Source organism: Arachis stenosperma, chromosome 10, assembly GCF_014773155.1.
Source record: "Arachis stenosperma cultivar V10309 chromosome 10, arast.V10309.gnm1.PFL2, whole genome shotgun sequence".
NCBI lineage: Eukaryota > Viridiplantae > Streptophyta > Magnoliopsida > Fabales > Fabaceae > Arachis > Arachis stenosperma.
The window spans coordinates 35,961,733-36,033,821 of record NC_080386.1 but is presented as its reverse complement, the minus strand read 5'-3'; the positions used below and the strand labels follow the sequence as shown (position 1 = coordinate 36,033,821).

Genomic DNA, 72,089 nt, shown 5'->3' with positions numbered 1-72,089 from the left:
TATGTTTTATTCATCATTCATAACCATTTGAGTTTACCTGACTAAGATTTACAAGGTGACCATAGCTTGCTTCATACCAACAATCTCTGTGGGATCGACCCTTACTCGCATAAGGTTTATTACTTGGACGACCCAGTACACTTGCTGGTTAGTTGTGCGAAGTTGTGTTTATGCCATGGTATTGAACACCAAGTTTTTGGATTCATTACCGGGGATTATTTGAGTTGTGAAAAGTATTGTTCACAATTTCGCGCACCAGCCAACAATTTTAACATTCTTAAACTTCACTATAAAAAATATGCACTGTTGAAGCATTCATTTAGAAAACAAAAAGTATTGCCACGACATCAAAATAATTAAACTATTTTCAAGATAGAATTCGAAAGTCATGTACTTTTTCTTTTTTTTTGAAAACATTTTTCATTTAAGAAAGGTGAAAGATTCATGGAACATTCATAGCTTTAAGACATAGACACTAAACACTAATGATCATGTAATGAAGACACAAACACTAATGAAGACACAGAAAAGAAAATAAACACGGAGATTAAAGAACGGGTCCACCTTAGTGATGGTGGCTTCTTCTTCCTCTTGAAAAACCAATGGAGTTCTTAAGCTCCTCTATGTCTCTTCCTTGCCTTTGTTGCTCCTCTTCCTAGAGGTTTCTCTGGCCTTAGGTGCCATTAGTGGTTATGGAAAACAAGGAGCTGAGCTTTTTCACACCAAACTTAAAAGCTTTGCTCGTCCTCGAGCAAAATAAGATAGAAGGGAGTAGAAGAAGAAAGATGCAATTAATTTTGAAAACTTATTAATGTATGCAAGAAAAATTAAAGAGTTGAAAAGAATTTGAAAAGATATGTAAGTTTTGAAAATGTTTTGGAAGGAATTGAAAAGAATTGAAAAAGAAATAAAAAGAATTGAAAAGATTATTAATTTTTGAAAATAGAAATTGAAAGATGAATGTTTAAAATATGTTTGATGCAAAAAATTATGAATTAAAACATGAAAAATTGAAAAAAATTGAATTGGAAACAAAATTACCTCTCTTGTGTCATCCTGGCGTTAAACGCCTAGAATGCATAGCATTCTAGGCGTTTAATGCCCACTTGATTGCCTCTTTGGGCGTTTAACGCCCAACCAGATACCTTGGCTGGCGTTAAACGCCAGGAATCCTTCTTTACTGAGCGTTTTTCTGAACGCCCAGAATGCTTGCCATTTCTGGCGTTAAATGCCCAGAATGCTGCCCATTCTGGCATTTAACGCCCAGAATGCTGCCTGCATGGGCGTTAAACGCCCATTCTGCTAAGCCTGTCCTCCAGGGTGTGCTGTTTTTGATGCTGTTTTTGATTCCGCTTTAATTCTGCAGCTATTTTTGTGACTCCACATGATCATCAACCTAGAGAAAACATAAACTAACAATGGAAAATGAAATGAAAAAGTAATTATCATAGATAAATAAGATTGGGTTGCCTCCCAATAAGCACTTCTTTACTGTCTTTAGCTGGACTTTTCCTGAGCTTTTAATTTAGTCTCAGTTTTGAGCACTCTAACTCAACATTGCCTTCAAGAAAATGTTTGACTCTCTGTCCATTAACAATGAACTTTTTGTCAGAGTCACTATCCTGAAGCTCTACATATCCATATGGTGACACACTTGTAATCACATATGGTCCTTTCCCCTGGGATTTCAATTTCCTAGGGAACAATCTGAGCCTAGAGTTAAACAGCAGAACCTTCTGTCCTAGCTCAATGACTCTGGATGACAGCTTTCTATCATGCCATCTTTTTGCTTTCTCCTTGTAAATTTTAGCATTTTTGAAAGCATTGAGTCTGAACTCCTCCAGCTCATTCAACTGGATTAATGTTTTCTCTCCAGCTACCTTAACATCAAGTTTTAGGAACCTGGTAGCCCAGTAGGCCTTGTGTTCCAGTTTCACTGTCAGATGACAGGCTTTTCCATACACAAGCTGGTATGGAGAGGTCCATATAGGAGTCTTGAATGCGGTTCTATATGCCCACATTAGCATCATCTAGACTTCTTGCCCAATCCCTTTTACAGGTATTTACAGTTTGTTCCAGGATTCATTTTAGTTCTCTATTCGAGACTTCAGCCTGCCCATTTATCTGTGGATGATATGGAGTTGCCACTTTGTGGTTAATTCCATATCGGATCAGAGCAGAGTCAAGCTATTTATTGCAAAAATGAGTGCCTCCATCACTGATCAGTATCCTAGGGACACCGAACCTGTTGAAGATATGCTTCTGGAGGAACTTCATCACTGTCTTAGTATCATTAGTGGGTGTTGCAATTGCCTCTACCCATTTAGATACATAGTCTACTGCCACCAGAATATAAGTGTTTGAGTATGATGGTGGGAAAGGCCCCATGAAGTCAATACCCCATACATCAAACAACTCAATCTCTAAGATCCCTTACTGAGGCATGGCATAATTGTGAGGTAGATTACCAGCTCTCTAGCAACTGTCACAGTTACGTACAAACTCTCGGGAGTCTCTATAGAGAGTGGGCCAGTAGAGGCCACATTGGAGAACCTTTGTGGCTGTTCGCTCACCTCCGAAATGTCCTCCATATTGTGATCCATGGCAATGCCATAGGATCTTCTGTGCCTCTTCTCTAGGTAGACATCTTCGGATTACTCTGTCTGCACACCTGTTAAAGAGATATGGTTCATCCCACAAGTAGTACTTTGCATTAGAAATCAATTTTTTTGTTTGCTGCTTACTGTACTCTTTGGGTATGAATCTCACAGCTTTATAGTTTGCAATGTCTGGAAGCCACAGTACTTCCTGAATGACAAAGAGTTGCTCATCTGAAAAGGTTTCAGAGATTTCAGTAGGAAGGAGGGACGCTCCTGCTACTGGTTCTATCCGGGACAGGTAATCAGCTACTTGGTTCTCTGTCCCTTTTCTGTCTCTTATTTCTATATCAAACTCTTGCAGAAGCAACACCCATCTTATGAGTCTGGGTTTTGAATCCTGCTTTGTGAGGAGATATTTTAGAGCAGCATGGTCAGTGTACACAATTACTTTTGATCCTACTAAATAAGATCTGAACTTGTCAACGGCATAAACCACTGCAAGCAACTCCTTTTCTGTGGTTGTGTAATTCTTCTACGCGTCATTTAAAACACGGTTAGCATAATAAATGACATGCAGAAGCTTTTTATGCCTTTGTCCAAATACTACACCAATGGCATGGTCACTAGCATCACACATTAATTCGAATGGTAATGTCCAGTCTGGTGTAGAAATGACTGGTACTGTGACCAGCTTAGCTTTCAGAGTCTCAAACGCCTACAGACACTCTGTGTCAAAGACAAATGGTGTATCAACAGCTAGCAGATTGCTCAGAGGTTTTACAATTTTTGAAAAATCCTTTATAAACCTCCTATAGAATCCAGCATGCCCCAGAAAGCTTCTGATTGCCCTAACATTGGCAGGTGGTGGTAATTTTTCAATTACCTCTACCTTAGCTTGATCCACCTCTATTCCCTTGTTTGAAATTTTGTGCCCAAGGACAATCCCTTCAGTCACTATAAAGTGACATTTCTCCCAGTTTAAAACCAGGTTAGTCTCTTGGCACCTTTTCAGAACAAGTGCTAGATGGTCAAAACAGGAGCTGAATGAGTCTCCAAATACTGAAAAGTCATCCATGAAGACTTCCAGAAATTTCTATACCATATCCGAGAAGATAGAGAGCATGCACTTCTGAAAGGTTGCAGGTGCATTGCACAGACCAAATGGCATCCTTCTGTAGCCAAATACTCCAGATGAACATGTGAATGCTATTTTCTCTTGGTCTTGAGGATCTACTGCAATTTGTTTGTAACCTGAATAGCCATTCAAAAAGTAGTAGTATTCATGACCTGCTAGTCTTTCCAGCATCTAGTCTATGAATAGTAAAGGAAAATGATCCTTTTTGGCGGCTGTATTGAGCCTTCTGTAGTCAATACACATACGCCACCCTGTAACTGTTCTTGTAGGAACCAGTTCATTCTTTTCATTATGAAACACTGTCATGCCTCCCTTCTTGGGGACTACTTGGACAGGGCTCACCCAGGATCTATCAGAAATAGGATAAATAATCCCAGCCTCTAGTAACTTAGTGACCTCTTTCTATATCGCCTCCTTCATGACTGAATTCAGTCGCCTCTGTGGTTGAACCACTGGCTTAGCATCATCCTCCAATAGGATCTTGTGCATGCATCTGGCTGAGCTAATGCCCTTAAGATCACTTATGGACCACCTAAGAGCTGTCTTGTGTGTCCTTAGCACCTGAATTAGTGCTTTCTCTTCCTGTGGCTCTAAAGCAGAGCTTATGATCACGGGAAAAGTGTCATCTTCTCCCAAAAATGTATATTTTAGGGATGGTGGTAGTGGTTTGAGCTCGGGTTTAGGAGGCTTCTCCTCTTCCTGAAGAGTCTTCAGAGATTCTTCTGTTTTCTCTGGTTCCTCCAAATCAGGCTGAACATCTTTAAAAATGTCCTCTAGCTCTGATTTGAGACTCTCACTCATATTGACCTCTTCCACCAGGGAGTCAATAATATCAATGCTCATGCAGTCATTTGGGGTGTTTGGATGCTGCATAGCTTTGACAGCATTCAACTTAAACTCATCCTCATTGACTCTCAAGGTCACCTCCCCTTTTTGGACATCAATGAGGGTTCGTCCAGTCGCTAGGAAAGGTCTTCCTAGAATGAGAGTTGCACTCTTGTGCTCCTCCATTTCTAGTACCACAAAGTTAGTGGGAAAGGCAAATGGCCCGACCTTGACAATCATGTCCTCAATTACGCCTGATGGAATATTAATGGAGCCATCAGCAAGTTGGAGGCTTATCCAAGTTGGTTTAACTTCATCAGTCAAACCAAGCTTTTTGATAGTGGATGCAGGTATCAGGTTGATACTTGCCCCAAGATCACATAGAGCTGTCTTAGTACAAGCATCCTCTAAAGTGCATGGTATCATAAAGCTTCCGGGATCTTTAAGCTTCTCTGGTAAGCTTTTGAGAATGACTGCACTGCATTCTTCAGTGAGGAAAACTTTTTCAGTTTCTCTTTAATCCATCTTATGACTTAAGATCTCTTTCATGAACTTAGCGTAAGAGGGTATTTGCTCAAGTTCCTCTGCAAACGAAATCTTTATTTCAAGAGTCCTGAGATAGTCTGCAAAGCGGACAAATTGTTTATCCTATTCCGCTTGGTGGAGTTTCTGTGGATAAGGCATCTTGGCTTTATATTCTTCAACCTTATTTGCTACAGGTTTACTTCCTACAGAAGTGGTTGGAGAAGCCTGCCTAAGGGGGTTGTTATCAGCACTTGCAGGTGTCTGACCCTTTATTGGCATTTGAACACCAGAATCATTCCTCTCTAGGCTCTTACTGTCCTCAGAGGGATTTTAGGCGGTGGTTTGGTCATCCTCTGTCAGTTGTTCCTTTCTTGGATTTCTGCTGCCCTGAGTTGAGACATTCAATGTCTTCCCACTCCTTAAATGAACAGCTTGGCACTCTTCTGTTATCTGTTGTCTTGTCGGATCCAATTGTGCTTCCATATTCTTGTTAGCATTTTTAGTGTCTTGTAGCATCTCTTTAAATTCTGCTAACTGTTTTGTTATAAAAAACAATTGCTAATTAAGCTCAACAACTTGTTCTAGAGGACTAAGTTCAGTGGATATTGCTTTAGCCTCTTCTTTCATGGAGGACTCACTGCTTGAGTACAGATGTTGATTTCTAGCAACTGTATTAATGAGTTCTTGAGCCTCTTCAATTGTCTTTCTCATGTGTATAGATCCACCAGCTGAGTAGTCTAGAGACATCTGGGCCTTTTCTGTGAGCCCGTAGTAGAAGATGTCTAACTGTACCCATTTTGAAAACATTTCAGAGGGGCATTTCCTTAGAATCTCTCTGTACCTCTCCCAAGCATTATAAAGAGATTCATTATCCTCTTGTTTAAGGCCTTGGATGTCCAGCCTTAGCTGTGTCATCCTTTTTGGAGGGAAATATTGATTCAGGAATTTGTCTGATAACTGTTTCCATGTTTTTATGCTTGCTGTGGGTTAGTTATTTAACCACCTATTAGCTTGATCTTTTACAGCAAATGGAAATAGTAATAATCTGTAGACATCCTGATCTACTTCCTTATCACGTACTGTGTCAGTAATTTGTAAGAACTGTGCCAGAAACTCAGTAGGTTCTTCCTGTGGAGGACCGGAAAACTGGCAGTTTTGCTGCACCATGATAATGAGCTGAGGGTTTAGCTCAAAATTGCTGGCTCTGATGGGGGGTATACAGATGCCACTCCCATATGAAGCAGTAGTGGGGTTAGCATATGACCCCAGAGTCCTTCTGGACTGTTCATTTCCACTTAGGTCCATGATGGAGAAAGGGAGATGATGTGGATTGTAAATAAAAAAATTTATTCCCTTTTTTTCTTTTTATTTTCAAAATTAAAGAAATTAAAATAAAGTAAATAAAAAAATTGATGCAAGTTTCGAAAATTAAGAAAAGAAAAAGAAATAAAGGAAATTATAAAACTAAATTAATTAATTAATTAAAAAGATTTGAAAAATTGTGGGTGAGGATTTTTGAAAAATGAAGAGAGAGAAATTGGTTATGAAGTTTTGAAAAAGATATGTTTTAAAATTAAAGATACTTGTAAGAAAATAAATAAAAGAAAAGATTTGAAAAAGATATGATTTTAAAATTTTAAAGATTGAAACTTTTTTAACAAGGAAACACCAAACTTAAAATTTTTCACTCAAAATAATAAAATAGGACAAGTAATTCGAAAATTATAAATAAAAAGAAAAAGATTTTGAAAAATTTTATAAAAAATTTTTGAAAAATATAAAAAGAAAATTGAAAAAGAATTTGTTTTGAAAAAGATTTAGAAAGATAAAATTTTAAAAATTGAAATTTTAACTTGACTAACAAGAAACTACCAAATTTTAAAAATTTTGACTAAGTCAACCTATGGAATTCGAAAATGATGAGTAAATAAAGGAAAAGATATTTTTTTTTAATTTAATGAGGAAAGAGAAAAACAATAAAATGACACCAAACTTAAAAATTTTAGATCAAAACAAAGAAAACAACCAAGAACAACTTGAAGATCAAGATGAACACCAAGAACAAATTTTTGAAAAATTTTAAGGAAATAAAAACACAAAGAACACCAAACTTAAAATTTTTTATACTTTGGACACTAATAATTCAAAAATGCACAAGAAAAACAAGAAAAGACACAAAACAAGAAAAACTAAAGATCAAACACGGAAAATAAGCAAGAACAACTTGAAGATCAAGAAAGAACTAAGAACATGTAATTAAAAATATGAAGAAAAATAAAAATATGCAATTGACACCAAACTTAAAGCATGAAACTAAACTCAAACAGAAGACTCAATTATGAGGCTATTGGTTTATATCTATTTATTAAAAATGTTCGAAAAAAATCTTGAAAAAGAAAACAAGAATTTTAAAATTTTAACAAAAATAATAATAAAAGATTCAAAGAAAAATAAAAAATTAATAAAGAAAAATAAAATTTTTGAAAAGAAAATAAAAGACTCAAATTTGATGACCCTAAACCAAAAAGATAAATTTTTCCTAATTTAAGCAACAAGATGAACCGTCAGTTGTCCAAACTCGAACAATCCCCGTCAACGGCACCAAAAACTTGGTGCACGGAATTGTGATCACACTTTTCACAACTCCGCACAACTAACCAGCAAGTGCACTGGGTCGTCTAAGTAATACCTTACGTGAGTAAGGGTCGATCCCACAGAGATTGTCGGCTTAAAGCAACCTATGGTTATCTTGTAAATCTTACTCAGGAGATTAGTGAACAAAATGATTTCGTTTATGAAAAGTAAATAACATAAAATAAATGATACTTGTGATTCAGTAATGAGGAACAGGTTGAGGTTTCAGAGATGCTCTGTCGTATGAATCTCTGCTTTCCTACTGTCTTCTTCTCGAAACACGCATGGCTTCCTTTAATGGCAAGTTGTATGTTGGTAGATCACCGTTCTCAATGGCAACCATCCGTCCTCTCGGATGAAAAATACCAGGTACGGTTTCTGCACGGCTAATCAACTGTCGGATATCTCGTCTCGGATGAAAAATACCAGGTACAGCTACCGCACGGCTAATCATCTGTCGATTCTCACTAGTGTCAGAATAGGATCTCTCTATCCTTCTACACACTGTCACTGCGCCCAACATTCGTGAGTTTGAAGCTCCTCACAGTCATCCCTTCCCAGATCCTACTCGGAAAACCACAGACAAGGTTTAGACTTTCCGGATCTCAGGAATGCTGCCAATTGGTTCTAGCCTCTACCACAAAGGTTCTAATCTCACAGACTCGGTCCGTGGATTAGAAACCCAAGAGATACGCACTCAAGCTGTCGCCCAATGACTACGTTGAGCTTAGATAGAATGAGAGTGGTTGTCAGGCACGCTTTCATAGATTTAAGAATGATGATGAGTGTCACGGATCATCATATTCTCTATATTGAAGTACGAGTGAGTATCTTAGAACAGAATCAAGCATGAATGAATAGAAAACAATAGTAATTGCATTAATCCATTGAGACACAGCAGAGCTCTTCACCCCCACCTCTGGGGTTTAGAGGCTCATGCCGTAGAAGATACAATATGGAATGTAACAAATGTCATGAGTTACAAAATGAATCTCTAAAATTCGTTTTTATACTAAACTAGTAACTTAGGTTTACAGAAAATGAGTAACTAAGTGCAGATAGTGTAGAAATCTACTTCCGGGACCCACTAGGTGAGTGTTTGTGCTGAGCTTTGAAGCTTTCACGTGCATGTGCCTTAAATTGGAGTTAAACGCCACCCTGGGTGCCAAAATGGGTGTTTAATGCCAAGAAGTATGCCAGTTCGGCATTTTACACCAGAAAAGGGTCTCTGGCTGGCGTTTAACGCCAGTTTAGGCCATCAAATCTCGGGCAAAGTATGGACTATTATCTATTGCTGGAAAGGCTAAGATGTCTACTTTCCAATGAAATTGAGAGCGCGCCAATTGGGCTTCTGTAGCTACAGAAAATCCACTTCGAGTGCAGGAGGGTCAAAATCCAACAGCATCTGCAGTCCTTTCTCAGCCTCTGAATCAGATTTTTGCTCAGGTCCCTCAATTTCTGTTAGAAAATAGTTGAAATTATAGAAAAATACACAAACTCATAGTAAAGTCCAGAAATATGATTTTTGCATAAAAACTAATAAAAATATAATAAAAAGTAACTAAAACGTACTAAAAACTATGTAAAAACAATGCCAAAAAGGGTATAAAATATCCACTCATCAGCCACCTACGCATTCGCGTCCTTTTGCGCTTTTGCTCCTCGACGCGTACGTGTCATATACGCGTGCGCGTCACTATCAACTGTAGCTCCAAACAAGCTTGCGCGCCCCTTTCACGCGTACACGCCCTCGGTAGCGTTCTCTTATTGAGCGTTATGTTGGCATAGTGAACGCTGCCCCACGTGTGCGCGTGGGTAGCAAAATCTCAATTCAGGCTTCAGGGCCAACCACGCGTGCGTGTGCTTTGTCCCAGGTGCACCACCGACGTGCGCATCATTTGGAAAACTTTGCCTCCAAATTTGAACATGCCCGAAAACGCTCGCTTACTGAACGTAGCGCTCTCTTCAAAAATGAGCACCAACCACTTCCACGCGTACGCGTGGGTCTTTGAAGATTCATCCCTAGCGTGAAGGTGCCCCATACACGTGCGCGTCGCTAATGAGCGTGGCGTTCTTTGTTTGAACGCAACGTTGCTCTATACTGACCCTCTTTCTCTTCATTTTCTCACCTGTATTCAATCATAACAGTAATCAAAGTCTCACCAAAATCATAAGAATTTGCATCATTCATTCTAATCACTTAATTCTTGCATAAATTTCATGATTTTTTATAAAATAGTTAATGTTTGATTGAATCACAATAATCATGAAATTCCACTCCAACCACTTACTCATTGTGCAAGAAAGTCCATAAAACCTAATGAAACAAATGAAAAATGCTTGTGAAACTAGCATAAGATGACTTGTCATCACATGGTTGGGGTGGGGTGTTAGTGTAGTTGAAGGGGCTTTATTATTGTGAAGTTGGTGAGAAGGGAGGGCGTTATTGTTGTGAACGCTGGTGGTGTGAGGAGGGAGTGAAGTATTATGTTAGTTATAAATGAGGAAGGAATGAATGGAGGTTAGGAAGGAATGAAAGTGTTGGTTTAAAGAGGGAAGGGGGTTCTATATATAGGGAGTGGGGGTAGTTGGCTTTGGGGTCCATGAGGGAGGGTCACAGGTGTTAGGGTAGGTAGGGGTGTAATGTTTGGTCAAGGGAGGGGGGTTCAGGTTCTCTTTATTGGGAAAGAAGAGGGAAGGGTTGCAGGAGGGAAAGGTCATGGGTCTAGTTGGAAGGGGGTATGTCTTGGTCAAAGGGAACATTGGGAAGGGTATAGGGAATAGAAGGAGGGGTGTGGAGTCAGGAAGGGGCATGGTCTACTGTCAAAGGTAGGCTTCGGGAAAAAGGGATGAAGGAAGGAATGTATGGGCAAGGTAAAAAGGGATAGGATCAGGAAAAGAGATGCATGTGATTTGGTTGGGATTTAATGGGATGTGGTAAATGGGAAATTGATTTTCGCATGGAATTGGCCAAAGTGGATTAACTGGCGCCAAACTTGAATATAGTCAAGTATGGCGCCGTAGCTCCCGAATGCATGCTTCCTCCTGGCGCCAAACATAGCGCAGCCCAAGTTTGGCGCCCCCCCTTTTTTTTTTGCCAAACGCTAGGGGAGCCACATTTGGCGTCCCCCTGGAAGAGAGAATGAGCCCTTTAATCCCTTATGGTGGTGCCAAACTTGAAAAAGCTGGAGTTTGGCGCCACCCTCTTCCCAATTGCTTCCTTGTGATGTCGTTCTCAACGCCAAACTTGGAATTTTCCAAGTTTGGCTTCAACCTTCCAAAATCAAATCTCCCTTTTGTGCGCACATACAGCGCCAAACTTGGATATCCCAAGTTTGGTGCCACCCAGCCTGAAACTCACATCCCCAGGGTGGCCAAAATTTTTCTAAGTGTCTGGGTTCCTGTTCTAAATATTTTGCATGATCAAAACACACGTAAAACAAAGGAAAAAAAGTAGAAACTCAAATAAACTCAAATAAATAATAAAATCGACACAACGGAATTAAACTAAGGATATGAAATTATCGGATTGCCTCTCGACAAGCGCTTCTTTAACGTCACTAGCTTGACGGTCAGTTTTGCTAGTTCAGCAGATGAGCAGACCTTTGGCGATCAATCTCGTCTCCAAGATAGTGCTTCAACCTCTGGCCATTAACTGTGAATTTCCTGTCAGAATTCCCTTCCTGAATCTCCACATGACCATATGGTGAAGCCCTGGTCACTACAAACGGTCCTGACCACCGGGATTTCAGCTTCCCAAGAAAGAGTTTGAGCCTTGAATTGAACAGAAGCACCCTCTAACCTGGCTCAAAGACTCTGACAGAAATCTTCTTATCATGCCATATCTTAGTCCTCTCCAGTATGGCATTCTCATAGGCTGAATATCTGAATTCATCAAGCTCATTCAACTGAAGCATCCTTTTTATTCTTGCAGCTTGAACATCAAAGTTCAGATACTTGATTACCCAGTAAGCTTTATACTCCAGCTCCACTGGCAAGTGACGGGCTTTACCATAGACTAACTGATAAGGGGACATGCCAATAGGAGTCTTGTAAGCTGTCCGGTATGCCCAGAGAGCATCATCAAGCTTCCTAGACCAGTCCTTCCTTGAGAGACTGACAATCTTCTCTAGAATCCTCTTGAGTTCCCTGTTAGAAACCTCAACCTATCCACTTGTCTGAGGGTGATAGGGGGTCGCCACTTTATGATGGACTCCGTACTTTTGCAGAAGTGAGTCCAACTGTCTGTTATAGAAGTGACTTCCACCATCACTAATGAGTGTCCTTGGTACACCAAACCGGCTGAAAATATATCTTTGAAGAAAGCTCATCACCACTTTGGCATCATTGGTGGGCAAAGCCACAGCTTCCACCCACTTAGACATATAATCAACTGCCACCAGAATATAGTTGTTAGAATATGAGGGTGGAAAAGGTCCCATGAAATCAATACCCTACACATCAAACAACTCAATCTCAAGAATCCCCTGCTGTGGCATCTCATGGTTGGCAGGGAGATTCTTAACTCTTTCACATCTGTCACAGTTCTTCACAAATGCTCTTGAATCCCGGAAGAGAGTCAGCTAGTAAAAACTGCTCTAAAGGACCTTTATAGCTGTCCTTTCACCACCAAAGTGGCCTCCATAATCAGAGTCATGACAGTGCCACAGAATCTGCTATGTTTACTCATCTGGAACACATTTCCGGATTATAACATTTGTGCATCTTCTAAAAAGGTATGGCTCCTCCAAAAAGTAGTACTTCGCATCAGTCAGTAGTTTCTTCACCTGTTGTTTACTGTAATCTTTTGGAATGAAATTCATGGCCTTGTAATTTGCAATGTCTGCAAACCATGGAGCCTGCTGAATGAGGAACAGTTGCTCATCCGAAAATGTCTCAGTCACAGCTGTGGGTGGCTGTACTCATGCTTCAGGTTCAATTCTGGAAAGTTGGTCAGCCACTTGATTTTCTGACCCTTTCCTATCTTTAATCTCAATATCAAACTCTTGAAGGGGTAATACCCATCTGATTAATCTTGGTTTAGAATCTTTTTTGGTTATAAGGTACTTCAAAGCAGCATGATCAGTATAAACAATAACCTTAGAACCAATTAAATAGGACCTAAACTTATCAACAGCATACACAATAGCTAACAATTCTTTTTCTGTGGTTGTGTAATTCTTTTGAGCATCATTTAACACATGGCTAGCATAGTAAATGACATGTATAAGCTTGACATGTCTCTGTCCTAACATAGCTCCTATAGCATAATCACTAGCATCACACATTAATTCAAATGGTAAATCCCACTCAGGGGGAGCTATGATGGGAGCAGAGGTAAGGTTTGCTTTCAGAGTTTCAAAAGCATGCAGGCATTCTGCATCAAACACAAAAGGAACATCAGCAACTAATAGGTTGCTTAACGGTTTAGAAATTTTTGAAAAATACTTTATAAATCGTCTGTAAAATCCTGCATGACCCAAGAAACTCCGGACTGCCTTAACATTAGTTGGTGTTGGTAATTTTTCAATTACCTCCACCTTGGCTCTATCAACCTCAATCCCATTGCTTGAAATCCGGTGTCCAAGAACAATACCTTCTGTAACCATAAAATGACATTTTTCCCAGTTTAAAACAAGGTTTGATTCTTGACACCATTTCAAGGACAGAGATAAATGCTTAAGGCAGGAGTCAAAAGAATTACCAAAAATAGAAAAATCATCCATAAATACCTCAATGAACTTTTCAACCATATCATAAAAAATTGAAAGCATACACCTCTGAAAAGTTGCTGGAGCATTACAGAGCCCAAATGGCATCCTCCTGTAAGAAAATACTCCAAAAGAACTTGTGAATGTTGTTTTCTCTTGATCTTGAGGGTCCATTGCAATTTGGTTATATCCAGAATATCCATCTAGAAAACAATAAAAAGCATGACCAGCTAACCTCTCAAGCATCTGATCAATGAAAAGTAAGGGAAAGTGATCCTTCCTTGTAGCAGTGTTGATCCTCCTGTAGTCTATGCACATTCTCCATCTTGTGACGGTTCATGTAGGAATTAGCTCATTCTTTTCATTCTTGATCACTGTCATCCCTCCTTTCTTGGGAACTACTTGCACAGGACTCACCTAAGGGCTGTCAGAAATAGGTTATATAATGCCGGCTGCCCATAGTTTCATTATCTCTTTTTGGACTACCTCTTTCATAGTTGGATTGAGCCTCCTCTGTGGTTGCACAATTGGTTTAGCATCATCTTCAAGAAGGATCTTGTGCATACACTTGGTTGGACTAATCCCTTTTAAATCACCAATGGTCCACCCAAGAGTTATTTTATGGCTCCTGAGCACTGTAATAAGTGCCTCTTCCTCTCCAGGCTTTAAGGATTAGCTAATAATCAGTAGATATGAATCATTTTCACCCAAGAACACATATTTCAGAGAGGGAGGCAAAGGTTTTAGCTCAAGCTTGGGAACCTCTTTCTCCCTCTCAAGCATGTGTACCAGGTTTTTCTGGGATGGTGAATCATCAATCTTAAGTAATTCATACTCAGAGAGAGGATCCAGAATATCATCAAGTACCTCAGCTTCCAGTACCTCTTCAACATGTGGTTCAACAACATCTACTCTCATACACCCTTCAGAATCATTAGTGTGTTTGAGAGCTTCAAATACATTAAGGACCACCTGTTCTTTATTGACCCTGAGGGTTAATTCACCCTTTTGCACATCAATCAGAGCTCTACCTGTAGGTAAAAGGGTCTACCAAGAATAATAGAGGACTTTGCATCCTCTTCCATATCCAATATAACAAAATTATCAGGAAAAATAATCCTTTCATACAAAAATTTGTTTCTAAACCAACATAGAATTCTTTCACAATAAATTCTCATTGCTAGTATAGTTTCTAAACTAAAAAAGAATCATTTCATACAAAAATTTGTTTGTCACTAAAGCAAACCCAATAAAAATAAACCGAAGTATTTAAACCTCGGGTCGTCTCTCAAGGAATTGCAGGGAAGTGTAGTGATGCGCGAAAACTTATCTCTCAACAAATTTCCCTTCGGCAAGTATACCGAACTGTCGTCAAGTAAAAACTCACAATAGAGTGAGGTCGAATCCCATAGGGATTGATTGGTCAAGCAACTTTAATTAGAGGAATGTTCTAGTTGAGCTAAGTAGATATTGAGTGGAGTAATTGCAGAAAGTTAAATGGCGAAAAAGTAAATAGCAGAAAATGTAAGTGCTGGAAATAAATGGCGGAATGTAAATGACATAAAGTAAATTGCAGAATCTTAAATGAGGATTTGGCAAGTGAGCATAAAAGTAAATAGCAATAAGTAAAGAGAATGGGTAAAATCAAAAATGGGGGAATTCATTGGGCTTAGGAGATGTTGCATTCTCCGGATCAAGTTCATTTTCATCTCTTCCGCAATCAATACATTCATTGATCTCCTTGGCAATCTTAAGTGATTAGATCCCAATTCCTTGGCAACCCAATCTCTCTAAGCTTGAACAATTGTCCAATTCCTTGATTTAATTGCTCATGGGAAGGGATGAAGTATGGTCACTGATTATACCACATGCATTTCCAAATCAAAATATTGGTAGGATTATATGTCACTATATCCATCCAAACCCCAATTTGGTCCAACATGAGAAAGAAATTCAAGCATGATCTCCTCATCCCTTTTCCAAGGTTCAGAGGAGATCCAATTATGGAAAGTTTCTTTTCCAGGACAACCAACCAATTGGATTAAGATCGAAAGCTTTCTAGTAAAATCAAGAGAAAAGAAAGAGGAAGAAGAATGAAAACTGTTATTGATCCATCAAATTACAACAGAGCTCCCTAACCCAATGAAAAGGGGTTTAGTTGTTCATAGCTCTGGGAATGAAAAATGATAAAGAAGAGTACATTCTGAAATCAAACTAGAAGTTGCAGAGAAAGTAAAATATACAGAGTGTAGTTCTCCAAGAAATGCCAAGCTCCCTACTAGTTCAAAACTACTCCTATATATATTACTCTTCTGAGCTTCTAGTTGGCTCTTCAAGTATTGGATATGGGCCTTTGATCTTTAGTTGAAGCAATTACAGTCTTCAGTGGGCTCAGCTTTGCTGTAGAAAAAAATGTGAGTTAGGCATGGGTGGACGTTAGTTAGGACGTTAGGGGTGTTAACGTTAAGTGAAAATGTGGGTTCGAGAACGTTAGTGACGATTACCTTTTTCACTAACGTTCCAAACCAAAAATGGTGCACGTTAACTTCAATGTTAGTGGCACTAACGTGACCACTTAACGTTGCCTCTTGGTCCTTCGTAAACGTTATTGGCATTCACCTTTTCCAGTAACGTTGCTTTTTGCCTCTTTTCCCCACGTTAGTGGTCCACGTTAGTGTAACTAACGTGGCCCTTAACGTGGGCATGCCTAGGCTTCGAGAACATTAGTGACACTTACCTTTGTCACTAACGCTTCAAACGCCCCTTCTTCCCACGTTAGTGCCTCACGTTAATTGCATTAACGTGACCACTAACATGGAGGTGATTGCCATTTCCAACGTTAGTGACAAATGTGAGTGTCACTAATGTTGGCCTATCATGCTTAGCTCCACGTTACTCTTCACGTTAGTGGTCTTAACGTGACCACTAACATGGGCACTATTGGCTTAGTCCAACGTTAGTGACAAAGGTGAGTGTCACTAACGTTGGCGATTGCTTTTTCCTCCCACGTTAGAGTTCACGTTAATTGGATTAATGTGACTCTTAACGTGGCTAAATGTGCCTTTTTGGAACGTTACCACTAACGTTGGAGCTCTCCTTCTCCTCTACGTTAGCTACCACATTGATGTAAGTAACGTGGCAACTAACGTGGGCTATGATGGCTTCGAAGGCGTTACTGGTGATCACTTTTTCCATTAATGCTACAAGTTTCTTCCCATTCCACGTTAGTGGTCACGTTAGTTAGACTAACGTGGCTGCTAACGTGGCTCCTCCTTGCTTCCTTTGTTCTGAAATCAAGCAAATAAAGTGCATCAAAGCTTGGTTCTTAATCATGAGACCATGCATTATTCATTCTATCATTCAATTCATGCAAAATTCTCATGAAATCATGTAAAGTTCACAATGTTTGCTTGAATCAAGATGTAAGTGTACTTTCATCCAAAACTTGCTTAATTACTAAGAAAATGCATGAAACTATCCTAAAATAGTAAAGAAAAGGTCAGTGAGACTGGCCAAGATGCCCTGGCATCATGTAGTTTATTATTGGTTGTGGAAAAGTATCTTTTTAGATTTTTGAAAGTTGAACAAGGAATGTAAATGACAAGAAAATAAACTAATAATTAAGAAAGCTCTTGGCATGGTATGAGAACTAGAAGTCCTATCCTAGCTATCCTTATCAATTGTGATGAGAATTTTCCATTGCTCCTACTTAGTTAACCTCTAACTATGAAGGAAAGTCAAGTGGATGAATCAATTTGATTCCTCAAGTCCTAGTCAACTCCTAAGGAAAGACTACCTTTAGAGGGATCCAAATCAACTAGCAACTTTCAGTTATCAATCAAAAAAGGTGTTTGATAACTCAAGAGTCTCCAATTATTCAACCAAAGCCAAAAGGAGAGAAATCTACTCTATAATCCAACCAAGCATTTTATCAAACACTTGAAAGGCACAACATAAAAGAATAGAAAAGCAATAAGAGATAGTAAAATCCAAACAACCGATTGCAAGCATCAATAACATAAATTGAAGAAAGCAATCATAAATATGAAATACCTCAAATTGTATTAAATAGAAAATCAAATCTAACATGAGAATTCATAAACTAAATTGGAGAATAAATAAATCAACAAGAGAAGATAGATAAACTAGAGTAGTAGAATAATTAAAAGTAGAAGAGAAACCAAATTGAAATAAAGTAGAAATTTGAAATTGAAAATAAAATCTAAGAACCCTAAAACCTAGAGAGAGTCTCTCTAGAAAGCTACATCTAAAACCTAAAATTATGTGAATGTATTTTGTGTCAATCAATTGTTCTAATTCCCCCACTCTGCAGCCTCTAATCTGTGTTTTTCGGTCTTGGAATTGGGCCAAAAAGAGCCTAGAAATCACCCCCAGCGTCTTCTGCAATTTATACACGTGACGCATGTCACGCGTACGCGTTATCCACACGTGCACGTCGTTCGGCAAAACTCTTTGTCATGCGTACGCGTCAGTTATGCGTACGCGTCACTCGTCTTCTGCGCCAGTCACGCGTGCGCGTCGCTCACGCGTACGCGTCGCTGACAGCTTCTCAAAACTCAATTTTCTTGTGTTCCTTCCACTTTTGCATGCTTCCTTTCCATCCTCTAAGTCATTCCTGCCCTATAAAGCCTGAAATCACTTAACACACATATCAAGGCATTGAATGGTAATAAGAGAGTATTAATAATTAGCAATTTTAAAGCCAAAGAAGCATGTTTTCAATCAAAGCATAGAATTAGGAAGGAAAATGTAAAACATGCAATTTATATGAATAAGTGTGAGTTTAGTGGATAAAATCCACTAAAGTAAGCACAAGATAAACCGCAAAATAGCGGTTTATCAATCTTCCCACACTTAAACATTAGCATGTCCTCATGCTAAGCTCAAGAGAACCAAAAGAGTGAAGGCAGAATGGTGGAACTTATGCAATGCAACCTATCTAGATGTGAGCTACCTACATGCATTATGTTATTCTAATTACTATCTATATATATATATAAGCATATATGTGGTCAAAGTGAGTCAAATTTTCAAGAAATCATATATGCACAATCAAGGACTAAATCAATCATATCAAAGCATATTCACAATTGAGTTAAGTTAATCAAAAGAGTTCACAAACTTGCAAGACAAGCAATGATCAAGTATGGACATATGGAAATAAGAAATTGAACCCTCACTGGATCTGTATATGCACTCTAATCACTCAAGTGTTTGAGGTTAAACAACTCAGATCTCCTCTAATCATGCTTTCTAAAACTGTGTTCTTCATCTAACCAATCAACAATTATCAAGTGTACAAATGCAAATATCATGAGTACTTTTCAAGATTGTAATGGGGCTAAGGTAAGGGTGAGGATATATGTATGGCCAAGTGAGCTATCATATGAATCGTTGACTAGCCTAAGTTCTCACCTAACACATATACACACTTTATACAATTCTAAAGTCAAGCTTAGCTACCCAAAATCTCACTTTTGTATATTTCACATACTCATGTCTCAATTTTCATTTCATCACATATGTATTGATCTTTTTATTGAACTTAACATTGGGGTAATTAATTATTTTTCTGCTTAAGGCTAGTGATGTGGTAAAATATAGAACAAATGGGGATTAAAAGGTTCAAAGTGGCAAACAAGGGTAATTGAAGTGGTAGGCTATTTGGGATAAGTGAGCTAATAACGAATGATGGCATCAATCAAATGTATGCATGTAAATACACTAAACAATGGACATATAGAATAGAACAAAGCAAAGATTGTAATCATAGAAAAACAAACACAAAAGAATAAAAATCATGGTTAAATAATGTAACCATATAATTAAGCTCAAATCTCACAGGTTGTGTGTTCTTAGCTATAAACCATATTCCAAATTACAATCTTCAAACAAGTTTAACACAAATTTTTAATTTGAATTAGTGAAATGCTCTAAAATAGGATCTTGAAAAGAAACTCATTATTTCAACCAAGCAGAACATACATGCAAGCAATTATTATCATGTAATCTATCCTATTTAACAAAAGAAAAATAACATATTGGTGTTAAGAGAGAGAGATTACCTCCGGAAGTCTGGTACTGACCTCCCCACACTTAAGGCTTGGCACGATCCTCTGTGCCATCAGTAAGGAGCAAGGTGGGGTTGGTAGTGTCACCTCCACTATCGGGCTCGTCATGGCTCCCAGTGCTGGTAGGTGAAATGGAGTTCAGGGTATCCTTCTCCTCTGGAGGTGGATGAGCACTAGCAATCAGCTCCTTCAGATAGGTGTATCGGCACTTGTTACGGTGCTCTATTCGCTCCATCTGCCGGTCTAACCTCTGAAGGATCTGAAGGAACATCTGAGTGGTGAATGGTGTAGGAGGTGTGGGTGATGGCGGGGCGAATCTGGGAGGAGTGTCTGAAGGTGGGCCCGGATGTCGGCTAGCAGAGGGTACTGGGGGTCTGATGTGCTTCCCGTTCGGGACATACTGATCAGCTCTAGGGATCAATTCCTTGGTATCCCCAGTCCTAGAAGAGACTCCTGCTACAGAGATAAGATCCGATACTAAGGCGGGGAAGGGTAGGTTACCCGCAATCTGTATGTGTCCCATGGCCTGTCGGATGTGTCTGGGTAAGTTGAGGAGCTGCTCTGTAAGGATGCACTAGATGAGGACAGCCATGTCTGCAGTGAAGGTGGACTCTTGAGTGCTCGAAAAGACATAATGGGACATAATATGTGCCCACACACGAGCCTCCAAGGTGAGTGCAGGAGCTGATATGCTCTTAGGTCGAGTCCAATGCTGTTCGTAGATCCACTTGCTGCCAGGTTGTGCAATGACACCAAGGACGCTATTCCAGTCAAAATGGTATGTCTGACACTTGAAAGAGGCCTCTTGATAGGCGTCCCATCCCTTTGGGCTAGGTGGAAGATCCAATACTCTCTGGATGGCCCCTTCGGAGACGGGTACTTGCTTCTGACGAACATAAACAGACTGCAGGGTAGGCGAGTAGAAGTTGGAGTAGAATTCGACTACCCATGATAAATTGGCCTCCCGTGGCTGTCTTCTCAAGGATTCCCACTGTCTCCGTTCAATGCGGGGCTCCACAAAATCAACAAAGTGTGTTGGAACAATGAGTAGGTGTTCATTGTTGTAGTTTCTCTCAGCCAAGATGGGGAACATCTGCTCACAGTAGCGGTTAGTGAACCGTGCAGAGTCCCTAGCAGGAAACGCCTTTTCCACCTCATCAACTTTAATTATCCGCTTTACCCGCTTCGTGGGTGGCTTAACGCTTGTAATGGGTTGTGCCTTAGCCACAATTCTTTTAGTGCCTTTCCTTGCCGGTGTCTTGTCAATAGCCTTCTCTTTTCCTTTCTTGGTACCCATACTAAGGAAGAAAGAAAGAGGAAAAAGGTGAAATATAGATAGCAAAAACTGGAAGGAAGGAATTCCAAGTGATAATAAATGCCAAAGAAAAGGGAATAGCTTAAGTACATGGTAGCTACAACATGTAGGTAAGACAACAATTAGGATCATAAAGGCAATTCATAACAATTAGATGCAAGAAGGTTAATGGCATGCAATTAAGAGGCATGAAAAGCATAACACAAGCATCAAATTGAACAAGAAGTATCACATGGAAGAAAAGGGTGAATACTTGTATGATGACAATTGTGAATGATAATCCCAATACATGTGGAATGCAAGTGGTGTAAAAAAGTGGCATTAAAGTAGTAAGGAAAGAGTGGAAAAGAATTCAAAATGCCATGTTGGCTTTTTGATGATTGGATTTTTGACGGTTTAGAATTTCTCAAATAAAATCTCGTCGAAGTATAGTTTCTAAACCAAGCAATAATCCTTTCATACAAAAGTTGTTTGTCACTAAAACAAACCCCTAAATTTATAAACCGAAGTATTGAAACCTCGGGTCGTTCTCCTTAGGAATTGTAATGAAGTGTTTTGTTATTGGTTGTGAGTTATTTTTGGGGTTTTAATAAGAAGCATGAAAGATAAATGGCAAGAAAGTAAACTAAGGCCTAAAAAGGTCTTGGCAAGGGTTGGTGGTCAAGAATCTCTATCCTAATCACTAACCACAATATGAGAATTAGCAAGGATTAATCTCATTAAATCATCCTCTAACTAATAGTAAAGGAAAGTCAAATGAGCTATATCAATCCTAGTCCATAAGTCCTAACTCTCCACTAATTCAATTAGTGAGAACTAGAGTCAATGGCTCCCAATCATCAATCACTTGGACATTAGTGACTCAAGGGTTCCTAAGTTACCTTTCCAAGCCAGGGACATAAAATTCTACTCTAAAATCCAACCAAGCATTTCATCAAACACTTGGAAGGCATAAAAGGAAAGCATAGTAAAATTGCAAGAAAAGTAAATCTACACTACTCAATTACAAGGAATTAAACAACAACAAATCAAATGAACACATTTATTATGAATTACCTTTTATTGAATTGGAAGAAAGTAGAAGGAACAATACTAGATCTACAACAAAGTATAAGAACAACATAAAGGAAATTACAACAAAAGAATAGAAGAAGATGAATGTAGCAACAAAGAATTGAGAGATAGAAGTGGAAGAAAACAAAGATTAAAACCTAGATCTAAGAACTAAACCTAATCCTAATCCTAATTCTAGAGAGAAGTGAGAGCTTCTCTCTCTAGAAACTAACTCTAAACTAATCCTAGTGAGTGTGAATGAACTCAATCCCCTTTTCTCTTCAATCCATGGCTTTAAATAGCAGTTTAGGCGCCAAAGTTGGTTGAGATTGGGCCCCACAACCCTTCAGAATTCGTTGGCCACGTTTTCATTAAAAAATCATAAACCAGCACCGACGCGTATGCGCACAGCACGCGTACGCGTCCATGGGGTGATTCGCAGGTGCGCACAAGTGCCAGGTGCGCGTGCGCGTCCATGGGCGAGTTCAACTTCTTTGACTTTTCATGATTTCTCCACTTTGCATGCTTTCCTCTTCACTCCTTTGATCCGTTCCTAGCCTTTTCAATCTGAAATCACTAGCAAACATATCAAGGCATCTTATGGAATCAAAGGTGAATAAAAACCATCACATTAAGGGTCTAAAAGCATGTTTTCACATCTAAGCACAAATAAAGAGACAATCACAAAACCATGCTATTTCATTGAATAAATGTGGGTAAAATGTGATAAAAGCTCTTAAAATCAATACAAGATAAATCGTCAAAACGGGGTTTATCAACCTCCCCACACTTAAGCCAAGCATGTCCTCATGCTTAAACCAAGAATGAAGTAAAGGGTATGGCATTTATTCAATGGAAACTAATCAAATGCAATCTACCTATATGCAACTATTTACATGAATGCAATTGCTTAGTCAAAATAAATCAATTTCTCAAGAAGCATATATACGCAAGGGCTAAGGACTAGCAAGTCTAGTTTACAATTGAATTGAGTTATTAAATATTTTTACAAACTTGCATGAAAAGTGATGATTGTAGGTGGAAACATGTAATTGAGTATCAAACCCTCACCGGATGTAATTGCACTCTATTCGCTCAAGTGTTTAGGGTCGATTCTCTCAATTCTCTCCTAATCATGCTTTCTAAGATTTGTTTTTCTTCTAACAATCAACAAATATTTCATGCATGCATACATATATCATGAGGTCTTTTCATAGGTTGTAATGGGGCTAGGGTCAAGGTAGGATGCATATTTGGTTAAGTGAGCTTGGAATATGAATCTTTGATAAGCTTAGACTTCCCACCTAACCTATGACATCCTATTCAATTAAGTTCTAATCTAACTACCAATTTCTCACTTTTTCACATACTCATGCATTTTCTTTTCATTTCACAACACTTATGCATTGATTTTATTGAGCTATACTTTGCTTTGGGGCATTTTGTCCCCTTTTTATTCTTTCTTTTTCTTTTTTTCTCTATATTTTTTTCATATTATTTTTCTCTTTTTTTTCTTTTCTTTTTCTCATTTTTTCTTTATCTTTTTTTTTCTATATACAAGAACATCAATGCATAAGGTTTTACATTTGATCAGTATATGAGTATGTACCCAATTTCCAATAATTTCAATAAAAATACAAAACTACTTTTTTATTCCCCCAATGTCCCAAGGTTCCCACACTTAAATGATACACACACACTAGCCTAAGCCAATCAAAGATCCAAAGTAAGGACAATAATTGTTTTTCAATTTAAGGCTTGTAATGTGCTAAAATTAAGAACAAGTGGGTTAAGCGTAGGCTCAAATTTGGCTGACAAAGGAAGATAAAAGGTAAGGCCATTTGGGTAAGTGAGCTAATGAAATGATGGCCTCAATCATATAAATGTATAATAATGGAAATAAAGAATCAAACAAATCAAAGATTACAATCATAGAAAGAGAATAATGCACACAAGAAGGAAAAATGAGTGGTTATAAGATGTAACCACACCATTAGGCTCAAAACTCACTTGCTTGTGTTCTTAGCTCAAAAATTCATGCTCCACAAGATACATAATTCAAGCAAGTTCTATGAAAAGTTTTCACTCACATCAATTGGTGTGCCCTATAGATAGAAATCTTGAAAAATTTTTATTATTTTAACTAAGCTTATTGTGTATATATATGAAAAATAAGAAAATGCAACAAAAATCCTAAAATCTTAGAATGAAATGCAAAAGTGTTGGGATTAGAAACTTGTCACCCAAAATTGCCGTCCGGTCGGACGACCTCCCCACACTTAAAAGTTTGCACCGTCCTCGGTGCACTCAAAGATGAGCAAGGGGGTACGGCGACTCTCCGGATTGCTGCGTGTTCTTAGTCTTGCTTCCGTTATTGCTTGTGGTGCATTATCATGAAAAACAAAAATATAATACCATAAGATGAGAAAACAAAAACAAGGAAGCATACATTGTTGGAATGAGGTAAATCACTAGAAATGAGTGAGTGAAGTAGTGTGACATTAAGAAATATTAGTTACGTGAATTCTAAATTGCGCGGTTTAGAACACACATTAGTATAAAGAGCTATGTCACAAAAGAAGCATGCACTTCACTCATTCTAGTGTGCTTGAGATGCTTTAAGTAAACTTGTAAGGTAAAACAAGCATTAAAGAAGCATGGAAGCATTCAAGCTAAACACATATGGATGCATATGATCATAAAATACAATGCACTAAGGTAAATGCACAACATCATCCATCAAGAGGTTGCCTAATCACAGAATAAGGCTCAAACTACATGGTGGCCAAATCATGTAATTCAAGAAGAGTTACAAGCTCGAAGGCAATTCTCATCACTTGGTATTCTTAAAAGGTAAGCATGAAAAACTCAAAACCAAGTAGCAAAATATAACCTCAATCATAGAATCCAACAAAGATTATAAACATAATGATGTTAAGAAAACATCTCCCTTTTTTTTTAATACTCAGCAGCAATTAATGGTAAATAAGGATAACAATCCAACACTTATAATAAAAAAGAAAAAAATGAAATGAAAACTAACTATAACTAAATAAGCAACTAACTAACTAACTAATTAACTAACTAACTAATAACTAATTAACTAACTAAAATAAATGGTTATCAATGGTGTTTGGAAGTGTTGGATGAGGGGTAAAAGAAGGGAAGAAGAAAGGGGAAGGAAGGAAATGGAAAGAGGAGAAGAGAAGAAGGGGATGGAAGAAAGGGCATCCGTGCGTACGCGTACATGCCACGTGAGCACGGATGATGGTGTAATGGACGTGACGCGTACACTTACAAGGAGCGTCCGCATTGATAGCTTATTCCGAGAGTGGCACGCACGTGGCAAGTGCGCGTACGCGCGAAGGGTGGCCGAGAGGATCGGTGCGTGCGCGCAGCGAACGCGCGCGCGCAGACCAAGTTATGGTGGGGGCATGGTGTCAGCCCAGGATTGGCCCAACTCTCTGGAATATGTACCAGGAGGGCAGGTGGTGTTATCGGCGCGGGCGCGCATGGTGCGGGCACTTGCGCGCGGATGGTGTTGGGCCTGGGGCTCAACGTTCGCACAGTGAAGGCCTAACTCTCGGGTTTGCTGGCTGGGAGTGGAACTTCAGCATCTACGTGCGCGCGCCATGTACGCGTGCGCGTAAGTGGTCGAAAATGTTTGAAGTGCGCGTACGCGCCAGGTACGCGTACGCGTGAATGGTGCTCTGTTTTTCAAAATTTTTCTATGTTTTTGCAGCATTCCAAGCTTCCAAACATCTACCAAAACACCTTAAAACCTTATTTAACACATTAGACTACCAATTAAACTCTACCAACTAATCTAAACATGAAATTAAACTAATTTTGCCAATATTTGCAAAAGAGAAAATGAAAAGGTTTTACCATGGTGGGGTGTCTCCCACCTAGCACTTTTGTTTATTGTCCTTAAGTTGGACTTATGGAGAGCTCCTCTCAAGGTGGCTTGTTCTTGTATTCATCTTGGAACTTCCACCAATGCTTGGTTCTCCATTGTGCCCCAAGATTCTTCATGAATTGAGCCAAGTGTTGATGGAGTTCTTCACAAGCTTGGGGCTCCCAAAGTTGATCCTCTTTTTCTAATCCAGAATCCCACACTTTGTTTTCACACCCGTCTTGAGGTTGATCATCATTATTAGTCCAATCGGGTGGTGAGTAAGGTGAATTCTCTATATAGTGGCCAACAATCCTCCTAGACCCATCTATTTGAGCACTACTCCAACCTTTATATCTCATGTTTGATGCATCAACTATAATGAGCCTTGATTTGCAACGCCAACCACGAAACATCTTTCGCTTACGCTTCATCCCACAAAGTATCCTAAGTTGACCATCCGTTTCAAGCAAGCCATACTCAAGTGGGACAATAAAGCTAATAGAAATGAATTTTACCCACTCAAGTGAAGGAGTAGATGACAACCTAGGCAAAGATGCTTCCAACGATCTTGACAAAGCGTATTCCACTCCCATCCTTCTATTTCTTGGGACTTCCACCTCTTCACAAGATCTCTTAATCTCAATCCTTTGTTCAACAATTTTATCAAAACCTTTTCCCTTACTCAAATCATAATAGGGAGGGTGAGAAAAATTTACCTCCTCAACGCTTTCAAATCCAACCGGAGAAGGGTTCTTCATGCTCAAAGGATTCTTCACCACTAAGACTTGATGCTCGATCTTCATCACCAAGGAAACTCAATTCTTTCTCTATCCCATCCAAGTCTTCATATGGAATAGGCCTTGGAAGGTGTGCACTTTCCTCTCTAGCATCAATTTCAATCATCTTGGATGGGTTTTCTTCAACTTTATGTTCCCATGGAGGCTCCACATCTCCTAAGCCTTCTACCACTTCTTCCTTGTCTTCAACAATTGAAGCTTCCTCCAATTGTTCCAATACAAAGTAACTTCCCTCATTTCTCACCAAAGTTTCCAATCTCTCCTTCATGCGATGTTCTTCATTCGATTTTCCACATGTAGCCATGGGAGTTCCGTGAGTGTTCAAGCATTGGGAGGCTAATTGATTTGTTACCGCATCCAAGACGGCCATGAAATTTTGCACATCCCTTTTCATCTCTTCTTGCCCTTGAACAAGAGCACCAAGGGTTTCATCCATTAGAGATTGGGGTGGGTGGAAGGGTTCCTCATTTTGGGGAAAGGGTTCATAATAGGAAGGTGGTTCTTCTTGGTAGAGTTATGGTGGTTCAATATTTTCCATTCTTTCCACTTGTTGCACAACACACTCCATGGTTGCTTGAAATTGATCCAATGCTTCCTTGAGGTGATCCCTTGACTCTTGTTCCTCTTGGATAATATGATTAGGATCATGTTGCTCTTGGACCAATGGACATGAATATTCTTCCATGGGAGGTTGTGGTGGAAAGTAGTATTCATCTTGTGGTTGGAAATTTTCATATATTGGAGGTAGTTCATCTTGGTAATAATATGGAGGGGGTAGCTCTTGAAAATGTTGATGTTGTGGTGGTTCCATATATGGCTCATATGGTTGTTGGTAGGATGGATATGGATTAGGGTCATATGAAGGTGGTTGGAAAGAAGGGGCTTGTGAGTATGGTTGAGAGTTATGTTGAGAATATGGATCATAGGCATATGGTGGTGGTTCTTGAAAGTCACAAGGAGATTCACCATAGCCATTGGATTGATATGCATCATAGAATGGCTCTTCTTCATAGTGCATTGGTGGAGGTTGTTGCCATGAGGATTGATCATATGCATATGGCTCCTCCCACCTTTGATTGTCTCATTCTTGATACACATTCTCAATGAAGTTCCCATCACCTACAACATAGTTGTAATCACACTCATAGCCAAAATGAGAATTCATAATGGAAAGAAAAAACAAAAATCAAAAGATAATGGAGAACAAGAGAAATAAAATTCTACCACTAGCAAATAAAGAAAAAGCAAGATATTCACACTATTCACATATATACAATAACCAAAAACATAACACCATTGTAATTTCCCGGCAACGGCGCCATTTTGATGATTGGATTTTTTACGGTTTAGAATTTCTCAAATAAAATCTCGTTGAAGTATAGTTTCTAAACCAAGCAATAATCCTTTCATACAAAAAGTTGTTTGTCACTAAAACAAACCCCTAAATTTATAAACCGAAGTATTGAAACCTCGGGTCGTTCTCCCTAGGAATTGTAATGAAGTGTTTTGTTATTGGTTGTGAGTTATTTTTGGGGTATTAATAAGAAGCATGAAAGATAAATGGCAAGAAAGTAAACTAAGGCCTAAAAAGGTCTTGGCAAGGGTTGGTGGTCAAGAATCTTTATCCTAATCACTAACCACAATATGAGAATTGGCAAGGATTAATCTCATTAAATCATCCTTTAACTAATAGTAAAGAAAAGTCAAATGAGATATATCAATCCTAGTCCATAAGTCCTAACTCTCCACTAATTCAATTAGTGAGAACTAGAGTCAATGGCTCCCAATCATCAGTCACTTGGACATTAGTGACTCAAGGGTTCCTAAGTTACCTTTCCAAGCCAAGGACATAAAATTCTACTCTAAAATCCAACCAAGCATTTCATCAAACACTTGGAAGGCATAAAAGGAAAGCATAGTAAAATTGCAGGAAAAGTAAATCTACACTACTCAATTGCAAGGAATTAAACAACAACAAATCAAATGAACACATTTATTATGAATTACCTTTTATTGAATTGGAAGAAAGAAGAAGGAACAATACTAGATCTACAACAAAGTATAAGAACAACATAAAGGAAATTACAACAAAAGAATAGAAGAAGATGGATGTAGCAACAAAGAATTGAGAGATAGAAGTGGAAGAAAACAAAGATTAAAACCTAGATCTAAGAACTAAACCTAATCCTAATCCTAATTCTAGAGAGAAGTGAGAGCTTCTCTCTCTAGAAACTAACTCTAAACTAATCCTAGTGAGTGTGAATGAACTCAATCCCCTTTTCTCTTTAATCCTTGGCTTTAAATAGCAATTTAGGCGCCAAAGTTGGTTGAGATTGTGCCCCACAACCCTTCAGAATTTGTTGGCCACGTTTTCATTAAAAAATCATAAACCACCACTGACGCGTACGCGCACAGCACGCGTACGCGTCCATGGGGTGATTCGCAGGTGCGCGCAAGCACCAGGTGCGCGTGCGCGTCCATGGGCGAGTTCAACTTTTTTGACTTTTCATGATTTCTCCACTTTGCATGCTTTCCTCTTCACTCCTTTGATTCGTTCCTAGCCTTTTCAATCTGAAATCACTAGCAAACATATCAAGGCATCTTATGGAATCAAAGGTGAATAAAAACCATCACATTAAGGGTCTAAAAGCATGTTTTCAAATCTAAGCACAAATAAGGAGACAATCACAAAACCATGCTATTTCATTGAATAAATATGGGTAAAAGGTGATAAAAGCTCTTAAAATCAATACAAGATAAATCATCAAAACGGGGTTTATCACTTTTTCACAAACACTTAGTGTTCAAGTGAAAATAGGAATGAAAATAAGTAATCCGTGTCAATTGTCAAATTACTCCACATAATATCCACAAGCTCAAATATAATAATATAAGACCCAAATAAAGCTTTAACACCAACATAAAAATGCATGAAAAAAGAATGAAAAAGAAACTAAAAATAAGTAAGCTAAGATGAAATTTAGAAGAAAGAAAAATAATTAAATGCAATAATTAAATGAAGAATGAAAGAGTAGAGGAGGGGAAGAAAAGAAACTTGATGAAGAAGATGGAAAGAGGAGAAGAGGGAAGGAAGAAAGAAGAAAGAAGGAGGAAAGAATGAAGAAAATAAGGATTTGGGGGGGAGAAAACGAATATCTGGGCGGCATACAGGTTTAAGAGAGGCGACGCAGTTGACGCGCATGCGTACTCCACGCGTATGCGTGGGTCGCGAGAAAAGGAATGCGCACGCGTGCTCACCATTGTCCTAATCGCGCGAAGGCCGCGGCGGGTACGCACAACTCTCTGTTCGCGTATCCTAGGAACCAGGATTTGCATATGATGCACGCGCACATGTGGATGGTCATGAGAGGAAGGTGACGCGCATGCGTCAAGGACGCGTACGCGTGATGGAGTTTGTGCTTCTAGCACAATTCCAGACCAAGACCATCATAAGTCTCTGTCCGAGAGCGTATTGACGCCGATTTCGTGATGCACGCGTGCGCATCATGGACACGTACCCGTGGTTGACCAAGATTGCAGGTGACGTGCACGCGTGAGGTACATGTGCGCGTGGGTTTGATTGTACCCAAAGCACACTTCCAGCGCCACTCCTGTCCAACTCTTTGTTTACTTCCTTGGTGTTGTGTATTCACGTGTGACGCGTACGCGTCAGCGACGCTTGTGCGTCGAACACCCCTTCTTTTTTTTATGCATAATGCAGATGAGTTATGCAGAATTCATAAAGTGACACTTGATAAAAATAAGATAAAACTAAGAAAAAAATGAAATATCGTACCATGGTGGGTTGTCTCCCACCTAGAACTTTTCTTTAACGTCATTAAGTTGGACGGTCCACAAGCTCAGTCTTCTGTTGTTGGTGGATCCTCCAAGAGGAAAATCTCTAGCTCTTTGTTGCGCTTCATCTTCTCACCATGATACAGCTTCAAGCGGTGGCCATTGACTTTGATGAATTTGGAGCTTGAAGGATGACTCAGGTGAAAGACGCTGTATGGATCTGCCTTCTCTACTCTGTAGGGACCTTCCGATCTTGATCTCAGCTTGCCTGGCATGAGCCTCAACCTGGAGTTGTAAACGAGAACTAACTCCCCAAGTCTGAACTCTCTCCTCTTGATCTGCTTGTCATGCACAACCTTCACCTTCTCCTTGTATAGCCTGGATTTGTCATATGTTTCGAGTCGAAGGTTCTCTAATTCTTGTAGTTGCAGCTTCCTTTCAGCTCCGGCCTTCTCAAATCCCATGTTGCATTCCCTTACCACCCAGAAAGCTATGTGCTCCACCTCCACTGGAAGGTGACAAGCTTTGCCACAAACCATGCGGAATGGACTCATTCCTATGGGTGTCTTGTATGCTGTCTGATAAGCCCAGAGCGCATCTACAAGCCTGGTGCTCTAGTCCTTCCTGTGAGGCTTAACAATCTTCTCCACGATGCGCTTTATTTCTCTGTTAGACACCTCAACTTGCCCATTGGTCTGGGGATGGTAAGCTGGTGCTATCTTGTGAATAATGCCATGTTTCCTTAGTAGACCTATTAATCTCCTATTACAAAAGTTAGTGCCTTAATCACTCACGATTGCTCGTGGTGATCCAAAGCGACAGATAATATTATTTCGAACAAAGGAGACAACATTGTTAGCATCATTAGTACAGGTAGGAATTGCTTCCACCCATTTGGAAACATAATTAACTGCTAACAATACATATAAGAAACCATTAGAGTTTGGAAATGGACCCATGAAGTCAATGCCCCAAACATCGAAAATCTCATAGAACAACATAAGTTGTTGGGGCATCTCATCCCTCTTGGATATATTACCAAACATTTGGCATGGGGAGCAAGATTTACAGAAGGCAGTAGCATCCTTAAATGGAGTGGGCCACCAGAATCCACAGTCTAAAATTTTTCTAGCTGTTCTTTGAGGACCAAAATATCCATCACTCTCTGAAGAGTGGCAGGCCTCTAAAATTGACTGGAATTCTAATTGTGGCACACACCTTCTAATTATCTGTTCAGCACTATACCTCCATAAATATGGGTTATCCCATATATAATATTTAGACTCGCTTTTCAGCTTATCCTTTTGATGCTTAGTAAAGCTAGGAGGGAAGGTATGACTAACCAGGTAATTAGCTATAGGTGCGTACCAAGGAAGTACTTCAGATATTGCGTGCAAGCTATCAAATTGAAAATCATCATTGATAGGAGTGGATTCATTCTTAATGTGCTCAAGGCGACTCAAGTGGTCCACCACTAAATTATGGTATCCACTCCTATCTTTGATTTCTAAATCAAATTCTTGCAGCAACAATATCCATCACATTAGCCTTGGTTTGGACTCTTTTTTAACTAATAAATATTTTAGAGCTGCATGGTCTGAGTACACTACCACCTTAGTACCAAGGAAGTAGGCTCGCAATTATCCAGAGCAAAAACAATAGCCAGAAGCTCCTTTTTAGTGGTAGTGTAACGAGTTGGAGAGTAGAAAAATAAATGATTATAAAGTAAAGCAATGAGAATTAACGAGAAATTTTATGTAATTGAAATAAAAAGCCTTGACCCGGAGAAGATTAATTGGAAGTTCTATCCTTGTTAGATTTTCCCAAGCATAATAATAAGAAGTTGTTTTTCTACTTAGTCATCCCTTACCTGATAAGGGAAAGTCAAGTAACTAACTAACCAACTCTGAACCTGAAGTCCTAATCCTCTCCTTAAGGAAGGATTAGAGTTAGAGACTAGAGAGCCAGCCAACAACTTCCAATTAAAATTAACACTTGAGTATTCCAACTCAAGGTTCTCCTATTAATCAACTCCAAAGTCAAGTTAGGAATCTACTCCATTGATATGAATACCATTCTTATAGCCATATAAAGGGAATAAAAAGAAGAAATAATAAATTAAATAAAATAATAACTGAAAATTAATTAAAGGTAAAAGTAGTTCTTTGCATTAATAAATTCCAAAATAAAAGATATCCATATGTAACTCTGAACAGGGTTAATGAGTGATTAAAAAGTAAGGGAATAAGGAAACAAACTGGAATAATGGAAACTTCAACGGAGGTAGTGACTCTTCTCAATATCCAAATCAAAAGCATAAAAACTCTAAAAAAATGTCAAGAACCCTAGAGGAAGTAGTAGTTTTCTCTCCAAGATTCAAAACTAAAAACTAAAACTAAGCGTAATGTGAATGTGTGTTGAGTCTCTGCTATCCCCTGGCTCTAGTATGTGTTTATGGGGCGAAAACTGGGTCCAAACTCAGCCCGAAATTGCCCACAGTGTCTTCTGTGATTTCTGCACGTGGCGCATGTCACGCGTACGCGTCAATCACGCGTACGCATCGATGGTCTTCTTCGCGTGTCACGCGTCGCTGTGCAATTTCACTTTTCACGCATCCGCGTCAGGTGCATGCACGCGTCGCTGTAAAAGCTCTAAGTCATGCGCACGCGTGAGCCATGCATGCGCGTCGATCCTTGCTGGTCATCTCCTTTATTTCTTGTGTTCCTTCAATTTCTGCAAGCTTCCTTTCCATCCTCTAAGCCATTCCTGCCCTATGAAGCCTGAAAAAACTTAACACACAGATCACAGCATCGAATGGTATAAAGGGAAATTAAAATACACAATTTAAAGGCTTATGAAGCAAGTTTTCAACCATAGAACAAAATTGGGAAGGAATTGTAAAATCATGCAAATTTTATGAATAAGTGTGCAAAAACTTGATAAAAACCACTCAATTGAGCACAAGATAAACCATAAAATAATGGTTTATCAGCCCTACTTTCACAACTAAATCCTTAACAACACCCACAGGAAATTTAATAGAAAGATCAGCAAGTTGAAGAGAAATATGAGTGGGTTTTACCACCTCAATTTGAAGCTTTTTCATTACTGAAAGTGGCATGAGATTGATGCTAGCTCCAAGATCATATAAAGCTCTCTGAATGGTGACATCTCCAATGGTGCAAGGAATTACAAAGCTCCCTGGATCCTGTATTTTCTCAAGAAGGTTATGTTGAATAATAACACTACATTCCTTAGTTAACACCACTATTTCTTGTTCCTTCCAACTCCTCCTGTTAGTCAATAATTGTTTCATGAATTTAGCATAGAGAGGCATTTGCTCAAGAGCCTCAGCAAAAGGAATGTTGATTTGTAGCTTCTTGAAGACTTCTAAAAATCTAGAAAATTGCTTGTCCTTGGATGCCCTCTGAAGCCTTTGAGGATATGGCAATTTAGGCTTGTACTCGGAGCCTTGGGCAATGTAGGATGAGTGTCAAGAGAATCAGGGAATAGGTTGTCGGCACGCTTCAGAGGGGCGTGCTCCACTTCTTCCTTCTTCTCCTTTGGAGCTTCTTTTTCAACTAGTTCCTCATTGACCTTAGTCTCAGAACCAGCTACTTTACCACTCCTCAATTGAATAGCCTTTGCAATCTTCTCTTGGGTTCACTACTGTATCACCAGAAAATGTACTTGGAGACCTCTCAGGTATTTGCTTGCTCAATTGGCCCATTTGAACCTCCAAGTTTCTGATGGAAGCCCTAGTTTCCTGCATGAAGCTATTGAGTAGTGTTTCCAAATTAGTGTTCTGATGGGGCTGAGAATTTTCCTGCTGATATTTTGATTATTCTACTGAAAACTGCCCTGAGAATTATTGTGAAAATTCTGTGATCTCTGAGGTTGCTCTCTCCACCCAAAATGTAGGTGATTTCTCCACCCCTGAGTGTGGATCATTATTGGGGTTTCTAGGAACATTCCTCATGTAATTGACCAGTTCAGTAGAAGATTGAGCATAATCATAATTCTCACCTTGCATAAAGTTGCCAGTCATGTCATAAGAGGCTTCTTAAGGTGCCTTCTGGGTGTTGACATCTGAAACTTGCATTCCACTCAACTGTTGAGTAATTAGATTCATTTGCTGAGACAAAATTTTGTTCTGAGCAAAAAGTGCATCAAAAGCTTCCACCTCCATAACCCTTTTCTTCTGAGGAGTCCCAGAGTTCATAGGATTCCTGTTAAATGTATATATATATATTAGTTGTTAGCAACCAACTTAATAAGCTCAGCAGTCTCCTCTGGTGTGTCTTCTTCATGTGCAATGAACCACCTGCAAAATTATCTAAACACATATTGGACATTTCGCCTAAACCCTCATAAAAGATATCCAGCTGAGTCCACTTAGAGAACATGTCCGAAGGACATTGCCTAGTCAGTAGCTTGAATCTCTCCCAAGCTTCATAAAGGGTCTCACCATCTTTCTGTCTGAAAGTCTGAACCTCCACCTTCATCTTAGTCAGCTTTTGTGGTGGAAAAAATCTAGTCAGAAATCCAGTGACCACCTTGTCCCAAGTATCTAGACGCTCCTTGAGTTGAGAATCTAACCACAGCTTTGCTCTATCCCTCACAGCAAATGGGAAGAGCATGAGTTTGTACACCTCAAGATTCACTCCATTGGTCTTCAGAGTATCACAAATCTGTATGATATCATAGATAAATTGATTTGGGTCTTCATGAGGAAGTCCATGATACTGGCAATTTTGTTGCACAAGAGTGACAAGTTGCGGCTTTAGTTCAAAATTATTTGCAGCTATAGGAGGCACCACAATGCTTTTTCCATAAAGATATACATTGGGAGCAGTGTAAGAGCCAAGCACTCTTCTAGGCTGCTCATTCTCATTCAGATTTGCCATATTGGCATTCACATCACAATTGTGATCTATAGTGGACTTTATAGCTTCCCTTTCTAAAGCTTCACTAGCTTTATACAGTCTAGCTTATTGCAAACACCACCTTAAAGTCCTCTCAGGTTCAGGATCAAAGTCTACAAGAGATTCCTTATCCCTGTTCCTACTCATAAACAGATAAAAGAAAAGAAAATATGGGACTTTCTACGTCGGAGTGTAGAGAATTCCCAGTGTGGTAAATTATGTAAAATAATAAAATAAAAACACTTACTATGTAGTGCTAAAATTTTTGAAAATAATGATCAGAAATCAAGCTAAAAATTTCAAAATTTTTAAGGAAAATTAAACAAAAAAATTAAAATAAAATTAACTAGGTAACACTAAACTTAATTTCAGAAATTAAAGAAAAATAAAGCTAGAAAAATTCGAAACATTAAGGTGCAAAATTAAATAAATTTAAAGCTAAAACGCCAAATCTAAGCAATCAAACAACTAATAGTTGTCAATCACAGTCAATCCCCGGCAAGTGCACCGTGTCGTACCAAGTACTACCTCAGGTGAGTGAGGGTCAATCCCACGAGGATTAATGGATCAAGCAACAATGATTGTGTGATTGGCTTAGTTAGACAAACAGAAAAGAGTGTTTTGAGTGTTCAAAAGCATTTAATAGTAAATTCAGAAAATCAGAAAGCAAATAGTAAACGGGTTGTGAAATATATGGAGAAAGTAGTTAAGGCTTCAGAGATATTTATTTTCCAGATTAACTTTTCTTACCAACTATTTTGATCATGCAAGATTCAATTCATGGCAAACTATATGTGAATAAATCCTAATTCCTTAAACCTTTTTAGTCTCTTCTAACCTTCATCAACCGCCAATTCCTTGGTCACTTGATTCCAATTAGAGGGTTAAGTTCAATTCTAGTTTATATGCCACAGAAATCCTAATTACCCAAATATAAGAGGATTATATGTCACATATCCCGTTAAGTCCAGATAATTAGAAATTTAGGAGAATATGTTTTCAAGCTGTTGTTCAGGTTAAATTAATGTAAATTATATTTCCTAAAACTAAAATAATATCTTTTTCTATTTTAAAATAAAAATTAAAGTTTAATCAATAATCAAGTAACAATCCGTGCGAGCCTTGCAAGCGTGGGGACCATTTGCCTTGAGTCGTGTGTGGTGCCAAACTTGGTAGAATCCAAGTTTGGCATGGAGTGGACCGAGAGCTTCCCTTTGATTATTCATTGTTGGCGCCAAACTTGAACATCTTCATGTTTGGCGTGGGATGGTACGTGAAGCATTCCTCAAGATTTTTTGTTTGCGCCAAACTTGGACTTCTTCAAGTTCGGCGTGGAGTTGTTCGCAAGCTTTCCTTTGGAGTATCCTTGGTGGCGCCAAACTTGAGCTTCCTCAAGCTTGGCGTGGAGTTAGCAGCATGTGTTCCTTGGAGAGCTTGATGGTGGCACCAAACTTGAGCTTCCTCAAGTTTGGCATGGATGAGCCCGAGTGTAATCCTAATTCTCTTTGCTTGGGGCCAAACTTGAGTATTCTCAAGTTTGGCTTTAAGCAGCCAGCAAATATTTTCTCCACTCTTCACCCTTGGCGCCAAACTTGAGGTTTCTCAAGTTTGGCTTCAAGACCTTATTCTACTATGGCTTCGTTTCTTCACGCTAACTCTGTTAAATTCGTCTAAAATGCTACCTGAAATAAACAGAATTACACACAATTCAAAGTAGCATTCATGGTGGATAAAATATATTAAATCTTGATTAAACTTAGTAATTCAAATGCAAATTCAGTAGGAAAAGATAGAGGAGATGCTCATGCATCACTGTCCACCCTTATTGCCATTAAATGCCAATCTCTCTAGTATGTTGGGCGTTGAATTCCCAACAGGGGTATCCTTGCTGGCGTTCAACGCTAGCTTCCCTGGGTGTATGGGCATTGGATGCCCAGTGGGGGATTCCTCACTGGCGTTTAGCGCCAGAATGGCTGCATGTTTGGGCGTTGGACGCCCAGTGAAGGGTTCCTCACTGGTGGTCAACGCCAGAAAGCCTACCTGGTTGGGCGTTGAATGCCTACTAAAGGGTTCTTCACTGGCGTTCAGCGCCAGAAAGCCTGTGTATTTGGGCATTGAACGCCCAGCCAGTGCTCCCTAGCTGGAGTTCAACACCAGCTTTACTGGCAGGATGAGCGTTGAACGCCCAATGAGGGGTTCCTCACTGGCATTCAGTGCCTTCCCAATTTCTTCTGATTCGGCCTCTACCTCCATGGTTATGGCTTTGCACTCTTCTTTAGGATTCACCTCAATGTTACTAGGAAGACTTTCAGGAGGAATCTCAGGGATCCTCTTGCTCAGTTGACCAACTTGCACTTCTAAATTTCTAATGGAGGACCTTGTTTCATTAATGAAACTTTGAGTGGTCTTAGAGAGACTAGAAACCAGAATAACTAAGTCAGAGCAGCTCTGCTTAGAGGTTTCCATATTCCCTTGAGAAGATGGGAATGGTGGTCTGTTATTGAACCTATTCTGGTTCTTTCCACCTTAATTATTATTGAAACCTTATTGAGGTTTTAGTTGATCCTTCCATGAAAGGTTAGGATGGTTCCTCCATGAAGGGTTGTAGGTGTTTCCATAGGGTTCTCCCAACGAATTCACCTCCTCCATGGTGGGTTGATCAGGATCATAAGCTCCTATTTCAGAAGAAGCTTCCTAATTATTGCAAGCTGCAATTTGCATTCCAGTCAAATGCTCGGAGATCATATTGACCTGTTAGGTCAAGATCCTGTTCTGAGCCAATATGGAATTCAGAATATCAACTTCATGAACTCCTTTCTCCTGAGAGGTCTCATGGTTTATAGGATTTCTTTCAGAAGTATACATGAATTGGTTATTTTCAACCATCTCAATGAGTTCTCTTGCTTCTGTAGGTGTTTTCTTCAAGTGAAATGATTCATCTGTAGATCTGTCCAATGAAATTTGGGACATCTCAAACAGACCATCATAGAACACGCCTATAATAGACCACTCTGAGAGCATGTCAGGAGGACATCTCTTGATCAATTGCTTGTGTCTTTTCCAAGCTTCATAGAGGGATTCACCTTCTCTTTGTTTGAAGGTTTGAACTTCCACTCTAATCTTGCTCATCCTTTGAGGAGGAAAGAATTTAGCTAGAAAAGCATTAACGAGCTTTTCCCAAGAGTCTAAGCTCTCTTTTGGTTGGAAATCCAACCATATCTTAGCTCTGTCTCTTACAGCAAAGGGAAAGAGCATAAGCTTGTAGACTTAAGGATTTACTCCATTAGTCTTTACAGTATGACAGATCTGTAAAAACTCAGCAAAGAACTTATGTGGATCTTCCATTGGAAGTCCATGGAACTTGCAGTTCTACTGAATAAGAGAGACTAACTGAGGCTTAAGCTCAAAATTGTTAGCTCCAATGGTAGGTACAGAGATGCTTCTACCATAAAAGTCGGAGGGAGGCATGGTGAAGTCACCAAGAACCTTTCTGGCTTCACCTTCAGGTTCAGCCATGTCTCCTAATTCGTGTTCAATGTTTTCTGAAAGGTTTCTTCTGGAGTGTTGTGCTCTAGCTTATTGTAAGCTTTTCTTCAGAGTCCTTTCAGGTTCAGGATCAAGATCAAAGAGAGGTTCTTTATCCCTGTTCCTGGTCATAAACAAGAAAAGAAAAGAAAGAAAGGAAGATGGAGGAAATAAGAAGAAGATAGAAAAGTGAGATGTGAGATGTGAGAGAAATAAGAAGAAGATAGAAAAGTGAAGATGGAGGATGAGAGACAAGAAGAGTTCGAATAATATAAATAGAAAAGAGAAGAATTAGAAATAGAAAAGATGAATAAGAATTAAAATATCTTTGTTTTTATTTTATTTATTAATTAATTTTCAAAAATTAAGTTAATAACTTAAAATGAATTGAAAATTAGTTAGTGAATTTTCGAAAATAGAAGAGAGAAAAGAAGAAACATTTTTTGAAAATTGAGAGAGCAAAGAGTTAGTTAGAAAGTTTTGAAAAAAAAAGAAGAGAGAGAAGATTGGTAATTAATTAAGAAAAGATTTGAATTTAAAATAAGATAAGAGATAAGATAAGAAAAGATTTGAATTTTAAAAATTTGAAATTAAAAAGATAAGAAAAGAAATTAAAAAGATTTAAGAAAGATTTAATTTTAAAATTTGAGTTTAGAAAAGATAAGATAAGAAACAAAAAGATTTGAAAAAGATTTGAAAAAGATAAGATTTTGAAATTTGATCTTGACAAAAGATATGATTTTAAAGTTTGGATTTTGAAATTTGAAAAAGATAAGATAAGATTTTTGAATTTTGAAAAATATATGATTTTTTATTTTGAAAAGGTTTGATTTTTGAAATTTAAAGCTAAGTTAAGATAAGATAAAAATTTTGAAATTAAAATCTGAATTTTTATGATCAAATATTCGAAAATTAAGTTAAAATAAAAATAGAAAAGATATTTTTTTATTTTTGAATTTAATGAGGAAAGAGAAAAACAAGTAAAAAACACAAAACTTAAAATTTTTAGATCTAATGCCTAAAGTTTTCGAAATTTTGAAGAAAAAACACCAAAGGACACCAAACTTAAAAGATTTTAAGATCAAAACACCAAGAAAACACAAGAACACTTTGAAGACTAGAAAGAACACCAAGAACAAGACTCAGGAAACTCAAAGAACACAAGAACATATAAAGGACACCAAACTTAAAATTTTTAGAAAATTAAACACAAATTTTCGAAAAATTAAAAGAAAAACAACAAGAAGATACTAAGCTTAGAAATTTGACACAAGATTTAACCAAAGAAAATATTTTTGAAAGAAAGACTCAAAGAGAACGAAAATTTAACCAAGAACTAAAACAAAAGACTCAAATAAAAAATAAAGATCAAATAAAGAAAGCTAAGGATATTTGAAAATAAACTGTTTGAAAAAGGTATTTGAAGAAGTTTTAAAATATTTGTAATTGAAGGACAGAAAGCAGGAAAGACTCAAACTAAGAACAAAGATTAAACAAAGAAAATAAGAATATTTTTGAAAAAGCTTTTAATAATTTTCGAAAAAAAGAAGAAGAAAATAAGAATAAAAGACTCAACAAAATAAAATAAATTACCCAATCTAGGGAGCAAGACAATCCGTCAGTTTGTCAAAAATCGAACAATCCCTGGCAACGGCGCCAAAAACTTGGTGCACGAATCCCCACACCTTCGTACAGCTGTACCAGCAAGTGCACTGGGTCGTCCAAGTAATACCTGAGTGAGTCAGGGTCGATCCCATGAGGATTGTGGTTTGAAGCAAGCTATGGTTATCTTGCAGGTCTTAGTCAGGCGAAATCAAGAAGGTTGTTCAATATGTAATTGTATTAGGATTAAAATCAGTAATAGGAATATGATTAAGGATTGGAGTTGCGTTGTCTTTCTGAATTAAATCTGGCATTACTGTCTCCTTTGCTTGTGAGTGATCTCTTCAATGGCAGGTTGTAAGTGATTAACGCTAGTTTGAGCAGCCACCAATACTCCTCCGAATCTGAACCCTAGGGTTAGTGTGGATCCATCTCTACTTGAGGGTGAAGCGCGTACAGTCCATTCTCTTTAATGATCCTACTCAAAACACCACAAACAAGGTCGGATCTTCTAGATCAGAGAATGCTACATATTTGAGTTCTAGCCTCTACCATAAAGACCCTAATCTCTCCGAAAATTGGCTGAACTAGTGTCTCGAGAAGTCCCCAATGAAGTCGTGGATTAGACGTCTGAGAGATGTATAATCAAGCTAGTGGTTCGTGCTTTCCACTGAAGTATTCACATGAACCCAAGTAGGCGTGGATGTTTGTCAGGCACGTTTGTCTTAGTATGATGAACAGAGATGATTGTCACTCATCATCCTATTCACCATGTTGAAGAATGAATATACATCTTAGAATTAATCACACACGGATCGAAGAGAAATAGTAATACTTTTATTAATTCATAGGACTCAGCAGGGCTCCTCCCCTCAATCTAGGAGGTTTAGAAACTCATACTGAAAGGAAATACAAAGTGTAAAACAATAATATGATGAATGATGGGTGAAAGATTGGTGCGCGAAATTGTGATCACTACAACTTCGCACAACTAACCAGCAAGTGCACTGGGTCGTCCAAGTAATAAACCTTACGCGAGTAAGGGTCGATCCCACGGAGATTGTTAGTATGAAGCAAGCTATGGTCATCTTGTAAATCTTAGTCAGGCGAACTCAAATGGATATGGTGATGAACGCATAAAACAATAAAGATAAAGATAGAGATACTTATGTAATTCATTGGTAGGAACTTCAGATAAGCGTATGAAGATGCCTTCCCTTCCGTCTCTTTGCTTTCCTACTGTCTTCATCCAATCCTTCTTATTCCTTTCCATGGCAAGCTTATGTAGGGTTTCACCGTTGTCAATGGCTACCTCCCATCCTCTCAGTGATTACGTCGCCTATGCTCTGTCACAGCATGGATAATCATCTGTCGGTTCTCGGTCAGGCCAGAATAAAATCCATCGATTCTTTTGCGTCTGTCACTAACGCCTCGCCTGCTAGGAGTTTGAAGCACGTCACAGTCATTCAATCATTGAATCCTACTCAGAATACCACAGACAAGGTTTAGACCTTCCGGATTCTCTTGAATGCCGCCATCAGTTCTTGCCTATACCACGAAGATTCCGGTTAAAGAATCCAAGAGATAAACATTAGAGCCTCGTTTGCTTGTAGAACAAGAGTGGTTGTCAGTCACTTTGTTCATGAGTGAGAATGATGATGAGCGTCACATAATCATCACATTCATCATGTTCTTGGGTGCAAATGAATATCTTGGACAAAGAACAAGCGGAATTGAATAGAAGAACAATAGTAATTGCATTAATACTCGAGGTACAGCAGAGCTCCACACCTTAATCTATGGTGTGTAGAAACTCCACCGTTGAAAATACATAAGAACAAGAGTGATCATTGGTTTCGGCCCCAGAGAGGGAACCAGAAGAACCAAGATAAAAAATACAATAGTAGAAGGTCCTATATATAGAAAACTAATAGCCTAGGGTGTACAGAGATGAGTAAATGACATAAAAATCCACTTCCGGACCCACTTGGTGTGTGCTTGGGCTGAGCAATGAAGCATTTTCGTGTAGAGACTCTTCCTGGAGTTAAACGCCAGCTTTTATGCCAGTTTGGGCGTTTAACTCCCATTTAGGTGCCAGTTCCGGCGTTTAACGCTGGGATTTCTGAGGGTGACTTTGAACGCCGGTTTGGGCCATCAAATCTTGGGCAAAGTATGGACTATCATATATTGCTGGAAAGCCCAGGATGTCTACTTTCCAACGCCGTTGAGAGCGCGCCAATTGGGTTTCTGTAGCTCCAGAAAATTCACTTCGAGTGCAAGGAGGTCAGAATCCAACAGCATCTGCAGTCCTTTTTGGTCTCTGAATCAGATTTTTGCTCAGGTCCCTCAATTTCAGCCAGAAAATACCTGAAATCACAGAAAAACACACAAACTCATAGTAAAGTCCAGAAAAGTGAATTTTAACTAAAAACTAATAAAAATATACTAAAAACTAACTAGATCATACTAAAAACATACTAAAAACAATGCCAAAAAGCGTACAAATTATCCGCTCATCACAACACCAAACTTAAATTGTTGCTTGTCCTCAAGCAACTGAAAATCAAATAAGATAAAAAGAAGAGAATATACTATAGACTCCAAATTATCAATGAAACTTAGCTCCAAATTAGATGAGCGGGACTAGTAGCTTTTTGCCTCCGAACAGTTTTGGCATCTCACTTTATCCTTTGAAATTCAGAATGATTGGCTTCTTTAGGAACTCAGAATCCAGATAGTGTTATTGATTCTCCTAGTTAATTATGATGATTCTTGAACACAGCTACTTATTGAGTCTTGGCCGTGGCCCAAAGCACTCTGTCTTCCAGTATTACCACCGGATACATACATGCCACAGACACATAATTGGGTGAACCTTTTCAGATTGTGACTCAGCTTTGCTAGAGTCCCCAATTAGAGGTGTCCAGGGTTCTTAAGCACACTCTTTTTGCCTTGGATCATAACTTCATTTCTTTCTTTTTTCTTTCTCTTTTTTTTTCGTCTCTTTTTTTTTCTTTTTTTTTTTTGTATTCACTGCTCTTTCTTGCTTCAAGAGTCATTTTTATGATTTTTCAGATCCTCAGTAACATGTCTCCTTTTTCATCATTCTTTCAAGAGCCAACAATTTTAACATTCATGAACAACAAATTCAAAAGACATATGCACTGTTTAAGCATACATTCAGAAAACAAAAAGTATTGTCACCACATCAAGCTAATTAAGCTAGTTTTAAAGATGAATTCGAAATCCTGTACTTCTTGTTCTTTTGTGATAAAAACAGTTTTCATTTAAGAGAGGTGATGGATTCATAGGACATTCATAACTTTAAGGCATGGACACTAAGACACTAATGATCATAAGACACAAACATGGACAAACATAAGCATTAATTTTCGAAAAACAGGAAAGTAAAGAACAAGGAAATTAAAGAACGGGTCCATCTTAGTGATGGCGGCTCTTTCTTCCTCTTGAAGATCCTATGGAGTGCTTGAGCTCCTCAATATCTCTTCCTTGTCTTTGTTGCTCCTCTCTCATGATTCTTTGATCTTCTCTAATTTCATGGAGGAGGATGGAATGTTCCTGGTGCTCCGCCCTTAGTTGTCCCATGTTGGAACTCAGTTCTCCTAGGGAGGTGTTGATTTGCTCCCAATAGTTTTGTGGAGGAAAGTGCATCCCTTGAGGTATCTCAGGGATTTCATGATGAGTGGGATCTCTTGTTTGCTCCATCCTTTTCTTAGTGATGGGCTTGAGGTCATGCCTTCTCAGTTGAACCGGCTTCCCTCTTGAATCTCTCTTTCATTGAACGCCCTCTTCACAAATGTCTGTGAGGACTTGGTCCAACCTTTGATCAAAGTTGACCCTTTTTGAGTTTGAAAGGGACCTCATGGATCACCTTCTTCATGGCCACAACTTCATAGAAGTGGTCTTGATGCATCCTTGAGATGAATCTCTCCATCTCCCATGACTCGGAGGTGGAAGCTCTTTCCTCTTTCTAGAGGTTTCTCCGGCCTTGGATGCCATAAATGGTTATGGAAAAACGAAAAGCAATGCTTTTACCACACCAAACTTAAAAGGTTTGCTCGTCCTCGAGCAAATAAGAAAGAAGAGAGTAGAAGAAGAAGAAATGAGGAAGAAGGGAATGGCTTTGTGGTTCGGCCAAAAGGGTGGGTTTGGGTGGGGAAGTGGTTTGAATTTGAATGGTGAGGTAGGTGGGGTTTTATGAAGGATGGAGGTGAGTGGTGAAGAAAAAGATGGGATTTGATAGGTGAGGGGTTTTTTGGGAAAGAGGTGTTGAGGTGATTGGTGAATGGGTGAAGAGAAGAGAGAGTGGTGGGGTTGGTAGGGATCCTGTGGGGTCCACAGATCCTGAGGTGTCAAGGAAAAGTCATCCCTGCACCAAATGGCATGCAAAATCACGTTTTGGGCCAATTCTGGCGTTAAACGCCGGGCTGGTGCCCATTTCTGGCGTTTAACGCCAGGTTCTTGCCCTTTCCTGGCGTTTAACGCCAGTCTGGTGCCCCTTTCTGGCGTTAAACGCCCAGAATGGTGCCAGACTGGGCGTTAAACGCCCATCTGCTAGCCTTACTGGCGTTTTAAACGCCAGTAAGTTCTTCCTCCAGGGTGTGCTGTTTTTCTTCCTGTTTTTCATTCTGTTTTTGCTTTTTCAATTGATTTTGTGACTTCTCATGATCATCAACCTACAAAAAACATAAAATAACAAAAGAAAATAGATAAAATATAACATTGGGTTGCCTCCCAACAAGCGCTTCTTTAATGTCAGTAGCTTGACAGATGGCTCTCATGGAGCCTCACAAATGATCAGAGCAATGTGGGAACCTCCCAACACCAAACTTAGAGTTTGAATGTGGGGGTTCAACACCAAACTTAGAGTTTGGTTGTGGCCTCCCAACACCAAACTTAGAGTTTGACTGTGGGGGCTCTGTTTGACTCTGATTTGAGAGAAGCTCTTCATGCTTCCTCTCCATGGTGACAGAGGGATATCCTTGAGCCTTAAACACAAAGGATTCTTCATTCACTTGAATGATCAGTTCACCTCTATCAACATCAATCACAGCCTTTGCTGTGGCTAGAAAGGGTCTGCCAAGGATGATGGTTTCATCCATGCACTTCCCAGTCTCTAGGACTATGAAATTAGCAGGGATGTAATGGTTTTCAATCTTCACCAAAACATCCTCTACAAGTCCATGAGCTTGTTTTCTTGAGTTGTCTGCCATCTCTAATGAGATTCTTGCAGCTTGCACCTCAAAGATCCCTAGTTTCTCCATTACAGAGAGAGGCATGAGGTTTACACTTTACCCTAAGTCACACAGAGCCTTCTTGAAGGTCATGGTGCCTATGGTACAAGGTTTTGAAAACTTCCCAGGATCTTGTCTCTTTTGAGGTAATTTCTGCCTAGACAAGTCATCCAGTTCTTTGGTGAGCAAAGGAGGTTCATTCTCCCAAGTCTCATTTCCAAATAACTTGTCATTTAGCTTCATAATTGCTCCAAGGTATTTAGCAACTTGCTCTTCAGTGACATACTCATCCTCTTCAGAGGAGGAATACTCATCAGAGCTCATGAATGGCAGAAGTAAGTCCAGTGGAATCTCTATGGTCTCATTTTGAGCCTCAGATTCCCATGGTTCCTCATTGGGGAACTCCTTGGAGGTCAGTGCACGCCCATTGAGGTCTTCCTCAGTGGCGTTCACTGCCTCTCCCTCCTCCCAAAATTCGGCCATGTTGATGGCCTTGCACTCTCCTTTTGGATTTTCTTCTGTGTTGCTTGGGAGAGTACTAGGAGGGAGTTCAGTAACTTTCTTGCTCAGCTGTCCCACTTGTGCCTCCAAGTTCCTAATGGAGGACCTTGTTTCAGTCATGAAACTTTGAGTGGTTTTGATTAGATCAGAGACCATAGTTGCTAAGTCAGAGGGGTTCTGCTTAGAATTCTCTGTCTGTTGCTGAGAAGATGATGGAAAAGGCTTGCCATTGCTAAACCTGTTTCTTCCACCATTATTATTGTTGAAACCTTGTTGAGGTCTCTGTTGATCCTTCCATGAGAAATTTGGATGATTTCTCCATGAAGGATTATAGGTGTTTCCATAGGGTTCTCCCATGTAATTCACCTCTTCTATTGAAGGGTTCTCAGGATCATAAGCTTCTTCCTCAGATGAAGCTTCCTTAGTACTGCTTGGTGCATTTTGCATTCCAGACAGACTTTGAGAAATCAAATTGACTTGCTGAGTCAATATTTTATTCTGAGCCAATATGGCATTCAGAGTATCAATCTCAAGAACACCTTTCTTCTGACTAGTCCCATTGTTCACAGGATTCCTTTCAGAAGTGTACATGAATTGGTTATTTGCAACCATTTCAATCAGCTCTTGAGCTTCTGTAGGCGTCTTCTTCAGATGAAGAGATCCTCCAGCAGAGCTATCCAAAGACATCTTGGACAGTTCAGAGAGACCATCATAGAAAATACATATGATGCTCCATTTAGAAAGCATGTCAGAGGGACACTTTCTGATTAATTGTTTGTATCTTTCCCAAGCTTCATAGAGGGATTCTCCTTCCTTCTGTCTGAAGGTTTGGATTTCCACTCTAAGCTTACTCAATTTTTGAGGTGGAAAGAACTTTGCCAAGAAGGCATTGACTAGCTTTTCCCATGAGTCCAGGCTTTCTTTAGGTTGAGAGTCCAACCATGTCCTAGCTCTGTCTCTTACAGCAAAAGGGAATAGCATCAGTCTGTAGACCTCAGGGTCAACCCCATTAGTCTTGACTGTGTCACAGATTTGCAAGAATTCAGCTAAAAATTGATGAGGATCTTCCAATGGAAGTCCATGGAACTTGCAATTCTGTTGCATTAGAGAAACTAGTTGAGGCTTAAGCTCAAAGTTGTTTGCTCTAATGGCAGGGATAGAGATGCTTCTCCCATAGAAGTCGGGAGTAGGTGCAGCAAAGTCACCCAGCACCTTCCTTGCATTGTTGGCATTGTTGTTGTTTTCGGCTGCCATGTCTTCTTCTTCTTTGAAGAATTCGTTCAGGTCTTCTAAAGAAAGTTGTGCTTTGGCTTCTCTTAGCTTTCGCTTCAAGGTCCTTTCAGGTTCAGGGTCAGCTTCAACAAGAATGCCTTTGTCTTTGTTCCTGCTCATATGAAAGAGAAGAGAACAAGAAAATGTGGAATCCTCTATGTCACAGTATAGAGATTCCTTGAGGTGTCAGAGGAAAAGAAAAGTAGAAGACAGAAGTAGAAAATTCGAACTTATCAAAGAAGAATGAGTTCGAATTTTACATTAAGGAATAGTGTTAGTCCATAAATAGAAGGATGTGAGAAGAAGGGAAGTAATTTTCGAAAATTAAGTAAAGGATTTTGAAAATATTTTTGAAAAACACTACTTGATTTTCGAAAATGAAAGTGGAAAAGAAATCAAGTGATTTTTGAAAAAGATTTTGAAATTAGAAGTCAAAAAGATTTGATTGAAAAACTATTTTGAAAAAGATGAGGTTAAGAAGATATGATTGGTTTAAAAAAAATATGTGATTGAGAAGATATGATTTGAAAACAATTTTTTAAAAAAAAGATTTGATTTTAAAAATTAATAACTTGGCTATCAAGAAAAGATATGATTCAAACATTAAACCTTTCTCAACAGAAAAGGCAACATACTTGAAATGTTGAATCAAATCATTAATTGATAGCAAGTATCTTTGAAAAAGGAAAGAAATTGATTTTGAAAACATTTGATTGAAAAGATATGATTTGAAAAAGATTTGATTTTGAAAAACTTTGAAAACTTGAAAAAAAATTAATTTGAAAACAAAATCCTCCCCCTTGTGCCATCCTGGCGTTAAACGCCCAGAATGGTGCACATTCTGGCGTTTAACGCCCAAAACTATACCCTTTTGGGGGTTAAACGCCCAACCAGGTATCCTGGCTGGCGTTTAAACGCCAGTCTGTCCTTCTTCACTGGGCGTTTTGAACGCCCAGCTTTTTCTGTGCAATTCCTCTGCTGTATGTTCTGAATCTTCAATTCTCTGTATTATTGACTTGAGAAGACACAGATTAAAAATATTTTTGGATTTTTAATAATAAGGAATAATCAAAAATGCCCTAAAATTAAATAACAATGCATGCAAGACACCAAACTTAGCAGTTTGTATACTGCTGACACTAATGAGAATGCATATGAGACACTCAAAACACTCAAGTCAATAGAATTCAAAGATCAGAGCAAAAAAAAATCATCAAGAATTACTTGAAGATCCTTAAGACACATGCATGAATGCAAAAACATGCAATTGACACCAAACTTAAAATGAAACACTAGACTCAAACAAGAAACTTAAAATATTTTTGGTTTTTATGGTTTTGAAAATTTTTTTGTGCTTTTTCGAAAATTATATGAAAAAGAAAATAAAGGTATCAAAATTCTTAATGAGAATTCCAGAAATCATGCAATGTTAGTCTAAAGCTTTAGTCTAAAGGAATTAGACATGGCTAGCCAAGCTTCAGCAGGACATTGCATTCAAAAGCTAAATTGATGAAAATCAATCAGCTTTGGTGATGATAAGAACATCACCTTGAAACACTAGAATTCATTCTTAAGAACTCTGAAGAAAAATACCTAATCTAAGCAACAAGATGAACCGTCAGTTGTCCATACTCGAACAATCCCCAGCAACGGTGCCAAAAACTTGGTGCGCGAAATTGTGATCACTACAACTTCGCACAACTAACCAGCAAGTGCACTGGGTCGTCCAAGTAATAAACCTTACGCGAGTAAGGGTCGATCCCACAGAGATTGTTAGTATGAAGCAAGCTATGGTCATCTTGTAAATCTTAGTCAGGCGAACTCAAATGGATATGGTGATGAACGCATAAAACAATAAAGATAAAGATAGAGATACTTATGTAATTCATTGGTAGGAACTTCAGATAAGCGTATGAAGATGCCTTCCCTTCCGTCTCTCTGCTTTCCTACTGTCTTCATCCAATCCTTCTTATTCCTTTCCATGGCAAGCTTATGTAGGGTTTCACCGTTGTCAATGGCTACCTCCCATCCTCTCAGTGATTACGTCGCCTATGCTCTGTCACAGCATGGATAATCATCTGTCGGTTCTCGATCAGGCCGGAATAAAATCCATCGATTCTTTTGCGTCTGTCACTAACGCCCCGCCTGCTAGGAGTTTGAAGCACGTCACAGTCATTCAATCATTGAATCCTACTCAGAATACCACAGACAAGGTTTAGACCTTCCGGATTCTCTTGAATGCCGCCATCAGTTCTTGCCTATACCACGAAGATTCCGGTTAAAGAATCCAAGAGATAAACATTAGAGCCTCGTTTGCTTGTAGAACAAGAGTGGTTGTCAGTCACTTTGTTCATGAGTGAGAATGATGATGAGCGTCACATAATCATCACATTCATCATGTTCTTGGGTGCAAATGAATATCTTGGACAAAGAACAAGCGGAATTGAATAGAAGAACAATAGTAATTGCATTAATACTCGAGGTACAGCAGAGCTCCACACCTTAATCTATGGTGTGTAGAAACTCCACCGTTGAAAATACATAAGAACAAGAGTGATCATTGGTTTCGGCCCCAGAGAGGGAGCCAGAAGAACTAAGATAAAAAATACAATAGTAGAAGGTCCTATATATAGAAAACTAATAGCCTAGGGTGTACAGAGATGAGTAAAAGACATAAAAATCCACTTCCGGGCCCACTTGGTGTGTGCTTGGGCTGAGCAATGAAGCATTTTCGTGTAGAGACTCTTCCTGGAGTTAAACGCCAGCTTTTATGCCAGTTTGGGCGTTTAACTCCCATTTAGGTGCCAGTTCCGGCGTTTAACGCTGGGATTTCTAAGGGTGACTTTGAACGCCGGTTTGGGCCATCAAATCTTGGGCAAAGTATGGACTATCATATATTGCTGGAAAGCCCAGGATGTCTACTTTCCCACGCCGTTGAGAGCGCGCCAATTAGGTCTCTGTAGCTCCAGAAAATCCACTTCGAGTGCAGGGAGGTCAGAATCCAACAGCATCTGCAGTCCTTTTTGGTCTCTGAATCAGATTTTTGCTCAGGTCCCTCAATTTCAGCCAGAAAATACCTGAAATCACAGAAAAACACACAAACTTATAGTAAAGTCCAGAAAAGTGAATTTTAACTAAAAACTAATAAAAATATACTAAAAACTAACTAGATCATACTAAAAACATACTAAAAACAATGCCAAAAAGCGTACAAATTATCCGCTCATCAAAGATCCTTAACAAAGTGTGATCTTCTACTTTAAATACTAAACTAATGACTAGTAAGGGTAAAACAGTCTTTCTAGTGCTAAAATCCAATTATGGGGCCCACTTAGTGAGTGTTTGGGTTGAGCTTTGATGAGATTTACGTGCTATGAGGTTCCTAGTACATTGAACATTGGGTCCTTTCTGGGTGTTTGGACGCTGGACTCTGCTCTGTGGGCGCTGGACGCCTGGAAAGGGGCAGGTAGCTGGCGTTGGATGCCAGTTTTGTGCCTTATAATCCGAAGTAAAGTATAAACTACTATATATTGCTGGAAAGCTGTGGAAGTTAGCTTTCCATAGCCATTGAGAATGCTCCATTTCGACTTTTGTAGCTCCAGAAAAGCTCCTCCAAGTAAAAGGAGGTCAGATCCGAACAGCATCTACAGTGCTTTCTCTGTCTTTGAATCAGACTTTTGCTCCAGCTTCGCAATTTCAGCCAGAAATTACCTGAAATTACACAAAAATACAAAAATTCATAGTAGAATCCAAAAATGTGAATTTAACACTAAAACCTATAAAAACTTAATAAAAAATAAACAAAACATGCTAAAAACTATATGAAAATGATGCCAAAAAGCGTATAAAATATCCGCTTATCATAGGGGAAGATATGGCTATGCTTTTTAAGCGCGCTGATAGAGGGATATATAGCTATGCTTTTCAAGCATGGCTGTTGATGATTACGAGAAGATATGTCTACGCTTAAAAAGCGTGCCAATAGCCAAAAATATGACTATAAGTTAGATCAAAATACTTATGGCTATACTTGCTTATAAATCTTCCTAATTAAATATTGCAAAATTAATATATAATTTTAAATCATTGTTTGAATGAATAATTTAAAGAATGAAAATTTTTTATATAATTTTAAATTAACCAAACCAACGTACATAAACTTTCATCATATTTGTTAACAAAAGAATAAAATTTATTATTTGAAAAATACAACATACACATCATCAAAGCTGCAATAAAAGAAAAAAGTCAAAATTGGTTATTTGAAGAACAAGAAAACTGTTCTTGTGTGAAGACCAAAGCAGCTTTGGCTCATTTACACCTTTCACAAGTTCTGATATGAGTAACTCCACACCTTCCTCATCAATGACCAAAACCATTGTTTCAACTGCCTCCTTAGCTAAAGCTTGATCCTCCTAGAATATAAAATAAATAAAATCTGATTATGCATTCAAAGAATAACTTCTGCTCCACTAATAAAAGAAATTCTCTTTACAAGTCATTATCAATTAACGGCATGTGCCAGAGTTACTTAAGAGTTAGCATTATAACATAAAGCTTAATCTCAAGTGTCATTTCTTTACCACCTACGTTGCTCAACTAGTATATGCCATGGGAACTACCAAAATTCTAGTATTTTTTGGCAATTTATTTCTGTTGAAACTTTGTCAGAGAAATACTGACAGAACGTGTGGTTAGAAGAATGTTTTTACATTCCTATGAATTTTACACCAAAAATCTTATATTAGAATGATCTTACAGTATAAGATTCCCAAGAATATAAAAACTTTTCATGAACCACACACCTCTTGACAATTGACAGTAATGGTTTTATTGTAAATGGGTAGGGGGTAAATTCAATATATTATAGTCTGTAAACTTATATTATTCATGTTTTGCACATGTTTAGAAAAAGAAAAATGCTCAATGAAGATGGTTCAAATGAATTATAATTGCAGGGTTAATTCCTGACCTCGAGCTTTTTCTTCATCGTACATAAATTTCAGAAGTTTCTTCATGATTTCTATACTGTCAGCTGCAGCCAGTGCCCTGCTTATTTGGACAGTTCATAACACACAAGCCAAAGATAAATATTTATATGCCTCTAAACTCATTACACAATCATTTTTAAGTTAGAAACATCATATAAAATACTACTCAACAGCAATTCATAAAAGATTCATGTAAAAACACATATATGACCATTACTATCAAGTAAATAGAGTTTAGTTTGGGAAGGGGTTTTGATTGATCAAAAAAAAAAGAAGAATCCACTTCAACCGATATGCCCTTAGGCACGGCCATACATAACATAGAAATCACACTCGGAAAGGGTGGACTCATTGGCGCCAAGCGTGAGGGAATGCTAGACGTTTGGTAATTTCTCCTCCTGCCAAAAGAAAAGATCCCATTGAAGCAGCTAATCCCATGCATACTGTCTGTACAGCGGGTCGTACAAATTGCATAGTATCATAAATTGCTATTCCGGGTATTTTTGTGTGTGTGTATATATACAAGTGAAAAAATAATGTGAAAAAGAAGTAGAAGCAGTTTAATAACACCGAAGGGAGTAAACATATAGAGTCAAGTTTGGTACAAATGTGCTGATAGAAAACGAAGAAATCACACTGAATTTGATGCAGGTATAGTTAAGTTGCTAGGATCACATCTGATTCGAGTAATACATAATTTGGGATAAAGTAAAAAGGACTGCAGTGTGGTCTTTCTCCTGACTAAATTTAGCAGAATGTATATATGGATAATGGAGATACTGTTCTTTTTTCCCGTAGTTATAGTGAGAAAGTTATAAATGATAAAAAGCTGAGAAAAAGGAACTAAAATTCAAGTAAGAAAAGAAAAGTACCTGAGATGCAATGATGGTAGCTCCTCTTTCAAGGAAGAGAGTGAGGTGGCTAATAAGGTTTAAACTTCTAGTCAGCCATTTGCCAGAAGGAACATATAGTTGAGCACCACCCTTATCAGTGAATGACTTGAGATAGAATATAGCATTTTGGAATGCAACTGTGTTCAAAGTTTTCCCATCTCCAACTGCCCCAAATTCCAAGATCGAAACACTGTGAGGCCTTGCATTGTTCCATGCTTTCTGCTCACATGTCCCAAGACTATATTCTTCTCCATTGCTTTCCAGTGCAGTGCTCAATGCTACAAGCAAAAGCACAGTCACCTTAAAAGAAGAGAGTCATAAAACAAAAAGGAGAGTAGAGTTTTGAAGTGCACTCTTAACTCCACTAGAATGCTGGAACTAGAAGGGGCAATATGTGCCCTAAAACAGAGAAAACACTACCAAATTGACAAATTCACAAACAGTATTGAATCATTGCATAACTTTTAAAAGGAAAAAGTGTCATCAACAACAAAACAAAATATTCCATTTTAGCTTTTGCTTGGAACAAGAATACAGTTATTATTATTAAACATGCCAACCCCCTTCATAATTCTCAAAAGCCAGGTAACCAGAAAAGTGCTTCTGAAATGTTATAATAGCTTATCCAACAAAGATATAATTATTGCAAGGAGGGAAAAAGAAAAAACAAAAGGTGATGACTGATGAGGACCAACATGAATGTAAGCTAGGAAAGTCTAGAATAGTGAATCTTCCAGTATGGCAACTACCATGAAAAGAACAGTGTAAAACAGTAAAGAAATTAATGTGAACTACAAAGATCTCATCTATCTAGGCTTGGTTTCAGAGAAAAGAAAAGGATATATCAACCAACCTACCTTAGCGTGGTCACCAATCTCATAAATTTTTGTCTCCCCTCAGATTTCACTTAGAAGAAAACAATGATCTTAATAGCAATTGACTACGTAATGTTTACTTAAGTCACATGTGAGGTGTGAGCAACTGGCGGGTCGGACAAGTTTTTCTTGTCTTTACCTAATCATTGCTCTTGTATAGTAGTAGTAGTAGTAGTAATAATAATGATGATGATGATGATGATGATGATAATCATGATGATGATTGATGAGCGGATAATTTATACGCTTTTTGGCATTGTTTTTAGTATATTTTTAGTATGTTTTAGTTAGTTTTTAGTATATTTTTATTAGTTTTTAGTTAAAATTCACTTTTCTGGACTTTACTATGAGTTTGTGTGTTTTTTTGTGATTTCAGATATTTTCTGGCTGAAATTGAGGGACTTGAGCAAAAATCTGATTCAGAGACTAAAAAGGACTGCAGATGCTGTTGGATTCTGACCTCCCTGCCCTCGAAGTGGATTTTCTGGAGCTACAGAGACCCAATTGGCGCGCTCTTAACGGCGTTGTAAAGTAGACATCCTGGGCTTTCCAGCAATGTATAATCATCCATACTTTGTCCAATATTTGATGGCCCAAATCGGCGTTCCAAATCAGCTCAAAACTGCCCGGCGTTAAACGCCGGAACTGGCACAAGAATGGGAGTTAAACGCCCAAACTGGCATAAAAGCTGGCGTTTAACTCCAAGTGAAGTCTCTACACGAAAATGCTTCAAGGCTCAGCCCAAGCACACACCAAGTGGGCTCGGAAGTGGATTTTTATGTCATTTACTCATCTTTGTAAACCTTAGGCTACTAGTTCTATATAAATAAGACCTTTTGCTATTGTATTTTCATCTTGGTAGCTATCTTTAGTCGTATGCTATCTTAGATCATTGGGAGGCTGGCCTCACGGCCATGCCTAGACCTTGTTCTTATGTATTTTCAACAGTGGAGTTTCTACACACCATAGATTAAGGTGTGGAGTTCTACTGTACCTCGAGTATTAATGCAATTACTATTGTTCTTCTATTCAATTCAGCTTGTTCTTACTCCAAGACATTCATTTGCACCCAAGAACATGATGAATGTGATGATTATGTGACACTCATCATCATTCTCACTTATGAACGAGTGCCTGACAACCATTTCTGTTCTGCAAGCAAACAAGGCTTGAATGTTTATCTCTTGGATCCCTTAATCGGAATCTTCGTGGTATAAGCTAGAATTGATTGTGGCATTCAAGAGAATCCGGAAGGTCTAAACCTTGTCTGTGGTATTCTGAGTAGGATTCAATGATTGAATGACTGTGATGAGCTTCAAACTCCTGAAGGCTGGGCGTTAGTGACAGACGCAAAAGAATCACTGGATTCTATTCCAACCTGATTGAGAACCGACAGATGATTAGCCGTGCCGTGACAGGGTGCGTTGAACATTTTCACTGAGAGGATGGGAGGTAGCCACTGACAACGGTGAAACCCTACATACAGCTTGCCATGGAAAGGAGCAAGAAGGATTGGATGAAGACAGTAGGAAAGCAGAGAGACGGAAGGGACAAAGCATCTCCATACGCTTATCTAAAATTCTCACCAATGAATTGCATAAGTATCTCTATCTTTATCTTTATGCTTTATTTATATATCCTCCATAACCATTTGAGTTTGCCTGACTAAGATTTACAAGGTGACCATAGCTTGCTTCATACCAACAATCTCTGTGGGATCGACCCTTACTCGCGTAAGGTTTATTACTTGGACGACCCAGTACACTTGCTGGTTAGTTGTGCGAAGTTGTGATAAGGAGTTGAGATTACAATTGTTCGTACCATGTTGATGGCGCCATTGATGATCACAATTTCGTGCACCAAGTTTTTGGCGCCTTTGCCAGGGATTGTTGAGTTTGGACAATTGACGGTTCATCTTGTTGCTTAGATTAGGTATTTTTCTTTAGAGTTCTTAAGAATGAATTCTAGTGTTTCAAGGTGATGTTCTTATCATCACCAAAGCTGATTGATTTTCATCAATTTAGCTCTTGAATGCAATGTCCTGCTGAAGCTTGTTTAGCCATGTCTAATTTCTTTAGACTGAAGCTTTAGACTAACATTGCATGATTCCTGGAATTCTCATTAAGAATTTTGATATTTTTACCTTTCCTTTTTACTTAATTTTCGAAAAATCCAAAAAAAATTACAAAATCATAAAAACCAAAAATATCTTTTCAATCATATGTTTTCAAAATCAATTTATTTCCATTTTCAAAAATACTTGCTATCAATTAATGATTTGATTCAACATTTCAAGTATGTTGCCTTTTTTGTTGAGAAAGGTTTAATGTTTGAATCATATCTTTTCTTGTTAGCCAAGTCATTAATTTTCAAAATCAAATCTTTTTAAATTGTTTTCAAATCATATATTCTCAATCACATCCTTTTAAAACCATAACTTTTCAATCATATCTTCTTGATCACATCTTTTTCAAAATAGTTTTCAATCATATCTTTTTAATTTCTTATTTCAAAATCTTTTTCAAAAATCACTTGATTTCTTTTCCACTCTTAGTTTTCGAAAATCAATTAAAGTTTTTCAAAATGTTTTTAAAATCTTTTTACTTAATTTTTGAAAATTTCTTCCCCTCTTCTCACATCCTTCTATTTATGGACTAACACTATTCCTTAATGCACAATTCGAACTCCATCTTTCTTGATAAGTTCAAATTCTTCTACTTCTTCCTTCCATTTTTCTTTTCCTCTGACACCTCATGGAATCTCTATACTGTGACATAGAGGATTCCATATTTTCTTGTTCTTTTCTCTTTCATATGAGCAGGAGCAAAGGCAAAAGCATTCTTGTTGAGGCTGACCCTGAACCTAAAAGGACCTTGAAGCGAAAGCTAAGAGAAGCTAAGGCACAACTCTCTATAGAGGATCTAACAGAAATCTTCAAAGAAGAAGACATGGCAGCCGAAAACAACAATAATGCCAACAACGCAAGGAAGGTGCTGGGTGACTTTACTGCACCTACTCCCGACTTCTATGGGAGAAGCATCTCTATCCCTACCATTGGAGCAAACAACTTTGAGCTTAAGCCTCAATTAGTTTCTCTGATGCAACAGAATTGCAAGTTTCATAGACTTCCATTGGAAGAGATCCTCATCAGTTTTTAGCTGAGTTCTTACAAATCTGTGACACTATCAAGACTAATGGGGTTGACCCTGAGGTCTACAGACTTATGCTATTCCCTTTTGCTGTAAGAGACAGAGCTAGGATATGGTTGGACTCACAACCTAAAGAAAGCCTGAACTCTTGGGAAAAGCTAGTCAATGCCTTCTTGGAAAAGTTCTTTCCACCTCAAAAATTGAGTAAGCTTAGAGTGGAAGTCCAAACCTTCAGACAGAAGGAAGGAGAATCCCTCTATGAAGCTTGGGAAAGATACAAACAATTAATCAAAAATTGCCCCTCTGACATGCTTTCTGAATGGAGCATCATAGGTATTTTCTATGATGGTCTGTCTGAACTATCCAAGATGTCATTGGATAGCTCTGCTGGAGGATCTCTTCATCTGAAGAAGACGCCTACAGAAGCTCAAGAACTAATTGAAATGGTTGCAAATAACCAATTCATGTACACTTCTGAAAGGAATCCTGTGAACAATGGGACAAATCATAAGAAAGGAGTTCTTGAGATTGATACTCTGAATGCCATATTGGCTCAGAATAAAATATTGACCCAGCAAGTCAATATGATTTCTCAAAGTCTGTCTGGAATGCAAAATGCACCAGGCAGTACTAAGGAAGCTTCATCTGAAGAAGAAGCTTATGATCCTGAGAACCCTTCAATGGAAGAGGTGAATTACATGGGAGAACCCTATAGAAACACCTATAATCCTTCATGGAGAAATCATCCAAATCTCTCATGGAAGGATCAACAGAGACCTCAACAAGGTTTCAACAACAATAATGGTGGAAGAAACAGGTTTAGCAATGGCAAGCCTTTTCCATCATCTTCTCAGCAACAGACAGAGAATTCTAAGCAGAACCACTCTGACTTAGCAACCATGGTCTCTGATCTAATCAAAACCACTCAAAGTTTCATGACTGAAACAAGATCCTCCATTAGAAATTTGGAGGCACAAGTGGGTCAGCTGAGCAAGAAAATTACTGAACTCCCTCCTAGTACTCTTCCAAGCAATACAGAAGAAAATCCAAAAGGAGAGTGCAAGGCCATCAACATGGCCAAATTTGGAGAGGAGGGAGAGGCAGTGAACGCCACTGAGGAAGACCTCAATGGATGTCCACTGGCCTCCAATGAGTTCCCTAATGAGGAACCATGGGAATCTGAGGCTCCCATTGAGACCATAGAGATTCCATTGAATTTACATCTGCCATTCATGAGCTCTGATGAGTATTCTTCCTCTGAAGAGGATGAGTATGTCACTGAAGAGCAAGTTGCTAAATACCTTGGAGCAATCATGAAGCTAAATGACAAGTTATTTGGCAATGAGACTTGGGAGGATGAACCCCCTTTGCTCACTAAAGAATTAGATGACTTGTCTAGGCAGAAACTACCTCAAAAGAGACAAGATCCTGGGAAGTTTTCAATACCTTGTGCCATAGGCACCATGACCTTCAAGAAGGACTTGTGTGACCTAGAGTCAAGTGTAAACCTCATGCCTCTCTCTGTAATGGAGAAGCTAGGGATCTTTGAGGTGCAAGCTGCAAAAATCTCACTAGAGATGGCAGACAATTCAAGAAAACAAGCTTATGGACTTGTAGAAGATGTTCTGGTAAAAGTTGAAGACCATTACACCCCTGCTGATTTCATAGTCCTAGAGACTGGGAAGTGCATGATGAATCCATCATCCTTGGCGGACCCTTCCTAGCCACAGCAAAGGCTGTGATTGATGTGGACAGAGGAGAATTGATCATTCAAGTGAATTGAGAATCTTTTGTGTTAAAGGCTCAAGGATATCCCTCTGTCACCATGGAGAGGAAGCATGAAGAGCTTCTCTCAAAATAGAGTCAAACAGAGGCCCCACAGTCAAACTCTAAGTTTGGTGTTGGGAGGCCACAACCAACTTCTAAGTTTGGTGTTGAACCCCCACATTCAAACTCTAAGTTTGGTGTTGGGAGGTTCCAACATTGCTCTGAGCATCTCTGAGGTTCCATGAGAGCCCACTGTCAAGCTACTGACATCAAAGAAGCGCTTGTTGGGAGGCAACCCAATGTTATAATTATCTATTTTCCTATGTTATTTTATGTTTTCTGTAGGTTGATGATCATGAGAAGTCACAAAATCAATTAAAAAAGCAAAAACAGAATGAAAAATAGAAAGAAAAACAACACACCCTGGAGGAAGAACCTGCTGGCGTTTAAACGCCAGTAAGGGTAGCAAATGGGCGTTTAACGCCCAGTCTGGCACCATTCTGGGCGTTTAACGCCAGAAAGAGGCACCAGACTGGCGTTAAACACCAGGAAAGGGCAAGAAGTTGGCGTTAAACGCCAGAAATGGGCATCAGCCCGGCGTTTAACGCCAGAATTGGCACAGGGAGCAATTTTGCTCGCCACTTGGTGCAGGGATGACTTTTCCTTGACACCTCAGGATCTGTGGACCCCACAGGATCCCCACCTACCCCACCACTCTCTCTCTTCTTCACCCATTCACCAATCACCTCAACACCTCTTCCCCAAAAACCCTTCACCTATCAAATCCCATCTTTCTCTTCACCACTCACATCCACCCTTCATAAAACGCCACCTACCTCACCATTCAAATTCAAACCACTTTCCCTCCCAAACCCAACCTCCCATGACCGAACCCTACCCCTCTCCCCACCCCTATATAAACCCATCTTCACTCCTTCATTTTCACACAACCTAAACACTACTTCTCCCCCTTTGGCCGAACCACAAAGCCATTTCCATCTCCTTCATTTCTTCTTCTTCTACTCTCTTCTTTCTTCTTTTTCTCGAGGACGAGCAAACCTTTTAAGTTTGGTGTGGTAAAAGCACTGCTTTTTGTTTTTTCATAACCATTTATGGCATCCAAGGCCGGAGAAACCTCTAGAAAGAGGAAAGGGAAGGCAAAAGCTTCCACCTCCGAGTCATGGGAGATGGAGAGATTCATCTCAAGGGTGCATCAAGACCACTTCTATGAAGTTGTGGCCATGAAGAAGGTGATCCCCGAGGTCCCTTTCAAACTCAAAAAGAGTGATCCGGAGATCCGACATGAGATCCGAAGAAGAGGTTGGGAAGTTCTTACCAACCCCATTCAACAAGTCGGAATCTTAATGGTTCAAGAGTTCTATGCCAATTCATGCATCACTAAGAACCATGATCAAAGTGTGAACCCGGACCCAAAGAATTGGCTTACAATGGTTCGGGGGAAATACTTGGATTTTAGTCCGGAAAATGTAAGGTTGGCATTCAACTTGCCCATGATGCAAGGAGATGAACACCCTTACACTAGAAGGGTCAACTTTGATCAAAGGTTGGACCAAGTCCTCACAGTCATTTGTGAAGAGGGCGCCCAATGGAAGAGAGATTCAAGAGGAAAGCCGGTTCAACTGAGAAGGCACGACCTCAAGCCCGTGGCTAGGGGATGGTTGGAGTTTATCCAACGCTCAATCATTCCCACTAGCAACCGGTCCGAAGTTACTCTAGACCGGGATATCATGATTCATAGCATCATGATTGGAGAAGAAGTACAAGTTCACGAGGTTATATCCCAAGAACTTTATAAGATGGCGGACAAGTCCTCTACCTTGGCAAGGTTAGCCTTTTCTCATCTCATTTGTCACCTCTGTTATTCAGTTGGAGTTGACATAGAAGGAGACACCCTCATTGATGAGGACAAGCCCATCACTAAGAAAAGGATGGAGCAAACAAGAGATCCCACTCATCATGAAATCCCTGAGATTCCTCATGGGATGCACTTTCCTCCACAAAACTATTGGGAGCAACTGAACACCTCCCTAGGAGAATTGAGTTCCAACATGGGACAATTAAGGGTGGGGCACCAAGAACATTCCATTCTCCTCCATGAAATTAGAGAAGATCAAAGAACCATGAGAGAGGAGCAACAAAGGCAAGGAAGAGACATTGAGGAGCTCAAGCACTCCATAAGATCTTCAAAAGGAAGAACAAGCCGCCATCACTAAGGTGGACCCGTTCTTTAATTTCCTTGTTCTTTATTTTCCTGTTTTTCGAAAATTATGCTTATGTTTATCTATGTTTGTGTCTTGTGATCATTAGTGTCTTAGTGTCTATGCCTTAAAGTTATGAATGTCCTATGAATCCATCACCTTTCTTAAATGAAAAATGTTCTTAATTGAAAAAGAGAAGAATTACATGAATTTTGAATTTTATAACAGTTTAATTATTTTGATGTGGTGGCAATACTTTTGTTTTCTGAATGTATGCTTGAACAGTGCATAAATCTTTTGAATTTGTTGTTCATGAATGTTGGCTCTTGAAAGAATGATGAAAAAGGAGACATGTTACTGAGGATCTGAAAAATCATAAAAATGATTCTTGAAGCAAGAAAAAGCAGTGAATACAAAAAAAAGAGAAGGAGAAAAACGAAAAAAAAGGAGAAAAGGAAACGAAAAAAAAGAGAAAAAGAGAAATAAAGTTGTGATCCAAGGCAAAAAGAGTGTGCTTAAGAACCCTGGACACCTCTAATTGGAGACTCTAGCAAAGCTGAGTCACAATCTGAAAAGGTTCACCCAATTATGTGTCTGTGGCATGTATGTATCAGGTAGTAATACTGGAAGACAGAGTGCTTTGGGCCACGGCCAAGACTCAATGAGTAACTGTGTTCAATAATCATCATACTTAACTAGGAGAATCAATAACACTATCTGGATTCTGAGTTCCTAAAGAAGCCAATCATTCTGAATTTCAAAGGATAGAGTGAGATGCCAAAACTGTTCAGAGGCAAAAAGCTAAAAGCCCCGCTCATCTAATTAATACTGATCTTCATAGATGATTTTGGAATTCATTGTATATTCTCTTCTTTTTATCTTATTTGATTTTTAGTTGCTTGAGGACAAGCAACAATTTAAGTTTGGTGTTGTGATTAGCGGATAATTTATACGCTTTTTGGCATTGTTTTTAGTATATTTTTAGTATATTTTTATTAGTTTTTAGTTAAAATTCACTTTTCTAGACTTTACTATGAGTTTGTGTGTTTTTCTATGATTTCAGGTATTTTCTGGCTGAAATTGAGGGACTTGAGCAAAAATCTGATTCAGAGACTAAAAAGGACTGCAGATGCTGTTGGATTCTGACCTCCCTGCACTCGAAGTGGATTTTCTGGAGCTACAGAAGCCCAATTGGCGCGCTCTTAACGGCGTTGGAAAGTAAACATCCTGGGCTTTCCAGCAATGTATAATAGTCCATACTTTGCCCAAGATTTGATGGCCCAAACCGGCGTTCCAAATCAGCTCAAAACTGTCCGGCGTTAAACGCCGGAACTGGCACAAGAATGGGAGTTAAACGCCCAAACTGGCATAAAAGCTGGCGTTTAACTCCAAGTGAAATCTCTACACGAAAATGCTTCAATGCTCAGCCCAAGCACACACCAAGTGAGCCCGGAAGTGGATTTTTATGTCATTTACTCATCTTTGTAAACCTTAGGCTACTAGTTCTATATAAATAAGACCTTTTGCTATTGTATTTTCATCTTGGTAGCTATCTTTAGTCGTATGCTATCTTAGATCATTGGGAGGCTGACCTCACGGCCATGCCTAGACCTTGTTCTTATGTATTTTCAATGGTGGAGTTTCTACACACCATAGATTAAGGTGTGGAGCTCTGCTGTACCTCGAGTATTAATGCAATTACTATTGTTCTTCTATTCAATTCAGCTTTTTCTTATTCCAAGATATTCATTTGCACCCAAGAACATGATGAATGTGATGATTATGTGACACTCATCATCATTCTCACTTATGAACGAGTGCCTGACAACCACTTCTGTTCTGCAAGCAAACAAGGCTTGAATGTTTATCTCTTGGATCCCTTAATCGGAATCTTCGTGGTATAAGCTAGAATTGATGGCGGCATTCAAGAGAATCCGGAAGGTCTAAACCTTGTCTGTGGTATTCTGAGTAGGATTCAATGATTGAATGACTGTGACGAGCTTCAAACTCCTGAAGGCTGGGTGTTAGTGACAGACGCAAAAGAATCATTGGATTCTATTCCAACCTGATTGAGAACCGACAGATGATTAGCCGTGCCGTGATAGGGTGCGTTGAACATTTTCACTGAGAGGATGGGAGGTAGCCACTGACAACGGTGAAACCCTACATACAGCTTGCCATGGAAAGGAGTAAGAAGGATTGGATGAAGACAGTAGGAAAGCAGAGAGACGGAAGGGACAAAGCATCTCCATACGCTTATCTGAAATTCTCACCAATGAATTGCATAAGTATCTCTATCTTTATCTTTGTGCTTTATTTATATATCCTCCATAACCATTTGAGTTTGCCTGACTAAGATTTACAAGGTGACCATAGCTTGCTTCATACCAACAATCTCTGTGGGATCTACCCTTACTCGCGTAAGGTTTATTACTTGGATGACCCAGTACACTTGCTGGTTAGTTGTGCGAAGTTGTGATTAGGAGTTGAGATTACAATTGTGCGTACCATGTTGATGGCGCCATTGATGATCACAATTTCGTGCACCAATGATGATGATGATGATGATGATGATGATGACGACGACGACGACGACGACGATGATGATGATGATGATTGTATATCAGTATATGCAAATTAGTTTTTTACAATTAAAGAACTCAGCATCTTCCTTTGAATTCGACCTTGATCTCTTAATCTACACATGTATTATTAGAAAGGATTGTGCTCAATGCCATGTTTATAACTAAAGGCTAAGCTGGGAGCACATGTTATTGCAAGTTACTCACTTTGCTTGGATCTCCGGTTGGTGTTTTCTATGAAAGTATTGAATGTCAGTGTAATAACTCAAAAAGAAATCATAATGGTGGCCTTCGTGTTGAGTGCATTCGTTTTAGTACTCTTGCAAGTCCTGCTGGACAGGTTGGCTACTCGCCAAATTCTGAAAGTATTTCATCAGATAACTTCAGCAACAAATGAAGCACAAGCAGCAGCCGAGAAGATGAGGTTCCAGTTGCTATCAATGAAGACAAGTAAATAGTAAAAGGAAAGTTTTATCTAAATTAAGTAGGGTAATTAATTCATAATATATGGGGAAAATTTATAAATTCAATATTTATAAATAATATAACAGTTTGAAATTGCACATTATTCTTTTAAATTTCCCTCACTGTCTCTCTTCTTCTGGCCATTCCCTAGCCCCCTTTCTTGATTAACATGTAGATCGCTTCAGCAATGAACCACACAGTAAATTGTGGGTAAGGAGTTATCACTTTTTAGTATCATACAAACAAGGGCAAGAAAAAGGCAACAAAAGGCTTTAGCACATATCTAGCATCAGTGGGAAATGGGATTTGAGCACATAAAAATAAAAATAGTGACTATCCTTCTATCTTCCCATCCATTAGCTTCTTGGGTTCAAACCAATTTTTTTGTCCCAGTTACTAAACATGTTTATGGTTATGGTTCGACTCTAAGGCATATAATACTCAACAATACTTTACACTCAGACCAGTGTGCACACAAGGTTATTTTTTGCTGGTAGCTATGTTAAGTGTCCAACACAAATAACTCAATCTAATTAATTCAGCAAATGTACACAGGAAATAGAAATAGTAAAGCTACCAAAGAGCATCACTTTTGGTTGATTCCATTGTAATACAAATAGTAAAGCTACCAAAGAGCATCACTTTTGGTTGATTCCATTAAAACAATGTCCAAGAATCTTACCCTAGGGCTCTATTGCACTGAATTTATGTCCATATCATGGGCCTTTTCCTTCTTCAGCAGCAACTTGTACAGAGGACCATCCACCTATGTAATATACAAGCAGCAAATTAGGGTCAAATTTAAATTGAAGCACACATAATAGCAATAAGAAATAACACAAATAGTGAACACAGACTCAAATTCAAAATAGTTAACATTAATATCCATTGAAGCATACATAATAGTAGCATTGCATTGAGATGCTCCTCAAAATAGTAAACATCAAATCTGCACTACATTGCTCACACACATTTAATCAAACACATGGTGGATAGTAACAGTGGCAGTGACAGAGTCTAAATAAAGAAACGAAAGAAACCTCAAGGGTTGAGTGCCGAGTGAGGGATAGGCAGCGATAGATAGTGCCGATTGAGGGAGGATACGCCGAAGGATCAGCGCTGATGGAGCAGCACCGACGGGGCAGCGCCAATGGAGCAGCACCGACGGGGCAGCGCCAATGGAAGGTTGTAAGAGAGGGTTCGAGGTTGCGAATCTGAGGAGGAGGCTTGCGTTGAGGGTGCGAGGGTTGCAACAGAGAGGGTGTGACAAAGAGCTCGGAGAGAGGGCTGGGTGCAAGGGTTCTAAGAAGTGATAAAGGTTCTCAACAGTGATGAAGACGAAGGGCTCAGAGAGAGGGCTGGGTTCGAGGGTTCTTATAGCAGTGATGAAGATGAAGGGTTGGAGAGAGCACAGCGGGGTGGCGAGGGTCCTCATCGGTAGTAAAGGGTCCGCAGCTATTTAGAGAGGGCTGGGTAAGGTGTGCTCGATGGCTGGGTGATGATGAAGGGTTATCACTTAGAAGGTTTAGGGTTAAATTGTTTAAATTGGGAAAAAATTAAAGGCTTTGGAAAAAAAATTTTGGGGGAACTCTATGGGTACGCTTTTTTGTGGTAACCAATTAATTAGAGGATATTGCTACACTTTTAAAATGTGATCATACAAAGACAAACTAGTCACACTTTAAAAGGGTGCCTGTTTTTCTCTATTGCCACGCTTTTGAAGAGTGGCAAAAAAAGTGTTGTTAAATTAGTAATTAATCGCCACCCTCACAAAAGCGTGACGATTTTTCTCTATGGCCACGCTTTTCAAGCGTGGCAAAAAAAAGTGGCCACATCACATTTCAGTGGCCACCCTCACAAAAGCATGGCCATTGACCACTTTTGGGCACGCTTTAAAAGCGTGGCAAGAAAAAAGTGTGCTGATGGGTTGAAAACGAATTCCAACACCTAAAACTCACCGACAAATGGATCGGGTCGCATCAAGTAATAATAACTCACATGAGTGAGGTCGATCCCACAGGGATTGAAGGATTGAGCAATTTTAGTTTAGTGGTTGATTTAGTCAAGCAAATCAAGTATTGGTTGAGTGTTTGTGATTAACAGAAGCTAAATTGCATGAAATGTAAAGGGGAAAGGGAGAATTGCAGTAAACTAAAGAGCAGGAAAGTAAAAGTGCCGAATCTTAAAGAACAAGTAATTAAAGTGCAGAAACTTAGATTGCAAGAAATATAAATGGCTGAAGCTTAAAGTGCAAGAAATGTAAATTGCTTGAATTGTAAAAGGGATTGGGAATTGGGATTGCAGAAATGAAACAAGAACAAGTAATTGCATTAAACATAAAAGGAAAAATTGAGGTGCAGTAAAGTAGATCTTAAACAGAAAAGTAAAATGTCTTGAAGAATTTAAAAACAGGAAAGCAGTGCTTAATTTGCAGCAATTTAAAAGTGGTTCAAGATCTCAGGAGTGGAAGAGACTAGATAACAAGTCTAGATCTCAAATCCTTCCTTGATCCAACAAGAACAATTGCAAAAGAAGTAAAGAAAAGTAAATTGCAGAAACAAGAGTAGATGAAGCAGTAAAATAGAAATTTAAATTCAATTGTGTAGAAAAATTAAACAAGAGATCTCAAGGTGAGATTGAAACAGAAGTTCTTCAATTCTTCACCCAAGATCCAAAACAAGAAAAGTAAAGAGTGCTCAAGCAAGAACAAGGAAGAAGAGAGATCAATTCTCCTTCCCAATTCTCTAAGGAATTCAAAAGTTCAAAATTTAAAATGCAAGTAAAAAGGAAAATTCAAAATGAAGTCTAGAGGTCCCAATTACATCAAACTAACTCCTATTTATACACTTTCTATTCTTGGATATTGGAATTTGGATGGGCTTTTAATTTGGTGAAGATTTGAATTACATTGGATTTTTGGTTGATTTTTCAGCCCATGAGTGATTTACTTCCAGGGGGATGCTCAGCTCACAAAGTGAGATGAGCTTGGAGACTTAGTGTGGGGAGGCCTTGCATAGCGTGCTGTTGCTTGGGATGCATCAGGGGAGAGCTCAGCGCACTTTGTGAGCTGATCATTGGTGCCTTGGTGCCAATTGTTGTGCGCAGCCCTTGGACTGTGTCATGCGCGCTGGTGCCACTCCTGGCCGTGTCAATTTTGTTGCGCGCTCCACTCCTGGCCGTGTCAAGATGTGCCCCATGCATCAAGAAGTAGCGCTCAGCTCTCCAAGTGAGCTGAGCCTTGGGACATCCAAGGTAAGGTCCTTGGTTCGAAACCCATGGGAAGCATGCGCTGCCCCTTTTCTTTGGTTGCCTTGCTTCCTTGCTTCCTCAAGGTGTGGGGTTCAAACATTAGGGAATGCATTTGGCCATTTTTGCCTTATTTTTCCTTGTGAGTAGCGCCTCCCCCATCCCCCTTGGTCATGAGTTCAAGCCTTGGAGCATGCACTTGCAAATTATTTTCTTTGAATTATTTCTTTGGTGCTCTCGATAATGCTCACTTTATGAGCGGAGCTTGGTTCTCCTTTCCTTGTTTCTTGGCCTCATGTTGTGCTCAGCTCACAAAGTGAGCTGAGCTTTGTGCCTTGGTCTCCTGGGAGTAAGTGTAGCACTCACTTAGTGAGCTTGGTGCTGTTGGAGTGAGCTTCATGGTTTGTTGCGCCACACTTCCTCCTTTCTTGGCCACACTTTTTCTTCCTTGAGCCACACTTCTTAGGCCACGCTTTCTTCTTTTCTTCTTTTCTTCACCTACAATTAATCAAAACAACCAATCAAAGTATCACCCAATTCACAAAGTTTATAAATCATTAAAAACCAATTAAATTTAGCCTAAACCTCATGATTTAGCCTCAATTATATGGTGATTGTTTGATTAAAAAAAGTCATGCATCTCCATTCCAAATTACTTACTTAGAATGCAAGAAAGTGTATAAAACCAAATAAAAACAAAGAAAAAGGCTAGTAAAACTAGGCTATGATGACTTGTCATCACAACAGCAAACTTAAAACTTGCTTGTCCCCAAGCAAGCATCAAACATAAGAGAAGATAGAATGAAATAGATAAGTATATATGTTCTTATTAGGCAGATAGTTGAATTTGGTCTATGGGGCTTTATGCAGATCAAAAGTAGCTCATCTATTACTTGCTGTCAAAACAAACAATGTTCCTTTAAGGGTTCACCAAGGTTGCTGCTATGAATCCTCACTTTTTGTTCATTTCCCTTGTTAGTTTTTCCTCTTTCTTTTGCATTACAGAGCTTATTTCTTAGTGAAGGCTTGGTGTCAAATGTTGCAGTGGCCTTTGGCCTAATTTTACTCAACATTTCTTCACCACAGACACATGGCTCACCTTTTTCTTCCTAGGATCATTGATGCCCAGCATCTCTTTGGATCACTAAATGTTTTGTAGCTAGGTTGCTCTTTATTGTGGACTTTCAGTTGGCAATCCCAAATCAGTTGATCTAAGTTGCCAAGTTTTAAAATACTCCTTAGAACCTACTTGTCCAAGCATATCCTAGTACAAAAACACCACAAGCATGTGTCCTAGGGTCCAAGCTATTGGTGTCTAGCCTTATTGTTTATTTCTTTGCCAACTTTTGGCTTTTTCTTCTTCCTTTTCTTCCTGTTTTGGTTTATTTCCAAGGGATTTTCAATAGTTGAGAGATCATAGCAGCAAACTAGCTTAGGCTTCAAGTAACAAATCATTTTGCAACATTTATTCTATGAGCTATCAATTAAATCAAACACATATACCACCACTAACTTTTATTCTCACTTCTGCAACATTGAACAATTACTTTTCTAGATCAAACATCTTTCTTTTATTCAAACAGCAAGGGAAAGAAAACAGAGTATTCAAGTTGATGAATGATGACAATTATTATGCAGATAATTATTCAAACAGAATTTATGCAGATAGCTCTCTTCAGCAAGTACTTCCATTTGTAACTAAATGATCATTCCAGCCAGACATAAAGGACTCTTTGAATTAAATAATTACACAACAACAAGGATCAAGTATAAATACAACCTGTTGGGTTGCAGCTTTTCATTCTTCCTTTTGTTTGTTCCTTGTAAGTCATAATGCAGATGTTCCCTGATTTGTTGGCTATTTTCCTGCATACTCCTCAAATGTTGCTTGCTTTTCAACTCCTTTAGGTATTCAGCTAATCTGAAAGACTTATTTATGGGCTCTTGAACTTACTTTGGTGTGTGAACACCAAACTTAGTTCCTTGCCAATGCTTCTTATGCAACAAATTAGCTATATGCAAAATCTCTTTTTTTGTTTTTTTTTTTCTTTTTCAAAAGCAATAAAACTAATAACTAGAAAACAGCAGAATAGTCAACTAGTTTATCTGAATGCTTGAAGCTAGCTTTGTGCAGGAAGTGAGAATGTGTTTTATGATAGGATTTTGGTGGAACACCAAACTTAGAATCCTTCATTCTCTCTTATATTATTTTGGTGTGCAACACCAAACTTAGCTTCTTGTAATACAGATAAAGCTAATTGACCTTTTTATCAAAATAGCTATGAAAAGAAAACTACCTCAGGTTGGGTTGCCTCCCAACAAGCGCTTCTTTATTGTCACTAGCTTGACATCTTGTTCTTTGATCATGGAGGCTGAAAATCATAGTGCCTTAGCTTTTCTCCTCTTACTGTGAACTTCCTTCCGGTCTCCTCTTTGATGATCTCTAGGTGTTCAAGTGAAAGGATCCCATTCACAGTATAGTACTCAGATAATTGTGGACACACCTTCATTGGTTGGGTTTTTATCATCACTTTATCCCCTGGTGAGAAGCCTTCAGTGGGGATTTTCTTGTTTTTCCACCCTTTTGGCCTCTTCTTCTTTTCTTTCTCAGAAGATAATTCATGCTTTGGTGGTTCTTTATCTGGGGTGTTGAGGTTCTCATCTGAGGGTTTTGGATATAATTCTTCCTTAATTTCTTTGGTCTGTTGCACCATCTCTACTTTTTTCAAGCATGGATTTAGAAGTCTTGGAGTTAACTCATTGAATGCATCCTTCAAGCTTTGATCCCTGGCCTTGTCCTTCTTGCATTCTTCTTCTTGATTGGGCTCATGTAAAGTCTTGAAGACATGAAATGCTAGATTCTCATCATGCACTCTTAGCAACAATTTCGCCTTTTCAATATCTATCAATGCTCTGCTCGTAGCTAGAAAAGGCCTCCCCAGGATGATGGGAGTGGTAGGGTCTTCCTCCATATCCAAGATGACAAAATCAGCTGGAAAAAGGAATTTCCCCACTTTTACCAGCACATTCTCTACAACTCCAAGTGCTTGCTGAATGGACTTGTCAGCCATTTAAAGAAGTATTCGTGTGGATTTCAGCTCAAAAATTTGGAGTTTTCTCATTAGAGACAAAGGCATCAAGTTTTTGCTTACACCATGATCACAGAATGACTTCCCAATTGTTATGTTTCCTATGGTGCAAGGTATATAAAAACTCCCAGGATCATCTTTCTTTTCTGGCAACTCTCTTTGGAGAATAGCACTACATTTCATTGTCATCTCAACAATTTGTCCTTCTTTTAGGGACTTTTTCTTTGTCAGCACTTCCTTCATAAATTTGGCATACACTGGCATCTGTTCAAGTGCTTCTAAGAAAGGAATATTGATGCTGAGTGTCTTGAAAATGTCTAGGAACTTTGAATATTGCTTATCCTCGTTTTCTTTTTTGAACCTCTGAGGGTACGGAAGTTTGGGGACATCTGGCTTCACCCCTTCCTTCTTCTTCTATAGCTGTGTTTCAAGGATGTCCTCATCTTTCTTTGAGCTTTTTGCATTCTTGGTCTTTCTCTCCTCTTCACTTCTCTCTTCTGTCGCTTCTTGTGGAACTTCTCTGTTGTGTTCTTCTTAATTGATGGCTTCCTTCTCCCTAGTCTTCTCACTTCCCACTATGATTGCTTTGCACTCCTCCCACTTTGTAGCTTTTCCTTTGTCCCTTGGGTGGTCTTGAGTAGCAATAGGGGATGCATTTAATTGCTTCTCACCCATCTCTATAATTCGTTTAGCCATTTATTCCATATGCCTCTCAAGATTTCTGATTGAAGCTTCTTGGTTTTTGATTAAGGCTTCTTGGTTTTTACTTGTTATGGCTTGATCCTTCCGTGCTCCTTTCTGATATTGTCTTGCCATCTCTTTATTTTTCATGAGTTTCTCCATCATTATCTCTAGACTAGAGATTCTTTGGGAGTCTGGATTTGGTTGTGGTTGTGTAAAGTGAGATGGTTGTTGCTGAAGGTTGTTTGAATTATCTACAGGAATATTTTGTGGGTGGAATGTGGATGTGGAAGAGTTATTCTGGTAGTTTTGTGAGTTGTTATGGGGTTGGTGGTATGTGTTTTGTGGGTTTTTGAATTGGTTAGTATTATTGGATGAATGGCTTTCGCTGTTTGTGTTGCTGAGGCTGCCAGAGTTGAAGTCCCTTTGTCCTTGATTCTGATGCTCACCCCGCCTTGAATTAGAATGAGTCCTCCAGGGTGTCTTGGGTGCATCATCATGAAAATTGTGTTGAAATGAACTTGAAGTGTTATTTATGCATTGCACATGCTCAGGGCTTTGTTGCTCATAATTGAATGTCCCAAAACTTTCTTCAGATTGCTTCCACCTATGTGAGGTTTGAGATTGGCCTTGTGTATTTACTGCAGAAATTTACAGTCCATCAATTTTCTT

The 72,089-nt window shown here is 38.9% G+C and overlaps 1 protein-coding gene and 3 non-coding genes across 4 annotated transcripts; 2 read left to right on the top strand and 2 right to left on the bottom strand.

Annotated features, from left to right (window-relative positions):
* Positions 1 to 30,445: 30,445 nt before the first annotated feature.
* LOC130956977 (uncharacterized) lies at positions 30,446 to 30,934 on the bottom strand. Its single transcript, XM_057883895.1, has one exon. The coding sequence runs from the start codon at positions 30,932 to 30,934 to the stop codon at positions 30,446 to 30,448; it is 489 nt and encodes a 162-aa protein (XP_057739878.1).
* Positions 30,935 to 34,779: 3,845 nt separating this feature from the next.
* Positions 34,780 to 34,888, top strand: LOC130958717 (small nucleolar RNA R71). Its single transcript, XR_009077824.1, has one exon. It is a non-coding gene; the product is annotated as a small nucleolar RNA R71 (small nucleolar RNA).
* A 12,041-nt stretch (positions 34,889 to 46,929) lies between these two features.
* LOC130958836 (small nucleolar RNA R71) lies at positions 46,930 to 47,037 on the top strand. Its single transcript, XR_009077939.1, has one exon. It is a non-coding gene; the product is annotated as a small nucleolar RNA R71 (small nucleolar RNA).
* A 10,537-nt stretch (positions 47,038 to 57,574) lies between these two features.
* On the bottom strand, positions 57,575 to 57,682 carry LOC130958696 (small nucleolar RNA R71). Its single transcript, XR_009077805.1, has one exon. It is a non-coding gene; the product is annotated as a small nucleolar RNA R71 (small nucleolar RNA).
* Positions 57,683 to 72,089: the final 14,407 nt, after the last annotated feature.

What these genes read in the sequence shown, in the direction of transcription:
- LOC130956977 (XM_057883895.1), bottom strand. Translation starts at nt 30,934, where the DNA reads ATGAGTCCATTCCGCATGGTTTGTGGCAAAGCTTGTCACCTTCCAGTG.